The sequence below is a fragment of the Barbus barbus genome (genome assembly GCF_936440315.1).
Source record: "Barbus barbus genome assembly, chromosome: 30".
Lineage (NCBI taxonomy): Eukaryota > Metazoa > Chordata > Actinopteri > Cypriniformes > Cyprinidae > Barbus > Barbus barbus.
Window position 1 is genome coordinate 13,029,698 of NC_136758.1, and position 72,089 is coordinate 13,101,786.

General features: G+C 37.5%; 6 protein-coding genes across 12 annotated transcripts in view; 3 read left to right on the plus strand and 3 right to left on the minus strand.

Annotated features, from left to right (window-relative positions):
* Positions 1–208: 208 nt before the first annotated feature.
* Positions 209–2,413, plus strand: LOC306850052 (THAP domain-containing protein 6-like; the record flags this gene model as incomplete). The annotated part of the gene is made up of 6 exons (XM_079385458.1): positions 209–329; positions 705–895; positions 1,119–1,220; positions 1,597–1,807; positions 1,925–2,078; positions 2,326–2,413. The coding sequence occupies 6 exons, from the start codon at positions 209–211 to the stop codon at positions 2,411–2,413; spliced, it is 867 nt and encodes a 288-aa protein (XP_079241584.1).
* Positions 2,414–6,033: 3,620 nt separating this feature from the next.
* Positions 6,034–10,053, plus strand: LOC306850659 (cell growth regulator with EF hand domain protein 1-like). Of its 5 annotated transcripts, XM_079386408.1 has the most exons (7): positions 6,034–6,149; positions 6,412–6,585; positions 6,867–6,978; positions 7,696–7,755; positions 8,183–8,256; positions 8,756–8,877; positions 8,963–10,053. In XM_079386408.1, the coding sequence occupies exons 2-7, from the start codon at positions 6,555–6,557 to the stop codon at positions 9,356–9,358; spliced, it is 795 nt and encodes a 264-aa protein (XP_079242534.1). In that variant the 5' UTR covers positions 6,034–6,149; positions 6,412–6,554; the 3' UTR covers positions 9,359–10,053. The 5 variants fall into 5 exon arrangements, with proteins under 5 accessions (XP_079242534.1, XP_079242533.1, XP_079242532.1 ...); XM_079386407.1 differs by lacking the exon at positions 6,034–6,149 and having other exon boundaries at positions 6,163–6,585; XM_079386406.1 differs by lacking the exon at positions 6,034–6,149 and having other exon boundaries at positions 6,410–6,591.
* On the minus strand, positions 10,015–18,551 carry LOC306850658 (cathepsin B-like; the record flags this gene model as incomplete). Its single annotated transcript, XM_079386405.1, has 10 exons — positions 10,015–10,551; positions 10,733–10,861; positions 10,954–11,070; positions 11,225–11,371; positions 11,441–11,526; positions 15,743–15,858; positions 15,960–16,074; positions 16,252–16,337; positions 16,481–16,604; positions 18,415–18,551. The coding sequence occupies 10 exons, from the start codon at positions 18,549–18,551 to the stop codon at positions 10,478–10,480; spliced, it is 1,131 nt and encodes a 376-aa protein (XP_079242531.1). The 3' UTR covers positions 10,015–10,477.
* Positions 18,552–19,287: 736 nt separating this feature from the next.
* On the plus strand, positions 19,288–29,620 carry LOC306850127 (XK-related protein 5-like). The gene is made up of 7 exons (XM_079385578.1): positions 19,288–19,497; positions 20,223–20,406; positions 22,658–22,830; positions 23,836–24,048; positions 24,226–24,395; positions 25,125–25,236; positions 27,504–29,620. Exons 1-7 carry the CDS (start codon positions 19,407–19,409, stop codon positions 28,250–28,252), a joined length of 1,692 nt encoding a protein of 563 aa, XP_079241704.1. The 5' UTR covers positions 19,288–19,406; the 3' UTR covers positions 28,253–29,620.
* Positions 29,621–32,845: 3,225 nt separating this feature from the next.
* Positions 32,846–38,241, minus strand: LOC306850121 (protein eva-1 homolog A; the record flags this gene model as incomplete). The annotated part of the gene is made up of 2 exons (XM_079385571.1): positions 38,138–38,241; positions 32,846–33,216 (listed from the first exon to the last, which is right to left on the minus strand). Exons 1-2 carry the CDS (start codon positions 38,226–38,228, stop codon positions 32,846–32,848), a joined length of 462 nt encoding a protein of 153 aa, XP_079241697.1. The 5' UTR covers positions 38,229–38,241.
* A 29,336-nt stretch (positions 38,242–67,577) lies between these two features.
* LOC306850128 (intron Large complex component GCFC2-like) overlaps positions 67,578–72,089 on the minus strand; it is a 5,963-nt gene continuing 1,451 nt past the window's right edge. For 2 of the 3 annotated variants that reach the window (XM_079385579.1, XM_079385581.1), the window contains 14 exons: positions 72,043–72,089; positions 71,807–71,940; positions 71,213–71,396; positions 71,002–71,125; positions 70,781–70,841; positions 70,497–70,579; positions 70,142–70,341; positions 69,472–69,613; positions 69,095–69,216; positions 68,937–69,013; positions 68,722–68,788; positions 68,158–68,304; positions 67,932–68,071; positions 67,578–67,784 (listed from right to left, as the gene is read on the minus strand). The exon at positions 72,043–72,089 is cut by the window's right edge and continues 51 nt beyond it. In XM_079385579.1, the coding sequence (XP_079241705.1) occupies positions 67,673–67,784; positions 67,932–68,071; positions 68,158–68,304; positions 68,722–68,788; positions 68,937–69,013; positions 69,095–69,216; positions 69,472–69,613; positions 70,142–70,341; positions 70,497–70,579; positions 70,781–70,841; positions 71,002–71,125; positions 71,213–71,396; positions 71,807–71,940; positions 72,043–72,089 (1,640 nt within the window). In that variant the 3' untranslated portion in view covers positions 67,578–67,672. The remainder of the gene's footprint in view (positions 67,785–67,931; positions 68,072–68,157; positions 68,305–68,721; positions 68,789–68,936; positions 69,014–69,094; positions 69,217–69,471; positions 69,614–70,141; positions 70,342–70,496; positions 70,580–70,780; positions 70,842–71,001; positions 71,126–71,212; positions 71,397–71,806; positions 71,941–72,042) is intronic. The other variant, XM_079385580.1, reaches the window with a different exon arrangement.

The window sequence follows — 72,089 nt, forward strand, 5'->3', positions numbered from 1 at the left end:
ACACACTTGTGAGATTTACAAATGGCTAAGAAAAAAGCTGTTTGATTTATTATCATGTATGTAACTAACTATATTTTAATCAAACCAGAGAAAACAACCTTATCAAATAATGCTTAACCTATAAGACTGAGGATTGTGATATGTGCAATATTAGATTCTTAGCAATTTATAAATACTTGCTATACTGCTTTTGGGTGCAGTACAAATGATGCCTTTACCTCCCAATGCACCTTCCAATGACCTCTGCCCTGTGCTGAGATCAATGATCAACTGGTCACAGATGATATACAATGGGAAGAAATATTCAATCAACATTAGATTCACGTACAGTAGGACTGACTGCAAGCAAGGCAGGTATTGATTTACCTACCATAAACTAAGCATTTGTGCACTTTAATCAGCTACAAGTGAATCAATTACATCAACTCTGAGTGTGTCTACCGGTCAAGGTGATCCTATGAAAAAAGCTGTAGATGCGATCAGACAGATAGATAGATAGATACTTATCACTTTAATACTTTGTCGTAGCCTGTCGCGTGGGATTACCTTTCACAAGTAAGATTGAACAATCAATAATTTTGGTTATTTTACCATTTATAATATTATGTCATCGTAACTAACATTACTTACGTGTAACGTTATTACAGCAGGAACTGGTTCTCTCATTGTCTCTTGCTGTTTTTTTTCTTCTTCACATTTTGAAGGTTTCCCAGTGACAGGCTTGAGGAGGCAATGGGAAGTTACTATAAGACGGGAGTGTTTTGTTGCGACTGAGTCATCAAAGCTCTGTAGTGAGCACTTCAAGCCTGATGATTTTGACAGGACGGGTCCGATTGTCAGGCTTAGAGATGGTGCGACCCCATCTGTCTTCATCTTCCCATGTCATCTCCAAAGAGTAGGTGTATTTTTACTCTACATGCTAACAGAGATGTTTATGATTCATATGTAAAACAAAAGTTAATATCACACTTTGCTAAACATGTTTTTTACCGTTAGTTCTTTCTGCATGTTAAGGAATTAGTGATGTATTGTGTATTACAATACACTGTGGGATACTAAAACCTTTTCAAGTGTTTTTAATGAAGTTGCTTTTAAGTATTATGTTTCTTATATTTTAGCCTGTAGTGACAAGGGACACAAAAATTTCAAGGAAAGCTGAAGAGAGCCTACCAGTGGACCTTTCTCAGCATTTCCCTGAAAGTGAACCTCAGCCCAATTATGTGAGTATTTGTAGGCTATTTGATATGTCCCATACAGCTGTGAGCATCATGGCTCTGGTCATATCAAAATCTCTCCCTTGCTTTCTGCAACTCTTTCAGATATACTCACATATACACTTTTGATATTGTTATAAATAAATAAATACACACGTGAACATACACACCCTCTTTCTCTGACACTCTCTCTCTCACACACACACACACACACACACACACGCACCCTTTCTCTCTTTCCCATACTCATGGTGCTGGCAGTGATATTACGGGTAAGAAATTAAGAATGTGTGCCTGCACATATGCAGTGCTATGCACCAAACAACTGTGAGTGGTATGATATAAACATCACTGAAAATATTTTCATCCTTCTTTCTACTAGGATCACTCCTATCTATTGCCCAATTCTCCTACTCGTCTAAAGGCCAGACTCAGTGAAGCTTTGGCTAGAGTGGAGAGTCTAGAGCGGGAGAAGCAAAATGCAAAGGCCCGAGAACGGAGAGCAAAGACACCCGTAAAGAGTCTTCTGGAAGATCTGAAGGAAAGGAACCTTATAAACGAGGAGTTGAAAGAAAGACTTGGCTTCCACTCAGGTAAAATAAATTGATAATACAACCTTGAATTTTATGTTGTTTACGCTCTTTGTCAGACTTTATAAAGGTATTATTTCAAGTGAACTTACTAACTAGTTTTTATTAACTGAATTTCAGATCTTCAGATAGACCTCTTTTCAAAGCGGGGTCATGAATACACCAAGGACCAGAGAGAGTTTGCCCTCACACTGCACCTCCATGGTCCGAAAGCATACAGTTACCTGACGGATTCTCTGCATCTTCCCCTGCCACATCCACATACATTGCAACGGTGTAGTACATGTTTTTTTTATTACACTTTTTAAACATACTTGTTAAAATACTTAAAACACTTCAGCCCTACATAATGTACAACAAACTGGGAACTGATGTAGAAGTTGAGCGTGTATGTGCTATTTTCACAATTTTTTTTAAAGTCTTGGGAATAAAAACAATCTTAGAAAAAAATTAAAAAGTGCCCAAAATAGGGATCCAAGGGTTGAAGCACTTAAATAGCTATTTATTTTATTTTTGTAAAGGTGGATGCAATCAGTGGATGCCAAGCCTTGGCTCAACACAATGATGTTGGACATGTTGCAGAGAAGACGTGAAGAAGACCCTGCTTAATATAGCTCTGTGGCCCTCATGTTGGATGCCATGGCCATCAAAAAACATGTCCAGTACAATCCCTATACCCAGAAAATATCTGGATATGTGGATATGGGGAATGACATGGATGAGACTGATGTAGCCACGGAGGTGACCGCTGACAGGGTGTTTGTGTTGATGGACGCTTGTCACATGTTGAAACTGACACGCAACATGTTGCAGGCTTACAGCCCGATAACCAGCACCACTGGAGAAATCAGCTGGTCATACATTGTTGAGCTCAACAATGTCCAAACAAAAGATGGACTGCATGCGGCCAACAAGATAACAAACAAACATGTCCACTTTGATGGCCAGAAGATGAAGGTGTCCCTGGCTACACAAACACTCTGTAGTGGTAGCACTGCGCACACTGAGGGACCTTGGTTATTCAGTTTAAAAACTGTGAAGCAACAGCAGAATTCATTGAGGTAATATAACATGCAAACATTGTTATATAACACTGCATATTCTGCATGAAATCCAACTCTGTTTATACTTACCTGTAGAGGGAAATCCAAGCAGAGTTGTGTACTTAAATACTTACTTGTTTTATATATTGAAATTAGATTATAATTTGATCTCCATAATACGATACCACTGTTTGGGGTGATATATCAGTTAACAGAGCCTTATGGTTTTTTTTAGATGATTGACAGGTTGTTTGATGTCCTGAACAGCTGCAATCCGCGTGCCAAGGGATCCAAAGCTCCTCTGGGTGCTTTGAATTGGACAGAGAGAGTAGAGCTCTTGTTGAGAGGCAGGGAATACTTGCTCAGTTTGGTGATGAAAGATGGCACACCCCTCCACCAAACAAAGAGGTTTTTTAAAATATTGAATGGTTTCCATGAAAAGTTCACGACATCATAAGTTAATATGATGCTCTGTTCTCTTGCTACGCATCGAGTTCATAAGATGCTCTTTCTCTTGTTTGGATCTTTTTGCTGTCTGCAGTTTTGTTTCTGTTGACTCTTCTGTTCAGTATTTTTCAGGTCATACAGGACAGATGTCAAAAATGGTATGTATGTTCATTTGATGTAGCTGTGTGCAAAACCAGAGGCAGGAGGTAATGTGAGTCCCTCCTGCTTTAAGGAGCATATCTTGTATTGCACTTTTTCTTCTTGTTTATGATGTTTGTCTCTGCATGTTGGAATCTTCTTGTGTTCAGTGTTTTTCAGGTCATAGAGGTGTCAAATGGTATGTATGACATGTTCTTGTTTTTAAGCTCTCCTTGTTCAGTTTTAATATAGTTCCTAGTTGTTCCTGACACTGACTTACACTCTCAAGAAGCACCCAGTAGATTTGTACTGCACTTAAATCATTTACCATTCAGGGACTTTATTGGAGCAATTGTATTGTAAAATGTATTGCTGCCGCTATCTCTGTCACCATGTGTTGTTACATGTTATGAATATTTGTAGAAAAGTCAATTAACGTCTTTCAATAACTACAATTACTAGGTGCTCTTGAGGTGTCTTGTTTTGCCATGATCTTATTGATGAAACATTTTCTTTTGAAGGTATCTGTCAGTCATCGGCTTTGTCATCAACATGGACACATTGTTGATGATGATTCCTGACCTGCTCCAAGTTCAGCGTTATGTCTGCACATACCGCTTCAGTCAGGATCACTTGGAGCTTTTGTTCAATTCTGTCAGGGCATCAGGTACAATTTTCACATTTATAATTAGTCTTTTTAGTCCGTGGGCCAGACCGGATATTGGTACCTTCTGGGTGGGCAAATTCTAGTAGAGATTTTTTTATACCTATACATCCCTAGTTTACAGTATGTTTTGATGTGATAGACCTCTCTGGTCACCTATTGGTGGCTATCACCTCATGAAGTAACCCACCCCCTAAAGTAAACGGCACATCAGACACCAGTGCGTATCTTTTTATATCCTACCTGTGGAAGAAACATGGTTATACAGTTATTACCTTACTTGCCTTTTATAGCCTACCTGTGGGAAAAAATGGTTATACAGTTTCCTTACTTACCCTCAGAAGATATATCTTTTATGACTCTGACTGTCCTCATTAAACATCTCTGTAATCTAAGTGTGTAAATGTTTTTGATTTTTTTTAGGAGGCTGGAATAATAATCCAACTGCAGGGCAGTTCCAAGGCATTTTCCGCCGTCTGATGGTCCGTTGTGGTGTCTCACCAAGTGGGTCAGGCAACGTGGCAGCACAAGATGAAACTGTGTCCCTATCAGCTGCAGACATGCACTCTGCTTTAATGGCAGAGGAAGAGCTCCTGTCCCTATTTGCAAACATTTCTGCAGTCATATGTGACCACAGTTACCTGCCCACCCGCTTTGGTGGTCTTGTGGACAATGCCCTTGTCTACATTTCAGGGTTTGTTGCCTTGCAAGCCTTGTCACAGCTGCTGTACCCTCATCCTTTGACCAGAGCTACCACCTGTAGTGATAGAATGTATTTGTATTTAACAATACTAACACTAACCACTATGTGTCAGTAGTGTTATACTTACCGGCAGAGCTGGTAGATTAGGAAGGAGAAGTGAATCGGTGTAGCTGCTGCTCCATGTCCCGTCCTGGAGAATAAAATAAAAACCAGTTTGTTACAAAACTGTTTCTTTACCGAGTCAAGAAACATTACACCACCTGCTTGAACTTAAAAACAATGGTGGGCTGATGATCCCCTCAGAGGGAACAGTGAAGGTGGTCAGAGCAGCAGAGCGTGTGATTCGACAAAACTCAAAAGAACAAGGTGTCAGTGTGTCCTTCGAGATTGGTTCAGAGGATGTGTTCTTACTCGGGGAGCACATTGCAGAAACCCAATTCGGAATTGAGAACCATCATTTCATGCTTGTGTCATTTGTGGTGTCTGTATTTCACAAAGTAAGGCTGCACCACATCGCAAAATGAACTACCCTGGAGTTACAGAGTGCCAGCATACACAAGAAGCTGTGCAAAACAGTTATTTTTCAAGGGTTTTAGCTCCCCAGCCCGTTGCAAGCCTGACAGGGTAGTGTAAGATGCTGGAATGACCTGGAATTATAACACTTACTTTTCCAGGCCTTTAAAAAAAAAAGTAGAGCTGGTACAGTATATATGGGAGCTTGTATGTATATGTGTTACAGAAGGGTCGTGTGTGTGTGTGTGTGTGTGTGTGTGTGTGTGTGTGTGTGTGTGTGTGTGTGTGTGTGTGTGAGTGAGTGAGTGAGAGAGAGAGAGAAATAAATTAAAATGCACAATCAAACTTGTTTATTAAAATATAAAATTAATTCATTTATACATTTATCAATATGCCATAGCCTACCATATGTCTTTGTTAAAGAACATAATACAAAGTATTTTAGCATGAAAGCACGTATTTTTCAATGTGTGACAGCGTCCTGTATCATAACTAAATCTCTGCTGTTTGTAACAAACCAAACCGTGAGAAAATCCGGTAAAAATTCGGTGAGTTATGATTATTGTAGTTGGGGATACACCTTCCTCAGTAGAAATAAGTGCAGGGGGGACCCATCCAAGATGGCGGCCGCGCTGATACGTCAGCTCCAGCGTCTACGTATATTATGTCTATGTTTAAAACGGAAGCAACGCCACCATGTGGCAAAACTGTGTAAAATATCAGCCTCATTTACAGTAAACCTACTACCACTACATATTCTTTTTCACAGTAATTAGCATTTATTCATTCTTACTTAACTTCATTATTAAATCAACGCGTTATTATTATTATTCATCGGTGAGTGGGTTTCACAAAGACACGGTATTATTCCATTATAGTTGGGTGCCACCACCTTGTGGCTAAATTGTGCAAAACCATAGATTTTTAATAAAGCAGGAATGGGTTTGTCAGCAGCAGGATTCTATGAAACGTTTGTGCATTACACACTTTTAAACGGGAAAAAATAAAGACCTTACGTCCTGTGTTCTCTTGTTCTCCAAAGACTAATGTAAGAAATAGCTCTTACCCTGGTCACTTACCGACAGGATGTTTTCCTCAGTAACTGATGAGATATTGCACACAAGAGGCGGTGCATGCTGTAAATGCCGTGTCAGCGATGATGGAGCCGGTGGAGAGCGCGAGGAGGAGCTGGTCTTATGTGTAGCCCTTCACTGAGTGCTGCTCTCATCAGCCGCTTTCATCATGGAGCGACCGCTAACCGCCGCTGCGAGAGGTACAGGCACGTTTCACTTCTAGCTTTTGTGTTACAGCCTTATTGTTTGCTTTGCTCGTCTTTAAATCATACTAGCATCCATTAGTACAATGCACATAAAAGAAAAGAAAAAGCAGGCTTCATTGTTCTCGCAGTGTAAGGAGTTCAGTCGCTGTTATACTCTTCATATCCGAAAGAGTCATTTTGGTATTTGATTCAAACAGTACAATAGTTGCTGTATCATTCTTGAGTGATCGAGTTTTCTCTCTAATGATTGGCGAATGGTTTGATTGTGGTGACAGGAGTGGCAAAGCGATCCAGTGGAGCAGTTAATATGATCACAACACGGCTTCTGTTGTTGCTCATCCTCCCTTCACTGAGTCTGTGTGCTCCACAACTTCAGCAAACACTCAGGTAGGCCGCATTAATGCTATGCTAGTATACTGTACCGCACTATGACTGTAATATATTATAGTATATTGATGCCCTCCAGTGGGATTTTACTGAACAACTGAAACATATTTAAATCATATCGGGATCATCCAATATAGCCTATTACTGTATATGCTCATTTATTTGTAATAAATAAATAATAATAAATAAAATGTAGAATATGTAAAATGCATCTGATATAATTAAGTATTATTTTTTCAATTACTACTACTATCTATTGGAAAGTGTCAATAAAGTGAAATATATTCTATGTAAATGTATTTTGACAATTAGTTGAGTAATTTAAGCAATCATTGAATAATGACAGACAAATCAAATAAAAATCAATAGACTCCAGATTGAATGTTTTTGCAATTGGCCTACAGGCAAGAATGATTTAACTCATGAGTGAATTATTATAGTGCTTAGATTGTTTATTATATATTATGTATATTAGATTCGGCTATATTCACTCTGAACAATTGTACATCTGTAAGTAACAGCTTGAACTGCATGCCTGTACATTAATAAATTATACATATATTTTAAGCTCTTTCCGATTCTGATTTACTATAGTGGATGGACTAATTTGATTAGGATGGATAGATAGTTATCCAATAGCAAATATAAATGATCTTGGCATTTTTTTCTAAATGTGAAAAACTTGGCTCATTTTTCTTGTGATTGTTGTTTTTCCAGTGATGATATTGTTGTACCAGACCTTGCAAATCCTTTTGGCTCCAGCGAAGACAACCGCAGGTTAATTTTTTGACTAGCCTACTTCTCAGAGTCTTGCTTTACTATCTTCAAACCCGCCTGATCAAATAAGGTAGTACAGTTGCCCCAAGGTTCAAGGTCTGTTGTCACATCAGAGATAATGCTGAGATTCCCACAGCTGACACAGTTACATGCTGAACAAGCAATAGCTAAAGAAGGCGCCAAAACAAAATCATAGTTCAACCTTCAAACTTATTTAAAATTAAATGGGTCCTAAAGAAAGACGTTATGCAGTTGTGCATGTTTAACACAATGCTTCCAGTATTTATCTTTAAAGTGTAAATTTTAAAATGTTCCAATTCAGGAAAGTACTGCATGAATTTAAATCCGTGCTCTTTTTCCTCTATAAATACTGTAATCATATAAAGTGGAACTAAAGGGGCCTGTGATCTTTGATTCTGTATGACAGGCTCTTGCAAAGCTACATCAAGAGCAGCCTGAAGGAAGGACAGACCAGTCCAGAGCTGAACACAAGAGAACAAGGTTAATATAGTTCATTATTAACAGTCTCTGTTATTTTGTATGTAACGTACATAGCGTTTTATTTCCACTACTTCTGTGTGCTTTTCCATTTTGCATATAATTTCAGATTTTTTTTTAATCTTCTATTTCACATTACGATAATTACACTGCCTAGATCAAGTTAGTTCTATAAAAATAGTTTGCCATTTTTTTTTTTTTGTAAATTTATTTTCCTAGAAGCACAGCAGATGATCTACACACAAACGGCATTCATAAATTACACATTTAAATATAAACTTATCTGTATAATATATGAATAAAATATATGAGATTGTTTATAATTGCCATAATTATATTGTTTGAGATATATATATATATATATAAAATGAAACTTGTTTGAACTGACATTTATACATGGTAGATACAAAAGGCCAGATGTTCTCAGTTGTGCAGTTTACCTTGCGTGCGCTCAGGTTTTCATAAGCTTCTTATTGTCTGATTTGTTCTCTTCTTGTCAAAGAGGTATTTTTCCTTTTCTCTCTGTACGACTATGACAGAAATGGACAGATGGATGGGCTTGAACTGATGCAACTACTAACTGATTTTCTGACTTATGAAATGCTGCCAAAGTCTGCAGATTCTGTGAGTGCTGCTTAGTTTTGTCAGAACATACAAAGTATAAAAAAAGCTCTTGAATTCTCTTATGACTTGAAGTTGTTTACACTAGGTTGTATCTTTGGTGGATTATCTGCTACAAACTCAAGATCTGAACCAGGATGGACTACTGGCTCCTTCAGAGCTGTTATCCACGATAGACCATCAGCAAGAAAACAAAATCGTTCCCCCTGGTCCACCTGCTGGGGAAGCCTTAAATCATACAAAATCAGAGGACAGAGTTTCTGAAACTCACCAAGACTCAGAGGTCATCCAAGAGTCCAAACATGAAAATGAGACACAGGACTTAGTTAAAGATGACAACACGGATGCTGAGAATCACAACCAGATACCTGAAAAGCTTGAAGAACATCAGGACCAACTGCAGGCTCCTGAAGAGCAGAAGCTGCAAGATGATCATAAGGAACAGAAGAACATACCAGTCCATCAAGATCAACCAGAGATATAATGCCAAATTAAGAAGTGCAATTTAGAGACTTGTACAAATCAGCCATACCACTGACCTGCTGCATATACTGTACGGCTGATGCATAATTTAATTCTGGATATACTAAAAGTTATGAAAGTACAAGAGCATGTGTTATGATATTAGCATTGTGGTACACATCACGTTATTGTAAATCCTCTGAACTGAATTATGGAACCCAAACAGTCATCTGAATTAGTAATGCCCCGTTCAAACTATGCAAACCCAGAAAGTACTCCTTAGATTTACAGAGTTGAATGCAGAAATCTAGTCACCGCCAAGGTTTAGCAACCATTGTTAGGGTTTTAACATTTGGCATATTGGTAAACCCAGATCCTCTTTTTTTGAGGTTTAATGCCTCGGAAATAAACAGCTCAATTAGAAGTGGTGAGTGTATTTTGAGCTTTGAGAATATTGCTGAAAGCCTTTCATTTTTCTGATGAGCATGCAACAATTTGGATGGATTAGGATGTAGAGGGTGAAAACAAGTGAAAGATTTAACTATGCAGTATTGCTGAACACAGTGAAGCTGTATTGCATTTCCAAGGAGACCAAAGATTCATGCTACATTTCCATTATAGATTTCTCAGCCATAGAGTCTCAGCTTTCTATACAAAGTGCAAACATTCCTTTTCATTCTCTACCTAGTTACTTTATTTAAAGCAATGTTGCAAATTAAAAAAAAAAAAAAAAAAAAAAAAAAAATACATACTTTGGTTTTAATATTTATTACATTTGAAACAGTGCATTAAAAAGACTAAAATAAATTTTAAAACCATTCAACCTAAATAAGCAAATTTAAAAAAGTCAAACATACTGGATAAATGTGGCTGAGGCATCAAGTTGTGCTGAAATTTTATAGACGTGGTCTAAAACTGACACCAATGATAGTTAACATTTTACGATGCATGTAAAAGGTCACTCCAGTTCTAAAACATACCGGATCGAGGATCCCTGGCTAAAAAGACTTTCATATAAAACTCACTGATTAACAATGTAACATGGCCATAGAAGATGGCAGTCAGCTTAAGTTGAAGACATTCAATGTCTACATTTTGAAGGGGGTGCACATTTCAGCTCTCCTCTTGCAGTTTTTGGTGGTTACTTTGGGATCCCAGCCACAATTTCAGATTCAATGCCACAGTGGTCCTCACCTCTGAGGATCTTGAAATATCCTAAAGTGGCAAAAACAAACAAACTGTAAGTTGAAGTCTGGAAATGTGTGGGTACAAAAAAAAAAAAAAAAAAAAAAAAAAAAACAACTGCAAACAATTCCTTGGCATTGTATCGGGTTTAATAAACTGCGGACAACAAAAGGAGCATTTTAGATTTCATACAAAAGAAAATAACCCTCACCATTATCACCCCAGTCAGTGTTCCAGGAGTTAGCAGCAAGCCAGTAGGGGACACCATTCTCCTCTCCCCAGCCCAGGATCTTAATGGCATGACCACCTAGAACAGATCCACTCACGTGCTGATATACACCTACAAAAAGTAAAAATGAACCACCAAATTAAATCAATTGTTCCATGTTATATTAGTACTCTTGCCATGTACATGAATAGACCGAAACCAACCAGATTTATATAGCAGGAAGTCGTCATAGACCGTGAAAGCTCCCTCTACTGGTCCGTTCTTGTACAGCTCTTTCATAATGTCCTTCTGATTAGATGGGACATTATAGGACGTCTTTCCTGCAGTGACAGACAAGGACCACAAGCAATTTCAATGAACAATGGGGAGGCTTTGAGTCAAGTTGGTTTAACCACTGATCTGAATTGATTGACTAGATGCAAATAAATGAGGGTGAAACCTGTACTGAACTATTTGGGTTCTGTAAATTCTTACCAAAGTATTTGTCCAGCTTGTAAGAGGGGCTGTAGCCAGGTTCACAGGACATATCACAGTTAGGAGTATCTCCACCCTCTCCGGTACAAGGAGGGCGACTGCCATTCACATGATGCTCACAGGGTTCAATGGTGTATGGACGACAGCCTAAATAAAAGTTTTATTAAGTTCAAGGTTCCCAAATGCAATACCAACAAGAACGATAAAGTCACCAACCAGTATGGGAGTTATACAGTCCACCAGTGACCAGACCATCTGAGTTCCAGAAATTCCAAGCAGCAGAAGGGTATCCACCATTACATCTGAAAAAATAAATAAAAGAGCTTTAAAAGGGGTAATGAACTGAGAACCCAAAATTCCATTGGTCCTTTTATATTCAAGAGGTTATTGTACCATTGAAACACCCTGTAAGTTTCCAAACTCAAAACTTTGTCGTTAGTCTAAAACATCTTATTTTGAAGCCTTTCTGCCAAAACCACAGCTTGTGGAATGTGCCGCTCTATGTAATAGTGTGGCTAAAATAAGAGGCAATAAAGTGTAAATAAGAGCTGAAAACCATGAACAAAAGAAAAATCAGCAGGCTCTCAAAAACTGGACTCAAGTCTGTGTAAAGAGAATTCTGAGAATTGTTTCTAAATACATTACAAATGTTAGAAATGTATTGCTGAAACGCATTACAAAGACTCTAAACTATGTAGCACTGAATTGTGGAGTTAAACAGTTTATCAACTCTGTTCAGGATGTTTTGGGCGGGGCTAAAACGGTGGCTCGATGACGCAATGGAGCCACATTCAAAAGATGGACGCAGAGTGACATGACTTGTCTTAAAGAGACTTTGGTTTCAACCATAGACTGTAAAAAAGATGGACGACGCGTCTCCGCTTCCTTCCATTATAGAAAAGTGAAGCGAATACATCTCAGTATGGCCGCTGCCATTGTGAGTAAATGACGTCATTTGGAGCCCGAGTCTGTGCAGTAGAGTCGTGAGGCGGAACCAAACTCCCACAGACCCAATCAACCATAACGACACGCCCCGTTTTTATAGCATCAAATTACTAGCTAAAAATCAAACTTACCACAAAAACGAACAATTGAACAAATATCAGCGTGATGACAACTACCTTAAATGACCAAAATCATATTTTGGAAAATTGTATTGGAAGCAAGGTTATTATATAGTTTTGAATTTTATAATTAGGTTTTATTTTAATATGGTTTTCAAATTTTCTAAGAAATTCAGTTTAGTTTTTATTAGTTGCATTAATATTTGTTAGTTTTAGTTTAGTTTTTATTTTGTGAACATTTTTTAGTTTTTATATAGTTTAGTTACCGTTTTAATGAAAGTTTAGCAGAATCAACGGATCACTTCCAGAGCGAAGGCCAAAGAAAGACTTAGCATAATTTAACCTTAGTGAGGCAAACATTTAGCGACAAAATTAACCCATGCTGAGATTGAGAGACGGTAAAAATATACAGCAAAGTAAGTTTACTACATAAATCTACACAAGGTGCGCTTAAGGTCACATCTAATGGTGTTGAGATTTATTCTGAAAATAAACGTAGCCTGATTTGGTTGTGTGTCTTATTTAATCAATCATAATATTGTAACTGTCTTGTCTTGCGCACTTTTCCGTGAACATCTGCGCATAAAATCATAATTGTGTGGGACTAATGAAATCAATAACGGCAATCGTAGGCCTATTTAAAGGCTCACATTTGAATGTTTTCTTTATGAAGAATTATAAGCGCGTGTATAATGTGATTTAGCCTATGCATATTTATTTGTTTGAATGTTTGGCAGTGATCACTAGATGCTAGGGCAAATTTTGTATGGTTTACAGAAAGGTGCGTTCTCATCTCTTTTTTCTGTTAATTATCATGTTGCGTGTCTGATTCTGGTTCAGACTATAGAACGGTTCTGGTCTGGTAGACTATAGAAATAAATATAGTGCTGCGGTCGGATAACGGGTCGGGTGTTCTGTTAAGTACTGCTGGTGCACGTTTAGCAAACAGGATCCGCGCAGGACTCTGCTTTAAACCGCTTTGCATCAGAGATGCGCCATTTACAGGCATTTCCCTAAACCGCCACACAGCTCATATTTTTCAGCCAAGGGGTGAGAACTTCATTACAAAAACGATTATTTTTGTTAATCATTTTATTTCAGTTACTTTTTCAATAACTATTGTTAGTTTCGTTTCGTTTTAGTTTTTCAAATATTTTGACATTTCAGTTTAAGATAGTTTTCTTCAATCGTTCTGGTCTTAGTTTTAGTTTACGAAAATAACCTTGATTGGAAGTGTAATAAATTTTTTTAGCTATGCCTCAAGTCCCATTCGTTTACATTGAGAGGGCGGAGTGTATGACCTGTACTGCAGCCAGCCACCAGGGGGCGATCAAAGAGCCCGCAGCTTCAGTTTCCAGTTTGAGTGAGACACCCGGTTTCAACTCACTGCAGCGTGTCTACAATTAATTTACGAACTTGCACGCTCAAACTTGACAACTAATGATTCAACGTAACTAACTCATTCATAACGTAATTGATAAATCTTGTTTGAAATGTCAAATTAAGCTGGCCACACACTACAGGATTTTAAGCCCGATTTGTACCCTCGAACGGGGGAGCATAGCCCGATTCGCAGCTTGTCGCAAGTGATTTGTCCCTAAGAAAAAAAAAAAAAAAAAAAAAAAAAAAAAACGCATGGCAGGAGAGCCAGCTGACGACATTGATAGTCCTCCATTTGTTTTTCTCCTCTAGTAATGTTTGATCTTACGAGTCTCCATGAGATCTCGCGTCACTGTGAAAACGTTCAGTCTCGCAGTCTTGTCGAATCGTCTAGTGTGGGCGTTCAGAGGATAAGGCTAAAAATCAGTTGAAACAGTCTTAGACTGTTCACACCGGACGCGACTTGCGAGAATAAAAATCACGCTATTCGCGTGTAGTTGGACGCGAATAGCGTTGAGTTTGAGTTTACTCGCTTCGTTTGCGAGTGAAATTCACTTCACAACAGACGTGAATTCACGTCATGGGCAGGGCTTCTGCCAGGAGGCACAGGTATGACTGCCACAGAGAGCATATGTATAGAATTTGGCAAATAAAATCAGCCCTTTATGTGCTATGGAAACACTGGACACATGCATTTCAGCCGAGAATGTAGACGTTTTAAACTCAAATCTGCGGTTTATTTATAAAAACAGCGCCTATTTGAAGATGTGCGTCGCCGATTTCAGAGCCGTGAGCTCCAGTCGATCACCAGGCGCTCGTATCCAGAAGAGAGGAGCATAACCTCGGCTAGTCCTTCTGACATTTGCTGCTGGCTCTGATGTCTCTGTAGTGGATAAACATAAGATAATTTGTTTTGGGTAAATCTAACAGGTAATCTTTGGTCTATAGTACAGCTCCGGGTATCCACATACCGTGACAATGATTTTGTCCCTCCATTGAGGTTTCGGATTTCTGCCTCCGCTAGTAATCACGTCACTACTAGAGCAAGCTCCTGATTGGTTAACGCGGTGCGAATATCCGCCAAAGTTCAGATTTTTCAACTTGCGCGATTCGCCCGAAACACTCAATTCGCGCCGCAGGATGTCTTTTCGCGTCTTTGCATTGATTTAACATGTAAATCACTCGCACTTAACGCTTCATTCGCATCTTGTGAACGCACCATTAGTGTCTGTGGTTTTAAAAAAAATCAAGATTTGAAAATAGCGTGCGGCCAGCTTTACTTTCAAAAGATGACTTACGCCATTTTAATCGCACAGTGTTTACATCCAAATTATAAACTTACCCCAGTACTTCTGTGATTACTTGAATGTAACAAATGATACTGTGTGGTTGAAAAGACTTTGTAAAGCGGTTTCATACATGACATCTGTTAAGTTAAAGTGCTGTGTCATGGTGGTGGTGACACCTTTTGCAATGCGTTAGCTTATCACAAATATTATACTTGGCTTTTATGCCTTCTGATCGCAAGTGTAGCCAAACTTTTGAGTGCTTAGTTGAGGAAGGTCCTGGCAGAGCGCCAGGTCAGGTCCTCACAGATGGTAAAAGATACTCGCACAGGAACCGATAGTCTGAATCGAAACTTTACAAAAACTATCCAATTCTAGAATCAATTTTTGATTCCCAACCTTATTGAAGGATGTAGGCTGTCAAGCATACACAACTGTTAGCCAGTGGGCATTTACTTAAGTCTACAATCCGCCACACCTTTTCAAATTCAGTGTTCTAATGAGGGGGGTTCAAAACAGGACAGAAAATAGCCCATTACTTCAAAATTTAATCATGTAGTGTTTTCCAGCCTTTGGTCAAGCATTCACAAGCTTTAAATACACCAATGTATCACTGCAGGAGAAAGGCCAAAAATAGTATGTAAAGTCTTGACCTTGTCAAATAGATTAAGCCATACATGGCACAAAAATGGCACTTAAAGCATACTTGCTTGGTGTTATCTAGAAAGCATTAGCATACACAGGGTCCTCTTGTAGCTGTAATGACATTACAGCACTGTCCAACTTACCCCATACCACAGCTGTCACAGCAGGTAAGCAGGTCCTGAGCGGAGATCTCCACACTCACTTTGGCATTGCTGTGGATGCATACTCTGTCAGATATGGCTTCAGCAGCCCCAAATGCCTGCAAAAAGACAGAAGATGCTCAAACCTCGGTAAAAACATGAAATGTACAAACAACGGAAATCTAAGGTTATAGTGCATCCAACAGAGTCAAGACCTCACCCAGCATGAACCGCAAGAACCCTGGTCTCTGATCTCTTTAAGAGTGGGGCAGTTGGGCCACTGCTCTCTGGCATCAAAGTTAGTGGGGAGCTTGATGTCGTCAGCATACTGTACCCTGGTTAAAGAAAGAGCTGTTATACCAGAATGCAGAACTGATAGCAATAAGCATGAGGAAACAGAGCAGCATCATTTGACACAGAACTTGCATGTATACCATGATTGCAATGTTAACTAGTTGCACTTCCTCTTCTCCACTCATTTCTCATCTCACAAGAAATTCAACTGAACTCACATGACAGGGAGTTTGGGTCCTTTCAGCAAAGTCCCACACAGCCTCTTCACGTAGCTGTAGTCCACATCACCGAAGTTATGTCCAGCCTATTGGTGAGAATTAAGTTTGATGTGAAATTAGACAAGAGGCGCTGAAGAAAATGCCTCAATACAAAGGCCTTTCCAATAGTGGCTCGTTTGTCCTCACTAGAATACAGCTTGGGGCATCAGCGGATAGAGCAGCTTCTTACCTTCCAAGTAGTGTTTGCTTTATTGATGAAATTGACCATCTCATGGGAGAGGGGAGCGAGGCGAGGACGAGCCCAGCTAACCGAAAGGGCTGAGATCACACACAGGAAAGCCAGCCGCCACATTCTGAAACACAGAAATTCTATTAATCTCACTTGTATACAAAACGGAGACTTTGCACGCAATTGTAATGGTCCAAATCCCACTTTAGCTAAAACGCTGCATCTTAGCCAGTTTAATGTATAGTTTCAACTAAAGGTGTAAAGTCCTTATAGCCCTAAATCAACAGTCGTCAGGTGACATCAAGAACACTTCTCAATCAGGTGAAGCAGATCACTGACTACAGTAGTGTCATCTTCAGACTGCAGTCATGCAGAAGTGAAAGCTTTACAAATCTTAAAACTTGGCCAAGATTCCTAATGGTTACACAAGACAAGAGCATTGATTATTTACTTTGGGTAAGAAGTCTACATTTTAGGCTTTTTTTAAAAAAAAGGAACACTCCACTTTATCTGAAAATGGCCTCATTTTACAACTCAAAAAGAGTTAAACAGTTGAGTTTTACCGTTTTTGAATCCATTCAGCGGATCTCCAGGTCTGGCGGTAGCACTTCTATCTTAGTTTAGCATAGATCATTGAATCGGATTAGACCAGTAGCATTTGGTCATCACAGCAGACGCAATGATATTACACAGCGCCTGAAAGTAGTCCCCAGCTAGGTAACTAGTTATGCTATAGCTGGGGACTACTTTCATGCGCTGTGTAATATCACTGCGCCTGCTGCACTCATGGTACGGCAGCAAAGCTCCTTGATTATTACGCCGGAACGAGAGTATAGTTCCTAGCCATATCGGACTAGAAAATGGCAACTTCTCATTTTCCGTCGGTCTTAGTACACGATGTAACTACAGAAGAGTCAAGCTTTAAATAGGAAAATTATCGAAACTCTTTGGTCATTTTTGAGCGAGATGCTAATGGTCTAATCCGATTTAATGATCTATGCTAAACTAGGCTAAAAGTGCTACCGCCAGACCCAAAGATCGGCTGAATGGATTCAAAAACAGTAAAACTCAACTGTTTAACTCTTGGGTTGTTGTAAAATGAGCCCATTTCCAAAAAAAAGTGGTGTTCCTTTAAAAAGGGCCCCTAACTCAGTCATTTAACAGCAGACAAGGTTTTAAACGATACTTCCCTATTCCCCATTATTAACTTGCCACAATCTTGACAATTATAGCGAATTCTCACAAAGCACCAATTTATCAGTATCATTTTCATACATGCTGGGTTGCACTTCCTCTAAAAAGATCTATAATGACATCACCAATCATAAGACGTGAATGAGTCAGCAACTTCCAGGATCGTAAACCTCGACGACTTGTCAAAAATACTGCTTTAAATGGTATTAACGCCGTCAGAGCCAGTTACATAGTGAAGAATGCAAATATAAGACAGTTCGCGTTTAACAGTTTAACGTGGGGACATTTCCCCACGTTAGTGTAATAGTGTGAGAGAGTTTGATATCTAATAGTGTATTTGTAAGTAAGTGAGCAGCTTAATGTCATTCAGAGCAACTGAAGCGTTCAAACATAAGTTCTAGTTTCCAATTCTCCAAGTTTCGTTTTTAACTGCAGGCCTTGTTTACACAGACACACGAACAATATAAACGATTATATTTTTAAATCAAAAGAGGTCGCTGTAAGCCTTTATCATTATATTTCAGAGCAGAAAGTGCATTTGAAATAAAGTCATGGTATTGAAATCATTCGTATTATAATTTTCGTATGATAATAGAAGACATGTTGCTCGGACATGTTGCCATGACCTTTCTTTCAATATCTATCTGGAGGTCAAGTTATAAAACAAACAAACAAGAAATAATAATAAAAAAAATACGTCCTCGTGATTTAAAAGCATAATTTTAGGAACAAAGTCCTACCTGTCTTTCATCAGCTGGCAATTGTTCTCTCTGAAATGTGTCTCACTCCCCAAAACTTGCGCCAAACAGAAACAAACAACACTCGAACAGCACGCTGAGTGCTTTATAGAGCAACGACAGATCACGTGATAACTCATGTGCGCGCGGGGTCTCATGACTCTCACGTGATCAAAACTGTTTTTTTTTTGAGTAATCGCTGTATTGTTTGTTAATTTGGTTTCGTATGCAAATGTGATGAATAGTATGGAAGCCAAAGAAATTCATGCTCTGGTTAATCATAACGGCAGGAACCATAAATCATAAACTAAAAGGGTCTAATCGTCTATGTCATAATTACTGACATTTTATGTCCCACTTGTGACTTTTAGGTCATAATTTCAATTTTTACGTCATAATAACACAGGTGTAATTAACTTAGTTTAGATTTAGATTATTGTATATCCTAGATTGCTACATAAGCGAAGCTGTTTTATTTATTTATTTTTAATTTAAGCAATTATATTGCAGATTGCAGACCACAAACAAATCTAAGGGTTCACGCATAATCAAAATATAATGATAATAATAATAAAATTAAATATAAAAGAAAGAAAATAAATACAGTTATTTAATAAACCAAACAAAGCTAAATCGAGATCAAGAAAACATGTACAAATTACATATGTAAAAACCCCTTAAATGATGAATAAAATATTAAAACACCCCAAATGAGAGCAAACAGTCTTTTGGAGGTAGACATGCTTTTTTTTTTTTACTGATCCTAAATTACTTTGGAAAGGAGAAAAGCTTGGGTTAATTTTAATATTCTGCATGTGTTTGATACTGTGTTCATCTGTAATATTACTCGTGACGTCACGTCGCGCGGCAGCCTCCAAACCTGATCAGAAAGACATGATCACACACAAAACAAGCTGGCGCACAAGCTCACTGTCCTTGAATAGCAGAAGCAATACCACAAACTTTGAAGAAAAAAAACCCGTTTTAGTGCTACGATGCAGAATCTGAAGGGAAGTGCGATCATATGGAGTCACGTCTGCCTCTACTGTTTTTCAGGAGTCATTGTTTTATTGGAGAAAGCGGCACGTAAGTTGTTTTCCGGTGAATCATTCCTTTCCAAATCATTAATTTCCTCTCTGCTTACTGAACATATTTTGGCAACTGCATCGGCATGCGTATGCTGTTTTTGCCTGTTTGTTCATGTTGTTTTATGAGTTCAGTTTTGTTATTGCTGCTATGGTTTTACTGCATTTGAGCGCCTTTTTCATGAATGGAGAGCTGGGGGCGTGCTCTGTCACACAGATGCTTTACATTAGACACACACCCCGAGAAGAAAGAGTGGGAACGCTAACACAAATGTTAAAAACAGTATTAAATTATAAAATACTTGACAGATCGTTAAATTATTAGTTTGTGCATACAAATTCGCATTATACATGTTTGTGAAGGACTTATTAGTGTACTATTTATCATTAAAAAGTGTAAAATAGCATTTAGATATATATATATATATATATATATATATATATATAATCTTTTTTTTTATGTGCAATCACACCAATATGTTAATGACAAATAAAGATGATTAAATGCTTTCAAAAATATTTGAACACTTACAAAGTTCTACCTAAACAAAAACTTTATAGACAAAAGTCTGTCAGTGTTGATTTAGCTCAGTAACTTTGTAAAGTTCATCAATAATGAGATAAGTTCAGTTCAGCTATAAGCAGAAGAAGACAATAGTGTCGTTATTTAGCTCGTTGTTGAAAATGGACTCTGTTGTTTGATGTATTTGTTGTTTATGTCTTCAGTTGTACTGTGCTTTATTCACTACCTCTGGATGGGAAAGGAGCTGCTGGCCTGGCTGACTCTGGCTCTGTGTCTACCTCTCACGCTTCTGCAGCTGCTCAGTCTGAAGTGGTACATCACTGATGCAGAACCATCCAAGCCCTCACTTCTCCTTGTGCACTGTCTGCATCTGGGCGTCTATCACAGGTCAAAAACATTCTGTCATTTTAATTCAGTTAAAAAGAGTCAGGTGGAAAACTGTGCTGAATTACTGTACATTATAATGGCAGTGATATAGAATTGAGTGAATTCATGAGAACATGTTCAGGTCACATTTAACTCCTAAATCAGGAAAATGTCACAATGTAAAACATCTTAAAGGTCATATAATAGGCTTTATATTAGTGCTGTCAAACGATTTATTGTGATTAATCGCATCCAAAGTAAAAGTTTTTGTTTGCATAATATATGTGTGTGTTCTGTGTATATTTATTATGTATATATAAATACACACACATACAGTATATATTTTGAAAATATTTACTTACTTTTAGTGAAGTGAAGTGACATACGGCCAAGTATGGCCAAGTAATTCGTGCTCTGCATTTAACCCACCCAACGTGCACACACACAGCAGTGAACACACACACACCGTGAACACACACCCGGAGCAGTGGGCAGCCATTTATGCTGCGGCGCCCGGGGAGCAGTTGGGGGTTCGGTGCCTTGCTCAAGGGCACCTCAGTCGTGGTATTGAGGGTGGAGAGAGCGCTGGACATTCACTCCCCCCCACCTAAATAAATAAATACTCTATACACACCCATTTAAGAAAATACAGAAATTAAATAAAATTGACAAATGCATACAACAACATTTCAATAGTAAACATATAAAGAAAAAAAAAAGAAAAAAAAATAATAATAAAGCGATACTTATATCCCGGTGTCCCAGCCCGGTGGAGTCGCACGGTAGAGTCGATGGTCTTTACACTCTTCTACATGTATTTACATGTCTATATTTATATTCATATAATTTTTATTATAAATAAATATATTTAATATATAAAAAATAAAACTTTTCTGAAATATATACATGCATGTGTGTGTATTTATATATATATACATAATAAATATAGACAGTATACATGCATATATTATGTAAACAAAAACTTTTATTTTGGATGCGAATGCGATTAATCACGATTCATTTTTTGACACACACACACATATACAGTCGTGGTCAGAATTATTGGCACCCTTGGTAAATATGATCAGAGAAGGCTGTGAAAATTAATCTGCATTGTCAATCCTTTTGATCTTTTATTTTTTTTTTTATCACAAACATCTAACCTTTCGTTGGATAATAAGAATTTAAAATGGGAGGAAATATCATAATGAAATAAATGTTTTTCTCTAATACACATTGGCCACAATTAACGGCACCCTTTTATTCAATACTTTTTGAAACCTCCATCTGCCAGTTTAACAGCTCTAAATTTTCTCCTATAATGCCTGATGAGGTTAGAGAACACCTGACAAGAGATCAGAGACCATTCCTTCATCCAGAATCACTCCAGACCCTTTAGATTCCCAGCTCCATGACGGTGCTTCTCCTCTTCAGTTCACCTCACTCATTTTCTACAGGGTTCAGGTCAGAGGACTGGAATGGCCATAGCAGAAGCTTGGTTTTGTGCCCAGTGACCCATTTTTGTGTTGTTTTTAGGTCAATTGTTTTAGTTCAATGAAAGGTTAGATTTTTGTGATTTTTAAAAAAATAAAAGATCAAAAGGATTAATAATGCAGGTTTATTGTCAGAGCCTTCTTTGATCATATTTACCAAGGGTGCCAATAATTCTGACCACAACTGTATATATATCTATATATATCTATCAAGCTATATATGTATGTATTAATATTTTTAGCAAGTGTGCATTAAATTGATCACAAGTGACGTTTATATTGCTACATAAAATTCTGTGTCAAATGAAATGTTTTATTGCTGTTTTTTAACCTTCTACTCATCAAAGAATCATGAAAAAATGTATCCCAATTTCCACAAAAATATTTAGCAGCACACATGTTTTCAACACCGATAATAGTAAGAAATGTTTCTTGAGCATCAAATCATCATATTAGAATGATTTCTGAAGGATCATGTGACTCTGAAGACTGGAGTAATGATGCTGAAAATGTAACTTTGCCAACACAGGAATACATTATATTTAAAATATATTAAAATATAAAATGGTTATTTAAAATTGTAATATTATTTCATAATTTTACTATATTTTTTATCAAAAACATAAAAAAAAAACTTTTTGAACTGTAGTGTAATATCTCATTGTGGCTGAAATATGACCTGAGCGCGTTCATATCAGGTTTCACCCAATTATATTATTTATCTTACAATAGGCTACTTGTTTCTGAGATCTGTACATATATTTTTTTTATGTTTGCAGGTTATGGTGCTGCATGAAGTCTCAGGGTGGGCAGGTTAAGTTTGGTGCATTATTAATGCAGCAGGCTGATGTGTCTGCTCTGTGTCTGATCGAGGCCCTGACAGTCAGCCTACCTCAAAGTCTACTGCAGACCTACAGTTTATTCACCCTTCACCCTAGCTTTCTGTCACCAGGTACAAACTTCTCATTGGCACAGAACAGAACTAGCGTCACGTCAACAGTTTTCTGTGGAAGTAATAAATTAGTCCGTGACTATGACTGAACGAGTCACTGAGCAATCAAAAAAAAGTTGTTGAGCTTTTGTAAATGTTATTATGGTAACACAAGACATACTGTACTAGGCAATTGTGAATTAATAATTCTTGCTGTACACAATACTTAAAGTTCACCCAAAAATGACAATTTGCTGAACTTTTATTCACCCTCTGGCAGTTCAAGATGTAGATGAGTTTATTTCTTCATCAGAACAGATTTGTAGAAATTACAGCATTATATCACTTGTTCAGCAATGGATCCTTTGCACTGAATGGGTGCCGTCAGAATGAAATTCCAAACAGCTGATCAAATAATACCTTGTGAATTAATGTGTTCTGGCTCCTCTATCCATAATATTGCTTTCTCCAGTTAAAAGTGAGTCTGAATACAGAAATGTGTGCAGATCAAACACCACTCACAAGCGAAAACAGTCCTAAAGAAATATTTTGGTGAATTCTGATGTGAGAGGAAAACGCGGTGGACGTTTTCACTGAAGGAAGCGTTGTTATAGATTATGGACTGGTATTTTGTCCAGAATTGGCGTTTTTAAAGTTAAAATGTTTTAATGATTGATTTGTTTCTTAAAACATGCAGCTTTTCACTTCAGAAAATGTTAATTGATGGACTGGAGTCGTGTGGATTACTTGTGAATTACTTTGAATTACTGTTTTTCTCAGCTCTCTCATTCTGACGGCACCCATTCACTGCAGAGGATATATTGGTGAGCAAGTGATGTAATGCTAAATTTCTCCAAATCTGTTCCGATGATGAAACAAAGTCATCTACATGTTGGATGGTCTAAAGGGGAAATTTTCAGCCTTTTTTTTATATATATATATATTTTTGGGTAAACTATTCCTTGAATCAATTTCATAGTCACAGGAAACCGTTTATTCCCTGGATCTCTTTAATCTTTTTTACAGTGGTCTTATGTGTCGGGCTGAGCCTGCTGAATGTGTCCTGGTTTCTGGTCCTGTACAGTCGCTCATGCTTTCTGCTCCGTCCCGGTCACTTGCACATGACTCCCGCTGCAATGCTGTGCCAGCTCATATGGAGAGGGGGCATGCTGGGTGCCAGGGTGGCCAGCCTCATGTTCTTCTGCAGTGCTTTTCATTGGTGGTCCTGTGGAGTCGTGGGTGAGCCAAGCTTTGTGTTTTTGTGTAGACAAATTCTGCACACACAAAAGCTTTCACAGTTAGTTTGCGTGACAGCCATGAGTGCTTTTAAGTAATTTGTCATTGCCCAACTCCTACCTGGAAAAGACTTGTTAATAACTGGCTGCTTTGTGGTTGTCTCTTTAAATCCCTGCTCAGGTTTCCACTGGCTCATTATGACATTCTGGCAAGTGTCCCAGCAGACAGACATCTGCATTAACCATGCTTCCTGGCGGCTCTTCAACTTTATCTTAGGGGCAATGCACATTTTCCTCTTTCTTAACGTTAAAGATGGGCCCTCTCGGTATCGCATGACTGGATTCTATTTGGTTGGTCTCTCTGCACTGCAATACTTTTATTGCAGTAGTATTTATATACTTTTATAATATTTATTACTATTTTTAATTAACTTTTGTTTGCGGTTTTTGAGTTTTAGTAATTTTATTAGGTTTTTGACATTTATATATTTTTTTAGTTATTTAAAAATATTTTTTCAATTATATATTTAAAAAAATATATACATATATATTATTTAAATATTCCTATTGACTTTTTAGCTTTTATTTGTATTTTTAGTTTTAATGATTTTAGTACTTTTTTAAAAGAACATTTCTAATTTTCATTCAAGATTTTCATGCAATATTTAATAATTTAATTTAATTAATATTTTTTATGGTAATAATTTTTATCTATCTATCTATCTATCTATCTATCTATCTATCTATCTATCTATCTATCTATCTATCTATCTATCTATCTATCTATCTATCTATCTATCCATCCATCCAATATTTTATTTCAGCTTTATTTCAGTTAACGAAAATTATTTTTGTTAGTTTTAGATAACAGTGTACTGTCAGGAATAAAAGTGTATGGGCAATCTTCAGAATATTGAAACATTGTGCAAAATATTTATAAAACTGCCTGGAGTGTGTGAAATGCTGCAAGGCTGTTTTCACTTTTATAGCTCACATCTTTGTTAACATACAGTATTTATTTTTTATTTCTGTTTATTGATATCAAAGATCAGTGATCCAGAGCTTTTATCTGTGTTGTAGCTAATGTTGCTGGAGAACACGTTCCTTCTGCTTTTGGCATCAGACTCGCTCAGTGGGATTTCATGGGACAGCATTAGGGTTCCTCTGAATGTTTTATTCAGCTTCCTTATCGGTAAAGATTAAGAATACACTAATATAAAAATGCCTGATCTTGATAATTACTATGATTATATTTGTCTAAGTAAATTAAAATGAAGACTGAAAAAACTCAAATCAATTGTTTTAAATGCTACAAGTGGATCACTATATTATAATCAGTGCTGGGTAGTAATCAGTTACATGTAATCTGGATTACATAATCAGGTTCCAAAAATTGTACTTGTAATTTGATTATATTACATTTTAAAATACTCATAATCAGACTGTTTTTTTATTTATAACATATTATTCACATGGTCACATGACATGCAGGTAAATAGGTATAATATTTTTATTTAATATTATGATTTAATTTATTATTAGATTTTCATTAAACTCATGAACCCCCTGCAGTTCCTTCATTTTTGGAAAGTTTGACGTAATATGTGGCCCTTGACAACAAAACCAGTCTTAAGTGTCAATTTTTCAAAATTGAGATTTATACATTATCTGAAAGCCAATTTCCATTGATGTATGGTTTGTTAGGATAGGGTAATATTTGGCTGAGATACAACTATTTGAAAATCTGGAATCTGAGGGGGGAAAAAAAATCTAAATATTGAGAAAATCTCCTTTAAAGTTGTCAAAATGAAGTTCTTAGCGATACATATTAATAATCAAAAATTCAGTTTTGATGTATTTACAGTAGGAAATTGACAAAATATCTTCATGGAACATGATCTTTACTTAATATCCTAATGATTTTTGGCATAAAATCAATAATTTTGACCCATACAATGTATTTTTGGCTATTGCTACAAATATACCCCAGCGACTTAAGACTGGTTTTGTGGTCCAGGGTCAATGTTTAATGCACTTCATGTTTTTAATAACAACAAATGGACTATTTTCTTCCTCTTTGTATTTTTATATCAAAATTGTACAAGATTATCCTATTCATAGCAATGTGATATACAAGTAAAGTCAAAAGTAATCTAAAAGTAATTAAAAAGTAGTTTGATTATATTACCTGAAATGTGTAATGCAATTGATTACGTTACAAACTACAATTTTTGTCATGTAATTTGGAATCAGTAACGGACTACAATTTCTAATCTGTCAAGCACTGATTATCATGTAATGTATAAAAAAATGGATATTCATTCTGAGATTTACTAATGATTATATTTAAAGGGTTAGTTCACCCAGAAATGAAAATTCTATCATTAATTACTCACTCTCACGTTGTTCCAAACCCGTAAGACCTTCATTCATCTTCAGAACACAAATTAAGATATTTTTGATGAAATTCGAGAGCTTTCTGACCCTAGACAGCAATGGAACGGACATGTTCAAGGTTCAGAAAGGTAGTAAGGACATCATTAAAACAGTCCATGTGACATCAGTGGTTCAACCGTAATGTAATGAAAGCCAACTCCTGCGTCAGCAGCATCACATGCATGGGTTGTGTATACTCTCATGAATGCACGTCAAAGACTGACATGGAAGAGAACAAATAGTTGAATAAAGTCAGTATTTTAGTTTTCTTTGCACACAAAAAGTATTATTGTATCTTCATAACATTATGGTTGAACCACTGATGTTACATGAACTATTTTATCAATGTCCTTACGAACTTTCTGGACCTTGAATGTGTCAGTTGCGTTGTTGTCTATGGGAGGGTCAGAAAGCACTCAGATTTAATCAAAAATATCTTAATTTGTGTTCCGAAGATGAACGAAGGTCTTACGGGTTTGGAACGGCATGCAGGTGAGTAATTAATTACAGAATTTTTATTTTTAGGTGAACTATCTCTTTAACTGTTATTAAATCATTAGTGTTGTTAAACATTGCTGTTAGATGACAGCAAGGTAATCTGTATGGAAAATAAGCATGCAAAATTAAATATCCAATACAGATACTGATCAATTAAACTAAATCTAATATCACCTGAGAACCAATTTGCTATAAATGTGTATATGTGTATATATATATATAGTTGCTCACTCTAAAAAATGCTGGGTTAAATACAACCCTGCGCTGGGTAAAATATGGACGAACCCAGCAATTGGATTGTTTATACCCAGCGGTTGGGTTACTGCCAGAAGGATGGGTTAAACAATCAACCCGACTGTTGGTTGAAAACAACCCATCTGTTCTGTCCAATATTTACCCAGCACTGGCTTGTATTTAACCCAGCATTTTTTTTGAGTGTATATATTGTTATAAGAAAAATAAAAAATGCTGATGTAGTGTAATGTAACATTACAAATATAGTTTGCTCTGTTCTCTATTTTCTAGGAGTGATTTTTGTTGTTCTTTACTACCGATTCCTTCATCCAAAATCTACGGAGATCCTCCAGAGTCTCAGACTCCAAATGAGCCTGACAACTATTGACAGAACAACCAACGATGACTGTAAGGACACAACACTCGAATCCTCCACACACAAACATAGCACTTTCTCAGTGACTGGTTTTGCTCCTGATAAGCATGCTGGAGGTTCTTCTGTTCAGCCTCTAGAGGGCGACTGGCACCATCATCATATGTTAATACGTCTGGCTCTCAAAACTGGAAACACTGGCAAGATCAACTGCATGTATGGAGACAGAGGGCTTTCAGTCATCCTGGAGAATGATGATGCACACAACATAGAGACTGGAGGGGACGGTTGTTACCAGCCAAACATGGAAGCAGGTGAACAGTCTAAAAGTTGTCCGGTTGAAAACCGTGAGGGATTTTCTGTTGCTGAAGTGAGACAACAGTCTCCAGAGAAGGGTGCAGTGTATAACACCTGCCCTGCAGACTGCAGTAGCACTGTTTACTTCAGTGCAGAACCCCACTCCTCTTATAGTGTCAGCGATGCTACATTAGATAAAGAGAGTATGGCTGTGATCAGTCCCATTACGAATGGAGCTGCGCTGCACCTGACTGCCAAACAGCTGTTAAACAGGAACCCGTGTTATACCTCAACTCCAATACCAGACCTCAAAACAATGCAGAGTACAAGTCCTCGATCAGGAGGGGTGAGAAGACAGGTACATTTTTAATACTAGGTATTATTTGGGATAAAGCTGGTAAATAATTTAATTTTGCTTGGTTTCTGCAGGTCTTAAAGATTTTTAATTCACCCCCCTGCACAATTTAAGGCCTTAAATCAGAGCAGAAATCTTAAATTAATTGAAGTCATGGAAATAAATGTTAAGTAATAAGTTTAAGTCTTCCTCTGTATTTTTGTTTCTAATACTAATGTCTAAATATCCTTTAATCAATATACTTTTACTTGAGAGGCAAATGTAAAATTTAGTGTTGAAAAACAAAACAAAATTAAGTGTTTATGCTTTAAACAAGAACATATATTTATCAGTGGGGTGTGAAAACTTGTTTTGTTTTTTGAGCCCATTTGCAGATATTTGTACTTGTTTTAATCAAAATGTTACTTCATTTTGATCAAATGAAGAACAAGACTATATTATATCATTGCTTCACAAGTAAATGTATTTTGATTTAAGAATTTAGAGATTTGCATCAGAAAATAAGACAAAAATACTGAGGAAGAACATCACATTTTTGCAGCATGATCAGAAGGTACTGTAAGTTATTTCCATATTTTAGTGGTTGGAAGCAGAGCTATTCAAGCCTTAAGCCCCTTTTGTTTGTTTGTTTGTTTTTTAATTAAAAAGTATAATGACGACAACTCATGGCAACTCCAATTTTCAGTTTATTCCTTACATTTTCTTTAAGTGGTCTTTAAAAAGTCTTTCGCTTACCTTTATTAAACCTGTAGAAACTCTGGTTTATTGTTAGCAAATATAACCACTATAAGCTGGCAGTTTTCTGTATCTGCAGTTTGGTACCATTAGTTATAAGCTCAGTGAATTAAAATTGGTTTACATTTACGATGTATGTTTACTATAAGTTACATTGACATATTTGACTTGCTGCTCTTTTTTGTTTACCATAATATTTGATACATTTCTATGGTTTTATATATATTTTTTCATGTATTTTTTTTTATATTTTGTATTATTTTATCAAGTATATGCAAAGGGAACACTTAGTATTTTATAACAAATGTTATATTTATGGTTAATCTGTGGAGAAAATAATTTTATAAATTATAAGTTTAGTACTAAACATTCTGCATTTACACTTTTTAGAATTTTTCAAACTTTTTTTTTATTTGTACTAATATAAAGCATAATCATGTACCATTCAATGCTAATTTAGACATGTCTTTATAGACTTTCTTTCTATTTATACTGCCCATCTATTTGTCTGCATGTCCTCAGATGGGAATAAAAATCTTTGAAATGTTTATGATGCTGTCGTAATAGTTCATCAGAGACCAGAGGGCGCTATTGCATTCAATTAGGGTTTGTGCAAAGACACATTCAGAATTACAGAAGTAGTGGCATAAACAAAAGTTGTTGTTTTTTTTTATCTTTGTTTTTATTTTATGGAAAGATGTAGTGACTTTATCCACAGACACTTTTGGCACATTACTTCATACACATTCAAAACAACCATGTTAAAAGACAACCAAATGCAAATAAATTTCTTAATAATCCATATATTTATATGAAATTAAAATATTGTTGAAACACTTAAACTGAATGAGTATGGAATGAAACAGTGGAAGCATGTGAGCCTCTTGGTTACATTATTAAAATGCTGCATGTGCTGAACACCAAAGGGTGAAATAAGGACAGGAATATATTTGATATATCTGACATTTCTGGAAAATAAAGTTGGACTAAACTGTGCTCACGCACGGATGGATTTTACCTATAGCACCATGTAAAAAATTGATACTATCCTGTGAGAAATCTAGTACAAACAGAGGTGATTGTCTTCCATGCATAATTAATACTTGCTTGAAGAATGAGAGACAATGTAAGAATGAAAAGACACTGATCACCACACTGGCAGAACCATTAGAAAGCGCATCTATAGGTTTTCCACCTCAAGTATCTTTTAATTTTTACACTGAATTTTGCTAAAATGAAGGCACAGACCATCATTTTGTTTTGTCGGTTGACGAAATATGACAAATGAAGAGAAATCCTTCACAGAGGTCGTGAAAACCCTGAGCTCCAAGACCGCTTTAGTATAATAAAAGTGTTTGTAACAGAAAGACATTTTACAAAAGATAGCCAACTAAAGAATAACATCTCAATAAAAACAAGTGTCTGAATTGTCCAATGTCCACGTGACCAAACATAATTTCAGACAAAATTCATTCTAATTAAAAAATACAGTATTTCAAATTCAAGCATATTCAAAACTCGAGCATATTATTTTTACATGTCATGGTGAATTCTTCATTAAAACAAGTTTCATTAAAGGTGCACTCAGTAATTTTCCCTCATTAAAGTTTTACACAAAGAAATGAATAGTTTTTTTTTTTTTTTAATGTTTAAAATCAAGTCAACCGTTAAATCAGTCACTTAATAAGAACTTGGATTTACATGGAGAAGGATCGAGTGTAGATTTGTTGAAGTTGCTTACTCACTCGTGGAATAAATTAATCATGTCGAATAAAGCATTTCTACTGTGTTATCAGTTAATTAGGACATCTCAATGGCAAAAAGTGTCTCAATTTACATAATTTTACCCCTAACTAAAAATGTTGCTTTTTCATCCATGCCTCCAGGTGTCAGTATAGGTCATTATATAATTAGGGGTACGTCATGTCCATGAGCTCTATCATCAATTTTACAGTTTTTCAATAACTTTTCACTTCAAACAATGATCACTTTTATATCAGGGGACATTTCTAATTAATTTAATACAAAAATCCAACAGATATCCATCTTTTATCTTGCAAAAATGGCTTATTCTATACTGGAAGTTGCTGTTTTTGTGCTGTCCGATTTTGTAAATGTGAGGTTTTGCTCTTCAGATTAGCTCTAAAATACATGCTTCTGTATATATTTCTTATAATTATTTGTCCTAAATAATCATTAAATTATGTTTATGAAATGTATTTTGAAAAATATTTTGCTCATGTATATACATTAAATCATCCACTTAGTGTACGTCCAAGAAATCAGTGTCAACTGTGTTACTCACTATAAAACCCCCTATAAATCAGCAATAGTTTGTTCCTATATTATTGTCTGCACGTAGAGTAGATTAATTGACCGTCAACTGTGTTATCAACATGTTCTGGTGAACTTGTGTCACATGTTATATTTATAAATATGTAGAGAAAGAATATAAAAATATAATTTAATCAAGGTCATGTACTAACTAGTCCAAGGTCAGCAGTTTGCACAGGGCCCTAAAATAGCCGAAATGTCAACTGTGTTACCCATCAGCTGTAACACAGTTGACAAGGATTAACACGCCTGACATTGTTGGCAATTCAGGGTCAATTTATGCAATTTATACACACTGAGGAAGGCCTTTGAGCCAAAACGTATGTGGCCTTGTCCTATTGGTGAGAAAGTGGAGAATAAAACAAAAGGAAAAGACTATTTCATGTGAGTGCGGATCATGGTTTTGTATAATAAGTGATTTAATGGATCAACACACCTAAACGAAAGATCAAGCGACGAAAGAGCGCGGTGCAAACTATTGGCATTACACGGAAATTACATAGGAATTGCCTAAATACCATGATTTGCATTACAATGGATAAACTTAACTGATCTAATCAAGGCCATACTTTCTATGAACTCAGTAGGCCTATCCATAATATTATATACACATTATATTCACATTTGTCAAAGGTTATAAAGCATTCAGTATTCCTCATGATTGACTTAAACCTATATAATATTATAGATTTGGCATATATCTGTTTCTGTAGGGTGACCATACGTGTCATTTTGTTTTGCCAGGATTTCTACATTGCCTAAAATATCTAGGTTTTGGCTTTGTTTGCTTGCGGTGTATGACGTCGGTTCCTTATGTTTTCAAAAGGCTCTTGAGGTACTTTGAATCAAAGCACTATAGAAATCCTGGCCAGGACATGTCCGGGAAGAATGGCATGTATGGTCACCCTAATTTCTGCTTAGTCATGGCTGATAAAGTGTTATGATGTTATTGAACAACTCCTTAAAACTTGAAGTGTCATGATGCATTATAAAACTTTAATTTAACTTTATAATTATGTAATATAATCATTAACGTTATAATGTATATTATTATTATTATGTGTGTGCTTAAATTGCTTTATGGATACTAAGTTCATCTGTCAACTGTGTTATGTGTGGTTTTTATGTTATAAATCTTTTAAATGTGAACTAAACCGTCAGACAAAAAGTTGGGGATTTAGGAATTTAGCACATTAAGGGGATATATCAACCACCTAGTTTATTTATCAAAATACTAATTTTCTGACCTGAAATGTACCCCTAAATATAGAATGACTCCGGTATCATCAGTATAAGTACATTACGACTAGCAGCGCAACATAAACAAAAAATAGCCTACTGAGTGCTCCTTCAAAAACACAAATGCTTCACCAGTAGTGCCAGTGCCACCAGATGAGATGTTCCAGAACGTATTAAGTGTTGGCTTTTCCCCTATTTTTTCCCCTATTTTTGGCTTTTCAGTCCTTTACTGTAACCCCCCCCCCCAAAAAAAAACAATTCATAGCTATTGTATAATATTTCCTCAAAGCTTCAGTCTCTTCAATAGTAGCGGTTGAGGCTGCGCGTGGCCGGCATGTCCGGCTGTCCGTTCATCCAGATCTCGCGTATAATCCGCTCGCGTTCCTCTAGTCGTTGCGCGCGCTCCAGCTCCTCCGCGGAGGTGAACACGTTACCGAGCGTCCGTTCAAAGCGCCGGTGGCGGCGTGCCGACAGGTCGGAGCTATTGTCCCAGTCCGAGTCGCTGTCGCTCGTGTCGCTGGTGCTTTCCGCGGTCTTGCCGGTTTTCTTGGGCGCTTGTTGCGTTTTGCAGTCGGTCCGACAGGAGATGTGCACCACTAACGCGATGAGAGTGAGAACCAGTCCCGAACACACTCCACACACAAAATACAGTGCCGCCCGTTCCGGGTGATCTGCAGAAACAGTTCAGAAGGTTAGTAACAGTTTGCAGAGGGTTACATTGTGTGACGGAATACAAAGTAGTCCTGGCTTGTAATCAGTTGTTTATACTATATAGCTTAATGACTTGCACACACCTCTTCTTTAGTAAACTTTTTGATTTCTAAATGAAGAATTTATAGCCTACCCATAATGTTTTATTATGATTTCTTAAAAAATTAGCCATTTTTAATACACTCTCAAAAAGGATCTGTTAATTAACACATTTTGAGTGCACAATTGACATAAATTGTGTAACTATAACACATTAGGGTGTAGACAGTAACACATGGTTGAGTTAAAAGTAACTAAATGTGTTGTCCATAACAGAGGTGTGTTACGAAACGACACAGGTTGTGTTTTTAACACATCCTTTTTAGGAATGTAGGCTAACCATATGCACCACGCTGTTGTAGGCCAAACAGCGTGGTGCATATGGATGGACGTGCTCTCTTCAGGGCTGACAGAGTAGCAGCAACCTCTGGTAAAAACAAGGGTGGTGGAGTATGCATTTATGTAAATAAATCATGGTGCAAAGACTCTGTCATTGTTGATACCTACTGCTCTGCTGAGCTGGAGTTCCTGATTATCAAGTGCAGGCCATTCTATCTACCACGTGAGTTTACTTGCATTGTTGCTGCTGCAGTTTATGTACCTCCGGACGCTAATGCTAACGTGGCTATGAAAGAACTCTGTGCTGCTATTAGCAAACTACAAACCCTGCACCCGGATGGAGCCTTTATTGTTGCTGGGGACTTCAATCACTGCACTCTTAGATCTGTTCTCCCTAAATTTAATCAAAATGTCTCCTGCACTACAAGAGGACATAAAACATTGGACCACGTTTATACTAATGTGAGTGATGCCTACAAAGTCACACCCCTCCCCCACCTGGGTCAGTCTGATCACCTCTCTTTGTTCCTGCTCCCCAAGTATACCCCGGTCATCAAACGTGTGAAACCTACAACAAGGACTGTTAAAATCTGGCTGGAAGGTGCTGACTCCACTCTTCAACATCAATTCCAGCTCACAGAATGGAGTGAGTTTGCTGCCCAGGCCACCACAAACTCTCAGATTAACATTGACACTTACACCAACTCTGTCATGGAGCACATCAACAGCTGTGTGAGCAGAGTGACTACACACAAAAAAATAAAAATCTTCCCCAATCAGAAGCCCTGGATGAACAGAGAGGTTCGCCTCCTGCTCAAAGCAAGAGATGCAGCCTTCAGGTCTGGAGACCAGGAGGCTTACAGCTCAGCCAGAGCCAACCTGAGGAAGGGTATCTGCCAGGCCAAACTCACACACAAACAGAAGATTGAAGAACACTTCAATTCTTCAGACCCCCGGCGTATGTGGCAAGGCATACAATCTATCACGGATTACAAACCACCTAACTCTGTGCCCCCCTCCAGCTCTGCCTCCCTCCCAAACGAGCTCAACCACTTTTATGCTCGTTTTGATCAAAATAATAAGGAGATCTCACTCAAAGCTGAGCATCAACCCAGTGAACTGCCTCTCACTCTCTCCACATCAGACGTTTACTCCACTTTGCGTAAGGTGAATGCACGGAAGGCAGCTGGCCCTGACGGAATACCTGGTCGTGTGCTTAAAGCCTGTGCGGAGCAGCTAGCTGAGGTCTTCACGGACATTTTCAATCTGTCCCTGGCCCAAACAACTGTCCCCACTATCTTCAAAACCTCCACCATCGTACCAGTACCGAAACATTCCACTGCCTCGGTCCCTAACGACTTCCGTCCTGTTGCACTCACCCCCATCATTGCCAAGTGTTTTGAGAAACTGGTTGCATCCCACCTAAAATCCTGTCTCCCTGCTACACTGGACCCATTCCAATTTGCCTATCGCCACAATAGGTCAACAGAGGACGCCATCTCAACAGCGCTTCACTCTGCCCTCACCCACCTGGACAGTCAAAACACACATGTGAGAATGCTGTTCATGGACTTCAGTTCTGCATTTAATACAGTAATCCCCTCCAAGCTGATCTCCAAGCTCAGCCAGCTTGGAATCAGCACACCCATCTGTAATTGGATTCTAGATTTTCTGACTAACAGACCTCAGTCCGTCAAGTTAGATAACCTCTCCTCCTCCATCATCACCCTGAACACCGGCGTGCCACAGGGCTGCGTACTGAGCCCTCTCCTGTACTCCCTCTTCACCCATGACTGTGTTCCTGTTTATGGCTCCAACACCATAATCAAATTTGCAGATGACACCACGGTGGTAGGTCTGATCAAGGATGACGATGAATCAGCCTACAGGGATGAGGTGCAGCACCTGGCTGTATGGTGTGCCACCAATAATCTACAGCTAAACACCCAGAAGACAAAGGAGATCATTGTGGACTTCAGGCGGACTAGGAGTCATGCACACACACCCATCTACATCAACGGAGCTGAAGTGGAGCGTGTGTCGAGTTTCAAGTTCCTTGGCATCCACATCTCTGATGACCTCACCTGGTCCCATAACACCTCTACTCTGGTCAAAAAGGCACAGCAGCGCCTTTACTTCTTAAGGAGCCTTAAGAAAGTTCACCTGAATCCCAGGATCCTTGTGGAATTCTACCGCTGTACCATTGAGAGCATACTCACGAACTGCATCTCAGTATGGTACAGCAATTGCTCCGCATCTGACCGCAAAGCACTCCAGCGGGTGGTGAAAACTGCTCAACGGATCACCGGCACCCAGTTAACTTCCATTGAGAACATTTATTATAAGCGCTGTCTGGGCAGGGCAAGAAACATCATCAAGGATGCCTCTCACCCTAACCATGGACTTTTCACCCTCCTTCCATCCGGCAGGCGTTACAGGTGCCTACGCTCTCGCACCAGTAGGCTCAGGAAGAGCTTCTTCCCCGAGGCTGTGACACTTCTGAACGCCACACCACCAATCTAACCTGCACCTGCTTATTACTGCACTGGTCACAGTACTTTAAACACATGCATTTGCACTACTCATATTTTGCACAGACTGCACATCGTTCAAGTCATTACACTATAAACTGTTTAAAGTTGTTACTGTACAAGCACAGTAAACTATTTCTATAAAATATTGCACTACTGCTATTTTGCATAGAATACATTGTTCTATCAATACTTTGCACACTCATTCAGCTGTATTTTTTTATTACCACTGTTCTCACGTTTCTGCTGTTCATAATGTGTATATATAATCTGTAATCTATATAATCTACATTGCTCTGTTCATAATGTACATACAATCCCTACATTGCATTCCTATTTTATATTCTGTATATACTCTGCTCAACACTGTATATAGCAATTCCACTGTATATTCTGTAAATCATATCTTCACTTACTCTGCACTTATATGTATATAAAACACTATATTCTTGCACTTCTGGTTAGATGCTAACTGCATTTCATTAGCTCTGTACTTGTACTCTGCATAAATGACAATAAAGTTGAATCTAATCTAATCTAATCTAATGTAATTAATGTAGTATTTTGTTGAAATAGTATAAATATCTGAAAAAAGGGAAGAAAAGTCAAAGTCATGTGGAGCAAGCCAAGTTTTCCCAAACCCAACCCAAAGTGTAGAAGCATGTACAGTAAGGCTGCTCAATTCTGGCAAAAATTATGATTATTTTGCTTAACCCTTAATCACACATTGGGGTCTATCTGATCCCAATGGAATTTTCCTTTATTTTTTAAAAGTGTTCCCCTCATCTCAGGGGCATGCGACTCTGTGACTTTTACTAAATAATCTATCTAAACACACAAAAAATCTGCACTTGATTTGGTTGTTCTAAAGGTGTGTAAAAAAAAAAAATACAGTTTAAGGTCCTTGGGGTCAAAAAATGAATGGGAAAAGTGAAAACAAATTGTCAAAATTTAACAAATTCATTTGTCAAAAAAAAAGTAAGTAAACCCAGTATAAATCTGAAATGTTTTACATTTATATAAAGGCCTGGATCTAGAGCACAAATGCAAATTGGATCTCATGCGCACACATTTTTATAGAAATTGGCATATAAAATCAACAAATCTGGCCACTCATAAATGAAGGACTGGTACTAGAGCACAAATGCAACATGGATCAAGCATGTTCACTCACACGCACACACACACACACACACAGGTGTGACATAGGTGTCCAGGGCATTTTTTAGATTTTGGTAAATAAAATGCACAGAACATAAATGCATAACAATGTGAAGGGGTTGACATAACACACATAACTATATGACATAACTATATGACCCCGAAGAACTTAAGTGTAAAGTCTACTTGAGTGATTAAGGGTTAATATTGAGATCATGATTATTTAACACAGTTAGGCTACTCCCGGACATTAATTTCAGACAGTAATTGAACGTTTCTTTCCCCTCTTCTTCACAGAGGATTTCTTTGTACTTTAAATATATACTGTATATATATAAAAATAAAATATAAAAATGAAAATACATTCCATCAAAAGTTTGTTCCTTAGTCCTAATTCTAACTTTTTTATTATTAATATTTGTATATTTAATTAATGATTAGTAGTTTTCAGTAAAAACTACTGAGCAATTTAAAAATATATATAAAATGTTTAGATTTATATAAAAAAAAAACATCTAAAATTTTACATTATTTTATTTTTTTTTATTTTTTTTTATTGCCATGTAAAGTAAAGAGTGCCAATGTAAAAGAAAAAAGTGCACTGGATATATAACACAAGACAAAGCAGAACCATCATCGCAAAAGGGAATGTGGCACTGTTATCTTATGATTATTCACAAGATTATCTTTTGTTCAGCTGTTGGAAGACTAAATTGTAATTGAAAATAAAATTCAATTCATCGTCCAGCTTTAATACAGAGCATTGTTTTGGGGCTGTTAGTGTATAGTAGTGTACCAAACCTGTTTTTACCTGCTATGAAGGTGTAAGCAGCCAGTGCATTGCTTACTAAAGCCATCTCCTCGGTAGTGGCTTGCCTTTCATTGAGGAAAGCTGTAACCATTTCATCCACAGACGCTCTCTGGATCACTTATTGTGTGGTACTGAAAGAAAGTGAAAGAGGGAGAGACTGCAAGTTAAAACCGGTCTGAACCCACCTTCATTTTTTAAAATCCCTATAAAGAGAAGCGCTGAACTGTAGCTTATAATGATGTTGTTTTAAAGAGTGTAATTATATTGGGATTTCTCCCTACGTTTAGGCTGTACCATAACCTCATATCAGAGAAAACTATTTTTACAGACAGGCTGGAAATTTCCGAACAGCAGAATAATGCTATATCTTACTGTGCAACCACAGACATTTGTAACAACCTAAAGTTTAATTTCTCCTCATCAAACTGTCACACAAGATCAGACAAAAAAAATTCTGATCCAACATATACATTATTATTCACTGACTAGATGATTGACGATTGCAGTTGAGACAATCATAATAGAAATGATAACCTTTCATAAAGAATGAATTATAGAATGCCATCCTACCCCTGACATTCTGTCATTCTCTCTCCCCCTCGTAAAACCACTTCCAGGCATCGGGGAAAGTTTACCAGTAAATTATTGCCAAATTGCCAGGACATATTGGCTGTTTTTTGTCTGACACAAACAACCGAGAATGAGTGTAGCAGGATGGTTGGATAGAAAGCTTGAGTTAGTCAGATGTTTTTCAGCAGTAGTCTGGGCTGAAGGTAGACGGCACTCAGTCATTCACGTGGGTGTAATGGAATGTAGAGTCTCTGTCTGTCTCACTTAGAGGAAGACAGGCTCCTCTTTTAGTGTAAATGAGGAATTAGACTGCTGGCACTTCCAACAAATATAGGTACACATTGGTAATTTTAAAAACATCAAATGTCTCTCCTTAAAATTGTGATTTTTGCCCTCTCCGACCATCTGTATCAAACCATTACATTCATAAAACAATGTCATCATTCTGACATAATATGCTGAACTGATAACTGATATTCCATTCGTTGTAGTGAAAACTATTTCATTAACTCATTTTAATAATTGCAGGAAGAAATTTTCATTCCATTTTATATTTACAGTTGAGCTCAAAAGTTTACATCCCCTTTTCAGAATCTGCAAAATGTTAATTATTTTACCAAAATAAGAGGGATCATACAAAATGCATGTTATTGTTTATTTAGTACTGACCTGAATAAGATATTTCACATAAAAGATGTTTACATATAGTCCACAAGAAAAAATAATAGTTGAATTTATAAAGATGACCCTGTTCAAACGTTTACATACACTTGATTCTTAATACTGTGTTGTTACCTGAATGATCCACAGCTGTGTTGTTTTGTTTAGTGATAGTTGGTCATGAGTCCCTTGTTTGTCCTGAACAGTTAAACTGCCTGCTGTTCTTCAGAAAAATCCTTCAGGTCCCACAAAGTTTTTTTGTGTATTTGAACCCTTTCCGATAATAATATGTATGATTTTGAGACACTGAGGACAACTGAGGGACACATTTGCAGCAATTACAGAAAGTTCAAACGCCTACTGATGCTCCAGAAGGAAAAACCATGCATTAAGACCTGGGGGTGAAAACTTTTGAACAGAATGGAGATGTGTACATTTTTCTTATTTTGCCTAAATATCATATTTCTTCATTTAGTATTGCCCTTCAGAGGCTACAGAAGATGGTTACATGTTTCCCAGAAGAAAAAATAAGTTAAATTTACCCTGATCTTCAAATTCAAAAAGTTTTCACTCCTCGGCAAATTTATTTATTTGATTAAAATAATTTGTGTAACCTGCCACTGTTTATTTGATCAAAAATTATGAAGTAGTTTTACAATTTAAAATAGCTTTAAAATATTATTACAAATAAAATTGTTTAATAGCCATTACTTCAGCCTCTATTTCTTATTATTATCAGTGTTGAAAACAAATACTTTTGTGGAAACTGATATATTCTTAGGATTCTTTGATAAATAGAAAGTTCAAATGAACAGCATTTATTTGAAATAGAAAACTTTATATTATAAATGTCTATCTATCTGTCTGTCTGTAATTTTTGTCTTTATTTTTACATTTTTATAACAAAATGTTCTGCTTTGTTTTGTTTGTTTTAGAAATGATAATGTTCATGTAATGTTGCAAAAATTGCTAACCTTAAAATCAATAGAAAATTAAATAGCTTTTATAAAACTTAGTTTAAATCTCTAATTTAAAGCTTTATTTTGTACCATATATGTGGAAAGTATCTGTTACCAAGCTTTCCTAAGCTCATTTAACTGTTGGGTCTGTTCTTCTGTGCAATCTTACATTACGACACTCTACATTCATCCTCATTACTATCTTATAATTATGAATCTCTCCCAGGCTCTGCACCATAATTTGATGTTTAAACAGTATTTTCAGGTGTAAATACTCAAAACACTGTGAAGCCTCCGTGCGAGGCAATCTCATAACCTTTTACAAAGTGTTACGCTCTGTGATGCTTGTACCCTCTCACAAAAATTACAGCAAGATGAAATAATTACTATTATTAATACTCAAGTACTTTATCTACTGACAGTGCTTTAGTTTTGTGACTACAATTTGTGATTCATTTTCCCTGATTAACACTATTAATTTAGTCTTACCTGGAGTATGTTGATACATTGCGGTCCATCTATGCGATCTCACACTGCAGAGAAATAAGAACAAAAGAAAGTAAGACAAAATGAGAAAGAAACTTCAACATCCTCCCTTTGGCTCTTCAGAACTGATGGACAAAGCAAAAGAAAACAAATGAAGGGCTACCGTATGAGTCATAATGATCTATATAACAGAGCAGCCCCCTCAGTGTTACGATAAGACCTTCAGTGGAAAAACTCCCTTTCCCAATTTGTGCTCCTGTGTTTGTGTGTGTCAGAGATCGTACATCACACAGTATCACTATGAGTCCTTTTCCGGTACACACACTCCTCCATTCAACCACAGTGATTAGTCAAGACCCAAACCCTCCCTAACTAGACAGAAAAACCAAAAAAAACAATAATATGTGTTTAAGTTGTATGGCATTCACCTGGACCAGGCCAATTATCTGACTATTTGAAAGCCACAGTGTGTAAAACACAAATGTCTGCTTACTAAATTAGCACATGAATTTGTAGGAATGAATCATATCAGGATGTGATGTGATGTGAGAGCAGTATATTGAGAGATAACTAGTTAGTGAGCATTCCTTTTTAATTATGCACATGTACAGTTTAAAAACCATTATCTGTGGCCCCATCTGTAATTCAGGCTATTTTTATGGTTTGAAAACAGTATGTAACTGAACTGTAGTTCTTGTGGTTTATATCTTTTCATGTTTTTGGAAACTGCACTGGACTTTTCCCAGGAAGTCCTTCTTTCCCACAGAAATCTCATGGGTCATATCCTGTCTACATATTAAAATAGATCTAAATTGCTTAACGTCTTCCAATATCAATACAAGGTTAAAAGAGGCCTGTAATTTAATCTTAAAACTTGAAAAGGATGATCAGATTAATTAACTGAATTCAGTGGTAAAGTTTTTTAAAGTTTACACAGCATAACATTTTATGAAAGTATTTGACTAATCAATGAGAGATAAAACAAAAGCAAGGGTAAATTTATCATTACATCACTTGCTCACCAGTGGATCCTCAGCAGTGAATGAGAGTCTAAACATCTGATAAAAGCATTACAATAATCCACAAGTAATCCACATGACTCCAGTCCATCATTTAACATCTTTTTAAGTAAAAAACTGTGTTTAAACAAAACCATCATTAAACGGTTACTCCACCCCAAAATGAAAATTTTGTCATTAATCACTTACCTCCATGTCGTTCCAAACATAAAAGCTTTGTTCGTCTTCGGAAAACAATTTAAGATATTTTGGATGAAAACTGGGAGGCTTGTGACTGCCCCATTGACTGTCAAGCAATTAACATTTACATTTTACATTTATTCATTTAGCTGACGCTTTTATCCAAAGCGACTTACAATTGCTATATATGTCAGAGGTCGCACGCCTCTGGAGCAACTAGGGGTTAAGTGTCTTGCTCAGGGACACATTGGTGTCTCACAGTGGATTCGAACCCGGGTCTCTCACACCAAAGGCATGTGTCTTATCCACTGCGCCATCACCACCCAATTAACACTGTCAAGGCCCAGAAAAGTATGAAAGAGATCGTCAAAATAGTCCATCTGCCATCAGTGGTTCAATCGTAATTTTACGAAGCTACGAGAATACTTTTCGCCGCACCACACGGATATGCTTTCTGTGTTTTTTCTTGTTTACACTTCAATTGGAACGAAAACAGTGTATCCATGTGGTGCGGCTGACACAAAACAGCATACGCAGTTTGCTCTCCAAAATGGGCTACACTTACGCAAAGGAGACAAATTGTTGAATAAAATCGTTATTTTTGTTTTCTTTGCATACAAAAAGTATTCTCGTAGCTTCATAAAATTACGGTTGAACCACTGATGGCAGATGGACTATTTTGACGATCTCTTTCATACTTTTCTGGGCCTTGACAGTGTTAATTGTTTGACAGTCGATGGGGCAGAAAAGTATGAAAGAGATCGTCAAAATAGTCATGGTGGTCAGTAAATGATCAGGAAAATCTCTGTTTACATGGTAGATCCTTAATCATCGTGTTAAAATCTGAATATTGTTGTCCATGTAGACGTTCTCATTCAAAGAAAACTCTGAATCCATTTTTCAACACATGCCTCCTCATTATCTGTTGTAATGCCTAAATACATTCATCAGAAAATCATTTTTGTGACGCTTAGACACCGGTCCCATTAAACTTGAATGAATTACACCACTATGTTTCTCTATAATTGTCCATACAAATACATTGAGAGAGTTTTCACCATTGTCCTCCAGATGGAACCACTGTTATGCACCGCAATCAAGAGAGGAAAGCGGCAGCTCATTTTTGGCAGGGCTTTATTGAAGCCAGCAGCCTGTAGTATTTCAGGGCCTTGACCAACGGAGCCTGGCTTTAATCAGACACCGAGCCAAACCTGAGCTTCAAAGCTGGCATGAGCCAATACTCTTTCATTTGACTTCACAAATAGACGTCAAACAAACGAGCCACTTTAGAATTATGTTGTTCCTCATTGAACAAGTTGAGCAGCGTGGCTGTTCTCTCCTTTCAACTCTTGCATAGTCAAAAATAATAAACTTATTTTACTTTTCCAGGCTCTAATAGTTTTAACAGGAATCCAAGCACCTGTTTCTCAACTATAACATGATATTTAAGTTGAGACAATAATGGGTGCACAACTGCTGTCATTAGTATTCACAGCCAGGGTTAAAATGAGTCAGTGTCAACTAGACCTCCCACAAGCATGCCAACCAGCCTGCTGCAAAGCATTTTTGACCAAGCAGGTCACTTGTAGCTGGCCAGGCATTTTCCTGTGCCATCCGTGTCAATTCCTCAAGAACAAACAAATAGGTGGAGCAGTAAACAGGTGCATTTTGCAAGTGTTTTTTTGAGTTCTTAAAGGAATAGTTCACTCAAAAAATTTAAATTCTGGCATCATTTACTCACCTTAAATGCAAACCTGTATGACTTTTATACTTCTGTGTAAAAACATATTTTGAAGAATGTTTCTGCCCATACGGTAAAAGTCAGTAACAACTTTAGACCCCACCGACTTTAATTAATTAATAAAAAATGTATACTATACTAAACTTTACTATAAGAATCGGTTAAAAGTCCTGCTTTTCCACATGCTAAATGTTGACTGCTAAAAAAGAGCGTTTCCTACAAAGTTTTCTTTCAGCATGAAAATAAACAGAAACAGACCACATCTTGTGGAAAAAAAAACATTACATAAACTTTTTCATCAGAGGATTGGGAGACAAACTGCGTGCAAGACCATTTAAATCCCTAAATATCAGTGTGAGCCTTTTATTGTGCTTATGAAGTGGCCTTATAAAAATATGTCCTCTCCCTGGGGTCTGTTTATCATGAACTTATGAGATCCAGCGGAGAAATGAAAGAGCAGAGGGAGTTAAAGAGACTTCATCTTTGTTGTCATAGAAGAGAGAGATTAAACTAGTCCTCACAAAAAAGATTCATTAGTGAGTTTCGGATTTCTATTTTTAGAGGAAATGTTTAAAAATAGAGGACAACATACAGTTTTCCAACAGCTGTTTCTGATCAGAAGGAATGACAAAATGGAGCTCTGCTTACAACATTCAGAGAAAGAAATATATAAGATGTATGACAATGCAGAGTATAAGACAAAGAGAGTGTAAAACACCCCTCAACTAGTCTTGTCTTTGCTACACAATCAAACCTTTCGAATATAAACAGAGTAAAATGAGTGGGTAAGCACTTCATCAGATGTAAAGCAAACTGAATTCCCACCACTAATGACTGTTTTTTGTATCGGTCAATTTTTATCCTATACAGGGTTGGGTGTAACCACAAACCACTCAATCTCCTCACACCTCATAAAGGAAGATTAGGAGAGACGGCACATATAAATGCTCAAAATGTCTATGTCTGATCACATAATGTCACAGACACATTTGACTCTGCCTAATAATTCACTTCACTAATCCACTATGAGCCTGCATGGTTTATAGACGAAACTGAAGTGCACATTTACAGAGACACTGTCATTTAAAAAGAACAGAATGAGAAGCTTTTAACAATTTTCAGTAACTAAGCTCTAAAGTCTTCATCTTCTACACAAAGGATAAATAGAAGTTGTTTTCTATTATTTAATGTATTCAGTTTTAACAGGAAAAAGATTGACTTTCAATCTAACGAATGGCATAGGCTTAATTATAAACAGGAATTCTGTGTGTGTGTGTGTGTGTGTGTGTGTGTTAATATTCAAATATTATATAAGCGTTTCTAATATATATATATATATACTAATATATATATATTAGTATATAAACATTAATATTCAAATAACAATTTCATGTTTCATATGAAATCATATTTCATATTAAATCTTCTATATTGTTCACTTTATACATAAACAAATTGATAAGCTCCATGATTTACGAGTTTAGTTACTAAAAATTATAAACAAAAGATTTAAATAGTATTATTTTTGGGTAAAATTATAAAATAATATAAATACATTTCTTGCATATCCAAAGCAAAAATACTCAAACGTCCAATTTAGAGATATGATCTTCAAAAAATTAGCTGAAAAATACCAGAAATTAAATCAGTATTCTTGAGTATTTCATGTTAGGACCTGAGATCCTAAATACAGCCATGATTTATTTCACTCTCATTTGCCTGCACCACACCGCTTCACCCTCATTATAATCACAAAACATGACTTTGGGCAGATTCATTTGCCAGCCTTAATGCTACACTTCCTCTCTGACTTGTTTTTTTTCTACTCTTATATTAGGTTTCAGAATGCAGGGCCAGTGTCTCTCCAGCTCAGCCTCTGTTAGCTCAGTGAAGCAGAACAGTGGAGCTGGAGGACCTAAATATACTTAACCCCACACAGATGGGAAACTAAAGCTTTTCCATACCTCAGCTGCCTAGAAAAGAAGAGAGATGGACAGAGCACCACTATTATTTAACGTCACTATAGCCGTTTTCTTTTCAGAACTGTTTTTATAATGCCACATTTATCTGTTTATTGTCATGATGAGAGATTTAGTTAGATGGAAAACAGAGGGCTGTTGAAGGATGTTGCCCTTTTGTACTGATTTAGCATCAGTTACTTTGACCCATAACCACTATGAGAGAAAAGTGGGTGCTTAGGAGAGCCATGTTGCTGGTTTTTGCTGTAACAGCAAGAAAACATGATGAGTTCATTTAGGGCTGGCTTCCTGGAAACAGAACGAAGATTTTGACTAAAGATAATTTTTTAATAGAATCACCTCTTTTTTTTTAGCACTTTAGTGGAGAACTATGTTTAAACCATCCCCAAGGGATGTCAGTGTGTGTTCTGTGTTTGTATGGCTCTGTGTACCTTGGCTCTAAGTGACTGGCACAACATTCAGTTGAATCCTATCTTCAAGTGAACGTTTCTTTAAATTTGGGGTTATGGGTAATTATTCTTGAAATGTACAACCTCCATATGGGCATAAAATAAGTAGGCCTACAGCAGTAGTTCAAGCAGAAACATATAACCAGAGGCTATTGAGCCATATTGTCCTCCATGTAAAAAACACAATTTAAGATATTTTTGATGAAAACCGGGAGGCTTGTGACTGTCCCATTGACTGCCAAACAATTAACACTGTCAAGGCACAGAAAAGTATAAAAAAACATCATCGGAATAGTCCATCTGTCATCAGTGGTTCAACCGTAGCGTTATGAAGCTACGAGAATACTTTTTGTACGCAAAGAAAAAAAAAGCGTAGCCCCATTTTGGAGAGCTATCCGCTGGATGCAAACTGCGTATGCTCTTCTATGTCAGTCACGCCACAAGGATACGCTGTTTTCGTTCAAATCAAAGCGTAAACAAATGTAGAAGACGTATCCATGAAGTGCGGCTGACACAGAAGAGCGAACACAGTTTGCGTCCAGTGGATACTCTCTAAAATTGTGCTACGCTGACACAGAGACGACGAATTGTTGAATAAAGTCGTTTTTTTGCTTTGCATACAAAAAGTATTCCTGTAGCTTCATAACGTTACGGTTGAACCACTGATGGCAGATGGACTATTTTGACGAAGTTTTTTATACTCTTCTGTGACTTGACAGTGTTAATGGCAGTTTTTCTTAATTTTCTTTGCCACTTTGTACTAATCAGTTACTATAATTGTGTTAAATCGTGGCCACATCGTACTAGTTTGTTCCCTCATTTTAGTAAATCGTGGCCAAGTTATACAAATTAGTTTCCATCATTTTAGTAAATTGTGGCCAAATTGTACTGATTTACTCCCTTGATTTATTAAATCGTGGACACGTTGTATTCATTAGTCCCTTCATTTTAGTAGATCATGGCAACACTAACTAATTTCCATTGTTTTATTAAAATGTGGCCACATCGTACTCCGATGTTTTAGTAAATTGTCACCATGAATTAAGAATTCATCTTACAATTTATTAATTCACTACCTCACTTTAAATCATGTTGTAAATCATGGATAAGTTGTATTAATTTGTTCCCTCATTTTAATGAAATAATGAAGGAACAAATTAGTACAACATGGCTATGTTTACTAAAAAGAGGGAACAAATTAATAAATTGTCTGATGAATTCTTAATTTGTGGCCATGGTTTAACTAAAGTTAGGGAGTGAATTAATAATATGAGGGAATAAATTCTAAATTTGAGGCCACGATAAATATATTTTTGCCTGCATGTCATGTGCAGGGCTCTGTACTAAAGTAATAATGTATACTTTGTAAGCTTCATACTATTCCACTGTCCTTCACAAAAGTCCTGTCTCTGAGAACAGAGACCTAGCTTTACCACGTAAGCAAGCCAGAGGCCAGATTATGCTCTTACTGACAGATCACAAGAACATTGAAGCGCATGCACACACATTCAGAGCAGACCCCACAGGATAAACAAACAAACATTCAGCCAGTCCTCTTACATCGTAGCACACATGATACACAGTATCTTCTTTGATCAGGCACCTGAACAACACTTGATCAATTATTTCATTTATTTACATTTTATTTTATTTCCAGAACAATCATATAGCCTACTCTACATTTGTGTTAGTTGCCTCCCAAAAAATATTGGTTAACCTTCAAGAGAACCCCAACAAATTAAAACAACTGGCTGAAGTCACTTGGTACACTTTGTGTAAAATAATCTCAGTTCTGAAAGAAAAGGAATCCCATTGTGTAGTAGCGATGGTTAGTAGTCAACAGCTGAAGTGTTGCCTGCGCAGTTGATTTGCTAGAGGCGACGTACACCTGGCTCAGAACTAAACAATTAGCTTCTCCATAATTATAGGTCAAAGAGTCAGCTCTGTTAACATCAGACATTAACCAATCTGTTTCACTAGGAAAGAAACTGTCTGTGCGGACAGATGCTAAGTATTACCATATTTATGCAAGATCAAGCTTGAACAGAAACTATGATCAGTTTCTAATGCAGATTAGACTTCCTGGCTGCCACAGCCACAGGACTGTTAAAAGCATTTGGGGTCTTATTATGCTGAAGTTGTTCACCACACAAGCTCATGAAAGACATATTAAGGGTAAGTGTCTATAAAATTAAAATTCTTTTATTATTTAGTCACATCACATCTTCCAAACCCATTTTAATTTCTTCCACAGAACACGTAATTAAGTGAAGTTTTGAACTATTTTAACTACTATAATTACTTAGTCTGAAGCTATGAAATGCCTTCAGAATTGTAATGAAGCATGCTGACTTCACACTAGATGCAAGCTGTATGTCCTGTCAAAAGCAAATAAACCCATTATGATCAACAAAGCTGTCTGTCTACACTAGATATGTCACTTCGCAATGCATCAAGTTGTCAACAGTAAAAGAGTTGTATTACTCTGTTTCTGAGGTGCTTGCTGCATGTGTGATGATTTCAACAACACATTTGTGACCCTGGACCACAAAACCAGTCTTAAGTCGCTGGGGTATATTTGTAGCAATAGCCAAAAATTCATTGTATGGGTCAAAATTATTGATTTTTCTTTTATGCCAAAAATCATTAGGATATTAAGTAAAGATCATGTTTCATGCAGATATTTTGTATATTTACTACTGTAAATATATCAAAACTTCATTTTTGATTAGTAATATGCATTGTTAAGAACTTAATTTGGACAACTTTAAAGGCGATTTTCTCAATATTTTGATTTTTTTGCACCCTCAGATTCCAGATTTTCAAATAGTTGTATCTCGGCCAAATATTGTCCTATCCTAACAAACCATGCATCAATGGAAAGCTTATTTATTATAAAATTGACACTTATGACTGGTTTTGTGGTCCAGGGTCACATTTGAGCATTTGCTTGATGCATGTAGTGTAGCTGTTTTGTGGTGTAGTAGACATGGTGCACCTCTGACCAACATTATTTAAATCTAGAGATGCTTTTTTTTTTTTTTTTTTTTTTTTTTTTTTTATAGTTTGTCTAATGCATATTTAATCCATATTTACATAAAACAATGGAAGGTTGTGCAGTGGAATGCAAAAAAAAAACATTCTGTGCATGTGAACGGCTTTTTATTGGCATAGAGTAAAGGTCCTTGAACACGGAGTCTGAAATTTTTGCATGTGGTTTTTCATTTTTCTCATATTTGTCATCGTTTCCTATCAAAATGCTTGCTATAGAAACAAAAATGCAGAAAAATCAAACCTGATCCGATTTTATTTTTTTATTTTATTTTTTTATGATGGATGAAACTTTTGGAGGCTGTGTGTGAAACTTTTGGAGGCTGTGTGTAAATGTGATTGACACAATGTAAGGTTGTATTTATTTTTTAACGTACGAAAATTTTGGACAAGAATTTCGGACTCAATGTGCGAAGATCTTAAGACTTTTGAAACAGTTGAAAATGGGAAGCGTTGCAGTTTTTAGGCAGGATTGTTTTAAAATGACGTAAACCTTATAACAGACAACACAAAGACCCATTGTTTTTAGTGTGTTCCTTGCATTTTTCTTTTTAACCATAGCCACTTGTTCTTGTTTTCTTTTTAATTGCTTAACTGCAGCCCATTGGCAGAGCTGCTGTATGCTGAATCATGAAGGCATGCGATAGGCCGGCCATAGTGCAGCATAAAACGCATATCTCATACAAAACATAGGCAAATCTTTGAGTTTAATGGCATAGGGGCTCATAAAATACCACTGCTCGCTGCCAGAGTCCTGTGTATTATTGAGCCTGATTCATACTGACAGAAGTTCTTTTTCCACTTTGTTGAATTATAACAGTGCATAGTGACTTAAGTGTGAAGAAAATATGAATTAAGTTTGGAGAACAGCTAAAAACTGGGGAAAAGGTTAAACATGAAACAGGGAGCATAATAACAACAACAACAGACTCCTTAAAAGACCTCAGGAAATATCTAAAACATGCTGGTGATAAAATGTTATTCATTGTGACTTCAAGTACTTTTATGGGAATTATACAGTGCTTTTTGTCTTTTATGGATCTGGACAGGCCCTATATTTACTGTATTTTTTCAATGAACTGGAAAGAGCAGCAAGAACATTCTACTAAATATCTCCATTTGTGTTTCCACAGAAGAACGAAAGTCATACAGGTCTGGAACAACATGACCATTCAGTTTGAAGTCACTGGTCACTACACTTACTTCAACTCAGACCTGTTTGAATCCTGTGAGTCCAGCCTGTTTCACTGAACAATGCCGCCCAGTGTGTGTTCAGGGCCACCAGCCCCACGGTTGCTGCTTTAGGAGCGGGACAGGAGCTGACACAAAGCAGCTGTCTGAGACCACTAGAGTGGCAGGAAGTCCTGCCAACATCTGGTCCTTCTATTAGAGACTCTCGAGAGCCAGAGCAGGCGACAGCAGGCAGACTCTAAAGGTGAGTAAAAGTATTGTTTCTAGTCATGAGGTCTGTGGCCACAAGGAGCCTTTTAACAATTGGCTAGGTAGCTATTAGCTAATTGTTCAATTATGGTTTAGACATTGAGGTCTTTGTGTATTTGAGGATAGAGGTATAAAACAGGAGGAATGACTTCCTCTCCATTGACTCCAGTGACCAGCACAGAGAATCTTCTGTTAGATAAGAATATTATGCTAAACATCCTGATTGAGGTATCTGGACCTCCAGTTGTGTGTTTACATGTTTACGTGCAATTTCTGTCTAAATACTTATTAAAAGTATCAACACTTTGAAAACAGATTCAGTATGTTAACTTAGTAGCTGAAAATTAAATTACTTTTACAGCATCAGTTTAATTTAGTTTGTACATTTTTAAATTTACATTTTTAAATTTTTAATTTAGTTTATATAAAATTAATGTTCTAAGACATTTTTAACATTTCAAGGTGTAGACATTAGCACTGGCTAATGTACTGTGAACACTAATGAATTAACAATCAACAATATTATGTTTGTACATTAGCCTAGATTAATAAGTGGTGCTGTTTATTGTTAATGCATGATACATTATGCGTTAACTAATGGTACTGAGCTGAACCTTTTTTTTTTTTTTTTTTTTTTTGGCCTGTCAGTAACACAGATAACACATGACAGTACGTATGTGTAGTTATGCTATCATCATTCACAGCCTTTTTTTTTTTTTTTTTTTTATATTATTTATTTTTTATTAATTAATTAAATTTTATATACCCTTTTATTTAACCATACTATGACCGACAAGACCAGGGGACAGAGGAAACAAGAGAGAGAGAAAAAATAAATAAAAAAAAAAAAAAAATTATAATAATAATAAAAAAAAAATAATAATTATAATTATAATGATAATAATAAAAATAATAATAATAATAATAAAAAAAAAAAAAAAAAAAAAAATGTGGATAAAGTCAACAGAGAAGGGGGAGAGAGAGAGAGGAAAAAACAAGACAAAAAAAAAAAAAAAAAAAAAAAAACAGACAATTTGCTTCGATACCTGCTGACAAAAAGAGAAAACAACAGAAGACACAACAGAAGACACAACATCAGAGAAACTGCAGCAACAACCAACATCTGTATGAATCACAATAAATTCTAAATGTTAAATGTTATTGAGCAACACGCATAACTAATATTACAAAATAAGTTTTGAAGCAACAGCAGATCAGAACAATGTGTGTCTGTGAGCACCCGTTTTTACACCAATGTGAATGCTTGAGTGTACACCTGTGTGTGTGAGCGCGCTTGTGTTCATAAGGTTCCTCCATGTAAATGTTTAATAGTGTGTGTGTGGGGAACAACAGCCCCATCCCGCAAGGCATGAAGCAGGCATGGAAGAGACCCAGGCCCCAAACATCCGGAGGGCCCCCAGGGCACGGGACCCCCAGGGGAACCACCGCAGGGACAACTGCGGCCCCCACCCAGAAAAGGGCAGAGGAGAGCCCGAAGGTGGGACATCCGACAGCCACAGTGTAGACACCCCAGGGTGCCGTGGCGGCAAGCCCGCAGGCTCCGCCGGCAGCCGACCATACCAGGGCAGACCGAGCCCTGGGCCCGGAGATCCAAGGGCCCCCCACCCCCCAACCGGGGCCCAGCAAGGCCAGTAGGGCCAGGCCCCGCCAAGCGACCGCCGAGAGTGGGCCAGCGCTCACCCGAGCATCCTACCCCGGCGCGAGAAACCACCAATGCACCGGCGGCATCCTCCACCGGCAGGGCATGGTGGTGGGGTGGGGGTCGACTGAGATGATGAGTGAGGTGGAGTCTAAGGCCCGACCTGACACATAGACGTAGACGAACAAGCACACATATACACAAGCATACGTTCCCACCCTCAAGCACGCAACGAATATTCTCACCCTCGCCCCACATGTAGACACACAAAAATGGACATGGTACCCACACTCACACTCCCTATATGCACTCTATACTCCTAGATCCAGGCACCACCACCCCCAGAGGGGTAATCAGCGCCCGATCCCGGAGCTGAACCCCCTTCGCTCTGGCGTGGGGACAGGAAGGCCACCCCGGTCCCCGCAGCAGCAGAGAAGACCACCAGCCCAGACCCCGACCGGGCGGCCAGCTCATCCTCGCAGCCCCCGGCCCCGAACAGAGAACAGGGGTGTGAGATAAAAAAAAAAAAAAGAAAAAAAAAAAAAGAGACCCCATGCTTCACCTCACCCGCTCAAATGTAGTGTTGGTGTGTGTTGTTCTAAGGTGCTTTAAAACAGGGGTGCTTTAAAACAGGGGAGGGGCACCCTCCACAAGCTTGTGTCAGCTCGTCCCCTCCCTAGAGCCCTCAATGTCTATGTGCAACTTAAAATTGAGAAGTGGGCACTGGCACCAGAGGGGAGGCTGAATGAACAGACCGCCCTCCGGATGCCATTCAGTGTGCCCACCCCCAAGGCCCTATATGTATGTGTCATGTGACAGTAAGTAATGAGAATGTCTAAGCTGTAATGTGTGATTGAGATGCAGGCGGCCACGAGGAGACAGAGGAGTACCACCTCCCCCGCATCCCAGCGACACACCCGCACCTCAAAACCCTACCTATGTGTTGGTGTGATGGGGCGGGAGAAGTGAAGCCTTAGGGATGGGGAGGAAAGCATCAGAGGGGGCAAAATACCCCCCCCTTCGGAGCCAGCTCCCCCGCTGACCCCCATAGGCACCCCCGTTACCCCAAATCTGCCCAGGGCGGGGGGCCCAGGCCCATCCAGACCAGGGCCCATGGCAGCCCGGGGCGGCCCACCAGACCCCACAGCAGAGGAAAAACTACCCCACCCCATCACTCATTCAACTCCCAGACTACATAAGACAATAAGACACCCAGGTTAGGCCCGTTTTCCCTGCCTCTATTGGATCCCCCCCGCGGAGGCACCGATGCATCGAAGACCCCCACACCAGGGCCGGGCCCAAGCGCATGCACCAACCCATGCTCCCGGCGGCACACCAACCAGGACCCAAGCCCCCCAGGCCCAGCCGTAACCCCAACCGGGAGGCAGAGCGCCCCCAGAACCCCAAGCCCCCCCCGGACCAACCCCGGAATAGTGCAGCCGCCAGGCCGGCAACCTACGTCCGCCGGCACAGGCATCCCCAGTAGCGCCGCATGCAGCCGCCAGAAAAACAGCACCCAAGAGTCACCAATACCCCATCCAGGCCAAGATCGCAGCCCCAGCGCCGAACCACCCAAGAAACCCACCCCCAGGGAACTCCCAGATGCCCCAAGCCCATATGGTCACCCCAACCGCAAAAACCACAGCCGGACAGAATCAGGACCCCCACTCACACTAGGTGATGGAGCTGATCAAAGGAGTCCAGAGAGATTGATCTAATGTGGCAGCAGAAGCTGTGTCAAGACTAATATAATCCCACAAATGATTTCTATATTGGTTGATATTAAGATTATTTTTATTTTTCCAGTTCATGAGGACAGTCTTCTTAGCAATGCATAGGGCAGTGAAAGCCATGTGGATTGTGTTACCTTCTGTAGTGACACCATCTAGGTCGCCCAACAAGCAGACTGAAGGAGAGGCTGGAATAGAGCATTTAAGACACTTTGATAAATCTTCACAAATCCTGTACCAGTACCTCTGAACAGGTGGACAGAACCATAGAGCGTGGATGTAATTGTCAGGTGTATTGCCTTGACAGTGTGAGCAGTTGTTAGAAGCTGTAAGACCCATCCTGAACATCCGATGACCTGTGTAGTGCACTCTATGCAGGATTTTGTATTGTATTAATTGTAAACCAGGATTTCTAATCAGTTCAAAGGTTTTTAAACATATCTGAGACCAGAAATTATGGTCCCAGTTTACTGCTAGATCTGCCTCCCATTTTGCAATAGGAAGTGATACTGATTCATCTATTTTGGAAAGTGTCCTGTATATTTTAGACATTAATTTGGGGGTTTTGAGATTAAGAAAAACTGCCACACTTGGTGGTATTTGTAATTTGATATGATTAGATTTAAATTTCCCTTTTACAATAGATTTAATTTGTTGATATTCTAAAAATCTGTTTTTGTTAATCCCATATTGTTTAACTAATTTGTCAAAGGGAATAAAGTCTGTCCCTTCTAATATATGTTCCAGGTATTTAATACCTTTACAACTCCAATCTGTGAGGTTCATCATATTATTGTTTAGTAATATGTCAGGATTGTTCCAGATGGGGGTACGTTTGCATGGGATTAGTGAAGACTCAGTCATTTTTAGAAACTCCCACCATGCTGTCAGAGAAGAGCTGATACTGATGCTTTTGAAGCATACGTGTCGTTTGATGATCAAGCTAATGAATGGCAGATCCGAAATCTCTATATTATTGCATAATGCCTGAACTGAGCTGAACCTTATTGTAAAGTGTTAATCAAAAATCCACACACAAAAAAAACCTGAACTTGCATTAATTACTTGGGTAATTCTACAAAGGTTTTGTTTCAGGCTCAGTGGGTGTCTGCTTGTGCTCGAGGGACAATGTTGACCCTGTTCGGCCCTCCCGAGCAGAGAAAGACATCAATCTAATGTGAAGTGTTAAAGGAAATCCTGCGAGCGTGCTGTTGTTCAAACAGAGTCCATAACCCCTGAGAGTCATTCAACAGCTTTTATTTAACACAGAGCAAAGGTGTTCCCTTTCAACTTCAACATGGCGCTCGCTCACAATCCCCCCCTCCTGAGACTGATGAACTGACTTTCAGTCTAATATACACCTGTGAATATAGATAATCTGGCACTTTGCAACTGAAATTACTGTTTTATCCAAAAAAGATCTGCAGTTAGATCATTGGAGTGTTGTGCAATTACATCTTCCATAAATCATCTTTTTAGTGAGATCTCAACCACATTATGGAAAATATGGTAGATTGCTAGAGACAGGAGAAATGCAGTCAAATGCATTGAATTGTGTTGAAGAGAACCTCACTTCTGTCTATTTACATATATTAATATTACAATTGTAGTCAATACACAATTGACATTCCACTTGTGAAAACTGGGTTATTAAAAACTTTAAAGCAACTGGGCATTAAAGGACCTATAAAGCAGCCTTTAATATATAATATAATATTTATCTTAAAATGATATATTATATAATTTAAAATAATAATATATTTTTTTAATAAGTGTAACTCATTTCATTTCATATATTGAGTAACTGTTAATCCACAATCACAATGACAACATGATCATCATTCAGTTGCACTCAAACTCACCCAATGTATTCTGTCCTTTCTCTTGTCCATGCATACACATCTGAGCAGAAGCCGTAAAACACTGTTTCACTTGAGTATTCCACTGTCTGTAAGTGAGCTTTCTGTGTAAGTGAGATTGCATTCAAGTAGAAAAAAAGGAAGGAAGAAAAAGGAAAGGTAAATTCTCCTGGAGAGTCTATTTGCCTATTCAAAATAGTTCAAAAAAAGTCACTGGAGGTAAAAAGTGATCTTAACGCTGTGTGCGGATGCATACTGGAGCTTTGCTTCTCTTTATAACCCATGTCAGGAGGACACTGTGCCCTGGAAGCTGGAATGTGACACAGAGAAGGCAGGAGGCAGAAATATTCACCACATTGACGGACACAGACGAGTCAGAATGGAACTCTAGAGAGCAGTGAGTATGAAAGAAAGGGAAAGAGGGAGGTCTGCGAGATTGAGAGAGAGAGCGAGAGAGAGAGGGAGGGAGGGAGGGAGGGAATCTGGAAAAGGAGGAGAAGGAGGGGGATGGTTGGACGAGTAGTAGAGAACACGACATGACATGGGAATTTCATTCAGCCTGGACTTGGAATTTGCCTGTTAAATTTTGCTGGGAATTCTGCCCTGAGGCTCTCTGAAAAAAAAAATAATAATTTTGTACACGTGTATGTGTGTGCATGTGTACAGGATTGAAATTCATAGCTTATCAAAAAGCATGACCATCAAACAGCCATGAAAAATACAGAGTAGCCACAGAATATATTAGTACATATACAGTTGGGCAAAAAAGTATTTAGTCAGCCACCAATTGTGCAAGTTCTCCCACTTAAAAAGATGAGAGAGGCCTGTAATTTTCATCATAGGTACACTTCAACTATGAGAGACAGAATGGGGGGAAAGAATCCAGGAAATCACATTGTAGGATTTTTAATTAATTAATTGGTAAATTCCTCGGTAAAATAAGTATTTGGTCACCTACAAACAAGCAAGATTTCTGGCTCTCACAGACCTGTAACTTTAAGAGGCTCCTCTGTCCTCCACTCGTTACCTGTATTAATGACACCTGTTTGAACTCGTTATCAGTATAAAAGACACCTGTCCACAACCTCAAACAGTCACACTCCAAACTCCACTATGGCCAAGACCAAAGAGCTGTCGAAGGACATCAGAAACAAAATTGTAGACCTGCACCAGGCTGGGAAGACTGAATCTGCAATAGGCAAGCAGCTTGGTGAGAAGAAATCAACTGTGGGAGCAATTATTAGAAAATGGAAGACATGCAAGACCATTGATAATCTCCCTCGATCTGGGGCTCCACGCAAGATCTCACCCCGTGGGGTCAAAATGATCACAAGAACGGTGAGCAAAAATCCCAGAACCACACGGGGGGACCTAGTGAATGACCTGCAGAGAGCTGGGACCAAAGTAACAAAGGCTACCATCAGTAACACACTACGCCGCCAGGGACTCAAATCCTGCAGTGCCAGACGTGTCCCCCTGCTTAAGCCAGTACATGTCCGGGCCCGTCTGAAGTTTGCTAGAGAGCATTTGGATGATCCAGAAGAGGATTGGGAGAATGTCATATGGTCAGATGAAACCAAAATAGAACTTTTTGGTAAAAACTCAACTTGTCGTGTTTGGAGGAGAAAGAATGCTGAGTTGCATCCAAAGAACACCATACCTACTGTGAAGCATGGGGGTGGAAACATCATGCTTTGGGGCTGTTTTTCTGCAAAGGGACCAGGACGACTGATCCGTGTAAAGGAAAGAATGAATGGGGCCATGTATCGTGAGATTTTGAGTGAAAACCTCCTTCCATCAGCAAGGGCATTGAAGATGAAATGTGGCTGGAAAATTACAGGCCTCTCTCATCTTTTTAAGTGGGAGAACTTGCACAATTGGTGGCTGACTAAATACTATTTTGCCCAATTGTAAGCCACAATTAATAATGGGCCCATTTTACAACTCCCCTAGAGTTAAACAGTTGAGTTTTACCGTTCTTGAATCCATTCAGCCGATCTCCAGGTCTGGCGGTAGCACTTTTAGCTTAGCTTAGCATAGATCATTGAATCGGATTAGACCATTATCATTTGGTCATCAAAAATGACCAAAGAGTTTCGATAATTTTCCTATTTAAAACTTGACTCTTCTGTAGTTACATCGTGTTCGAAGACCGGCGGAAAATGAAAAGTTGTGATTTTCTAGTCTGATATGGCTAGCAACTATACTCTTGTTCCGGCGTAATAATCAAGGAACTTTGCTGCCGTACCATGGATGCAGCAGGCGCAGTGATATTACACAGCGCATGAAAGTAGTCCCCAGCTAGGTAACTAGTTACTACTTTTCATTTTCCGTCGGTCTTAGTACACGATGTAACTACAGAAGAGTCAAGTTTTAAATAGGAAAATTATCGAAACTCTTTGGTCATTTTTGAGCGAGATGCTAATGGTCTAATCCGATTCAATGATCTATGCTAAGCTAAGCTAAAAGTGCTACCGCCAGACCTGGAGATCGGCTGAATGGATTCAAAAACAGTAAAACTCAACTGTTTAACTCTTGGGTTGTTGTAAAATGAGCCTATTTCCAAAAAAATGGAGTGTTCCTTTAATAATTTTAAACCCGTGTTTGTCCGTATAAACAATGAGCATTCCCATGACCTTTGAGCACACTCGCTAAGCTATGGTCTATAAAAGCTTTAGATAGTCTTTGACCTGTCTCCCCCTCCCAATGTGACCATCTTCCTCTAATCTGATAGGAACCGCTATAGCTGTCTGTCTGTGATTGAGACCTGAGCTTTTGATCACTCAGCCTGATCTTCTAACAACTCCACCACCACCATCCATGAAATGATCAAAGTCGGTTTATACAAACAGAGTCTGAAATGTGAGCTGAATCAATGTTGAAATAAGGAAAGTGACTAAAAAGTGTGTCAGATTTGAACAACAAAGTGTAGTTACGATGAGAGCGCATGATCAAAGAGTAGCCGAGTGTTGTCATACCTCAAGTGAAATGTCTATTGATAACCTGACTAGTTAATAGCTGGTAATAAAACTAATCAAGTAAAGATAACCAGTTATAAACAAACAATGAGCTCTGTATACATTGTTGTCTTGCCCGTCTTTTATTTTCAATTCTCAACAGGTGGAAAAACACTGCCATTAACCAGTTAAACTTAATGGGGCTGTCATGACTGAGAAAACCTCTTTTCCCAGGGAAGGTAATTAAGCATTTAATGGGTATGTTAGTAGTTCACCAATAGCACATGAGACCACGTGAGCGAATAAAAGCAGATAGACAGAGCCGTGCTCTGCCAGATGAGATCCACAGATTCTGAAGGCACATTATGTAGCAGATTGCCGAGCTACTGAAGTCCAAACTCACTCATGGAGATGATTTGATTAGCGTGATTGTTCAAAAGCTTTACGTAACGCTGGAGCATCTCCGGGACAAAATAATGAGGAAATCTTTGCCAGGCTAAAGATTAAATCTACAGCAAAAACCATATTGACAATGCACATAAAGTTAAAATATACACTGCCCTCCAAAAGTTCGGAAACACCCTAGAAAAGTAGGGTTTTGGACAATATTGGCATGAATCCTTTTTAATTTGTGATAATTTTGCACTGATAAGGGACAACACAAACTACGAAAACATATTTTATTACATAAACAGTTTATACATAGAAAAAAATAAAATTTTTGATTCATCAAAATATCCACAATTAGCAGCTATTACAGCTCTGCATAATCTGGGAATCTGAGCTGTCAGTTTATTCAAACATTGACTCGATACTGTATATTACTCCGAGTCTCCTGAAGGATTGCCCAAAGATGATTCACACTGGTTGGACACTTCTTACGGACATCACGGTCCAGTTCCTCCCATAGTAGCTCAATTGGGTTGAGGTCGGGTGATTGGGGAGGCCATTCCATGACAGACATGATGCCAGCTGACTGTTTCCTCTCCAAATAAGATTTGCACAGCTTGGAAATGTGCTTGGGGTCATTGATAAGGATTTATGCTGATATTGTCCAAAACCACACTTTGCCAGGAGTGTTTCCAAACTTTTGGAGGGCAGTGTACACACACAAAAAAAAAATCAATGTGTTCAACTAAACTATATGAAAATGCCTGTGAAACAAATGTGAAACATTATGACTAGCTTTGCTATTCAAAATGAAGTTTCCAATGGATATAAGCATAAAACATCCTTAACTACAGCCCATCCCCCTGTTGTGTTCCTGCTGAAACAACGGGCCTAGGGTCTGCTGAAGCAGCACAATTCAGCATCAGTCATTCAGCTGCCCCATGGCCCAGGCCCCATGTGCTGGTCTTTACTGCCCTGCTGCCCAGAGTCAACAAACCAGGGCTGATAGGGCATTTGACACCGTTTCTGATGGGTCAGCACTGGAAAATTCATCATTTGAATCTGTATTAAATACATTAACACAGTGCATCCACAATTAGAAGGAATTTCATCAGTGTTCAGTTCAAGTGTGTGGGTTATAGCATTGATTAATTTTATTCTTCTGTGCATCACACAGAAAAAAAAAGATTTTGATGCCTATACATTTAATAAATTTAATAGTGAAACATCTTACATCTTAAGCTTAACTACATACAGAAAATGCATTTGATGTTGACCTACCTGCAGTTTGCCTTCTAAAGAAAAGTAAGATTTATTAGGGTGGAGAGGATCCCCATTTATAAAGTAGAAGTTAGCAGCCAGAAGGACATATTTTCAGTTCAGTTAATACATAAATCCTCACAGTTGTTTTATTGTACTAGGAAATGGGACACGCTCCATACAGACTAATAAAACTTTGGAATGTGTCAGCATTTAAAAATGTTTTGTGTGTGATATAGAATTCTGTATCCATAATATATGCTAGATTATATGTGACCCTGGACCACAAAACCAGTTATAAGTAGCACGGGTATATTTGTAGCAATAGCCAAAAATACATTGTATGGGTTGAAATTAGCGATTTTTCTTTTTTGCCAAAAATCATTAGGATATTACATAAAGATAATTTTCCATGAAGATATTTTCTAAATTTCCTACCGTAAATATATCAAAACTGAATTTTTGATTAGTAGCCTAATATGCCTTGCTAAGAACTTCATTTAGACAAATTTAAGGGGGATTTTCTTAATATTTAGATTTTTTGAACCCTCAGATTCCAGATTTTCAAATAATTGAAACAAACATACATCAATGGAAAGCTTATTTGTGATGTTTAAATCTCAATTTCAAAAAATTTTGGACCCTTAAGTCTTTTGTAGTCTATAGGGTCACATATACAGTGCCCTCCAAAAGTCTTGGAACAGTAAAGACCAAATTGCTTAGTTGGCTGTGGAGTCAAGACATTTACAAATATGATTAAAAGATGAATATGAGACAAAACTACAGAATGTCACATTTTATAATTGGTTGATTCAACTCAGATGTTTTACCAGCTAAGAAGTTCAGCACTTTTAGAGTTTCATCCCTCTATCTGATGTGAGCATAAATATTGGAACAGTTGCCTCACAGGTCTTTCTAAGTGATCAGCTGTGTCCTGTTGCATTAATTCTTCAGATATTAAAAGCAGGAAATGTGTCGTATCAGTTATATCCATTACTTCTGTATTCTGAATCTTGCATCCGAGGATGAAACACACAAACCAGGATGAAGATGAGGGAGGTGACTTTGAGAGAAAAGCAAGCAATTTGGATGCTAAAAGAAAAGAGGAAGTCGATTAGAGCTATTGCAAAAATAAAGGGCATGGAGAAATCAAGAGTTTGGAAACCACCAGCGACACCAGCAACCAACAATGACCTGATCGGCTGAGAAAACAACAGTAGTTGATGAGCGACAAATCATAAAAGCTGTGAAAATGAACCCTTAAAGATGTGTTTGTAAAATCACCAACAACTTCCAGAAAGCTGGGGTGATGCTCTAACAATCTACTGTCCTCAGGAGACTTTGACACAGAATTACAGATGCTACACAACAAGATGCAAACCTCTGACCAGCACCAAAAATTGATTAGAGTTTGCAAAAAAGCACAAAGGTGAGCCAGAAGAGTTTTGAAACTGTGTTTATGGACCGATGAGACAAAGATGAACCTTTATCTAAGTGATGGGAAAGCAAAAATGTGGAGAAAAAAAAGGAACTGCAATGATCCCAAGCATACCGCCTCATCTGTAAAGCATGGTGGAGGTGTTGTCATGGCATGGGCATGCATGGCTGCCTCTGGAACAGGCTCTCTCAACTTTACTGATGACATAATGTATGATGACAGTAGCAGAATGAATTTGGAAGGGTACAAAACCATCTTGCCTACCAATATTCAAGAAAATGCCACCGGATTCATTGGGAAGTGCTTCATATTGCATCAGGACAATGACCCAAAACACCCTGCCAGTTCAGTCAAGGAATTTATAAGGGCAAAGAAATGGAAAGTCTTAGATTGCCCAAGTCAATCTCCAGATTTACATCCGATTGAACATGAATTTCACCAGCTGAAGAGGAGAGTAAAGGCAGAAACTCCCCAAAACAAGCAACAATTTTAATCGGCTGCATTAAAGGCTGGGAAAAGTATTTCAAAGGATGAGACCAAGAGTCTGGTGATGTCTATGGGTCACAGACTCACTGCTGTGATTGTGCGCAAAGGATCTGCAACTAAATGATAGCTTTTCATCTTTTATATCTGCCGTATGTTCAACTGTCCCAATACTTATGCTCACATCAATGAGTGGGATGAACTCTAAAAGTGCTGTTCTTTTTATTTGGTAAAACATGTATTTGTTGAAAGGGCTAATAATAAAATGTGACATTCTGTAGTTTTGTCTCATATTCATCTTTTAATCATATTTGCAAATGTCTTGACTCCACAGCCAACAGAGCAATTTTGTCTTTACTGTTCCAACACTTATGGAGGGGACTGTAAGAGATAGATGAGCATAATTTACTTGTTCCAGACTGTGTATATATATATACACAGTCTGTTTACAGTCTGTTTACTTGTTCCAGACTGTGTATGTATGTATGTATATATATATATATATATATATATATATATATATATAAAGCAATCTTGTAAACAGAGATTAGGATTCAGAGCATGGCTGCAGCACTAGACATGGAGTTACTTTAACAGTGCTTGACATTTGGAGTCCTGCTCTGGTTGCCTCCAGATAGCGTGTTAGCATAGAGTTGACAGTACAGTCAGAGTGCATTAGACCTGAGTGCCCTTAACTGTCTCCTGTCTAACAGCCTTGCCAGAAGACACACAATTAATCACATGCTTTTGGCATGACACAAAAATATGGACTCTGTGAAGCTAGGAGACAGATATTACCTCGGTGTACAGTGGGGCTCAAGAGTCACATTGAAGAGCTGGGATTCAGTTTAAACCTGGTAGTAAACAGAACATTCAGGATTTGAAATATTGAAAACAAAGAAGGGTTGATATGTATGTATTTTTGAATTCATTTTACTCTTAAAGGGATAGTTCACCCCCCCCCCCCCCCCCCCCCCCCAAAAAAAGAAAATAAATAAATAAAAATAAAATAAAATCTGTTATTCCCTTAGATGTTCCAAACATGTTTGAGTTTCTTTGTTCTGTTAAAGAATATCGTGGATGTCAATGGCTACCGCCAGTTGTTTGGTTATCAACATTCTTCAAAATACGTTATTTTGTGTTAAACAGAAGAAAGAAATTCATACAGGTTCTTGAGATGTATAAGTAAATAATGATAGTATGTAAATTTTTTTAAACTATCCCTTTAAATGTCTTGTTTGCTTTTGACGTGCTCTTTGGATTCTTTCTGAGTCATCTTCAGAACTGACGCAAAAGGCTCTCTGTATGATGTACCAGTAGAAATAGGGCTGATGATATAATTCTACCTTGTGACTCGTGAGATGGAGAAATCCGATAGGAAAGCAAAAGTTCAGGATGAGGCAAAATATATGTATTCAGCAACTCCCATTAAAATGCTCAGCCTTTGTTTTCACAGAGGTTGAACTCTGTGTCTGTTTAAGTCATTAGGAAGGATTACCACCCCCTCCTGACCGAGACCGGAAAATTTGAATCCCCATCAAACTCTACCCCTGGGATAACCTCTGTAGATATTTTGTGTAACCAAAAAGACATGAATGAATTAAGAGAGGCACAACAAGGATCACATGCCTCTGCCTGAGGGAAGGAAGACAAAAGAAATAACTGTAGTTTTATGAGACCCCGTCTTGTAGAAGATAAGTACTTGGATCTTAATACGAACACCTAATTCAATTTGAGAATGGATGCCAAATCCTAGCTGCTTCAGATCTACTTTTCATGAGGTTTTTAGACCATTTGATCACTAAGTGTACATTTATAGTCCAGAGTTGGCATCTAACGTTCATGCCATTGCAAATCCTGGATCAGAGCTTTTGAACTGCAAACCTAAACTTCAGACAAAAGATCTTTGGGGTAAGCAGGTTCAAGTCAGGGACATTTTGGGTTAGTTCACTTATACAGAAACATTAGATGCAATGCAACTTCTTAATGACAGTAGTTTTCTTTCCTGTCTTCATGAATTTCCTATTGAAAAGAATTTTATGTTTTTGAAAGAACGTTCACCAATTGTATTAACTATACAGTAAAAAAAATAGTAATATTGTGAAATATTATTATAATTTAACTTTTTCTATATGAATATAATTTAAAAGGGAATTTATTCCTGCGACAACAAAGCTTAATTTTCAGCATCATTACTCCAGTCTTCAGTGTCACATGATCCTTCAGAAAACATTTTAATATGCTGATTTGCTGCTTTAGACACCATATTGAAATTCACAGTTGTGCTGCTTAATATTTTAGTGAAAACTGTGATGCATTTCAGGATTCTTTGATGAATAGAAATTACATTTATTTGAAAAAAAACTAATCTTTTGTAACATCATAAATGTCAATTTAACACGTCCTTGCTGAATAAAAGTGTTAATTTCTTTCAATAAAATAAATAATTTCCACTTATTTCCCCACGGTTTCTCATCCAATTTTATAACATAGATGACACAAGTTTTTACAAATGTGACCAAAAAGCTACAACATTTGAAATGTGGAGTTGCAGTTCCTGGAAAATGTACATGGTTGATGCATATTTGATATCTGAGAATACATTAAACTCTGAGACCATCGGATGAACTCCAGAAGTGACAAAATTATGGGGGAAGACAACAAACAGAACCCCTGTATCTTTATAAAACAATTGAGATCTCATCTGTCGTGTGGCAGAACCTCTTTCAGCATGATGAAACACTTTACAGCACAGCTGATCAGGAACTCCTGATCATATTGATTCTGCTGTATCAGATGTGATTCAGCACTTCACAACTTGGGGAAACTCGTGATATATCACATGACTGATCATTTTGAACAGAGACTACTGTCAACCGACTGTTAAATGCAAGATAAGCCTTTTGTTACACACCAATTCCACTTCCTTTTTCACAGTCTCACATCCATCACAAGAAAATCTGATGACCATGTTTCCAGCATGATTCAAAAATGTAACACAGAGCACCTTACGTTGATACTGAATGCTTGGTTTGGTTGTACCATTTCCAGGGTTAAATGATATTTTAAATCCGTTTTCAATGAGGACTTTTGAACCCTACTTGCTTTAGTCATTCCCCATTTAGCAGATCTTTTCTGCTAGTTTTTTATCCTATTGTTAAGATTGCAATGCCCCACTTCAAGGGTCAAAGGAAATAAAGGTAAATATTGCACAGCATGAACAAGATTATCTTTGGAGTGGAGCAATTCCACTGGGATGTTGCATACAGTTTCTCAAGAGGCTTCTGGTTGGCTTTATGACAGTTATGGAATCATTTCATGAAATATCTCACCATAGTAGAATCAAAGAGAAATATCCAGATTAAAACAAACCTCACAGTACAGTGACGGACTTGTTGAGAGGTGAGAGACCTACCGTTCTCACAGTGAGATATTCACATCTGCACAAGTCACTCAGTGACTATAGTGCAACTCGAAGTCTGAAATGTTCAGAGTTCGGTGTCAAATGCTGAGAATCTCTATCGCCATATATTGAAGAAGTAAATATCATCTTATGTAAATATCTGGTTGGACTGGCCTATTGGACATGCTTTCTGGATATGCAAGTTGTCTCTGAGGAGCCATTCAATAAAATGCCATTATTTGGTTTAGCGGTAATGATGTCATTCTCATGAAACATGCACAGGAGGAAAACAAGTCACAACGAAACAATAAACCTATTTATTGAGTCTCTACTGAGAAATAAAGACCCATAAAATATAACCAGACTTGTATATTTTCTGGATGCGTGATGCTTGCCTGTGCAAATCTCATTGAATTAATGCCAGTGTGTTGCTGTCTGTTTTCTAAGGTGTTTTGAGTGTTGTTGTTTATTAGCATGCTATGTTGTTGCTAGGCTGTGCAGAATAAAGCCCATCCCCAAGTCTCTATTCTGGCCCTTGTATGACTATCTACATGTATCTACAGTAATTTTTATGTTTTAAAAAAAGTTATGAAATTTATTTCTTATTATTAGTGTTGATAAGCAGTTGTTTTGGGGAAACCATTATATATTTTTTCAGGATTCTTAGATGAATAGAAAGTTTAAAAGAACATTTATTTGAAATAGAAAACTTTTCTAAAAAACTGTTTTCCTGTCACTTTTGTTTAATTTAAAATGTAGAAGTAACCTAGGAAAAATTAAAACGGAACAGATTCTTGATTCTTCTTCTCACTGCAAAGTGAAATTGCATTAAAAAAGCATTTTATTCTCTTCCATTGCATTTTTGGTAAATATGGTAAACGGAAGTTCATGCATGCTTGATGTGAGAACCAGTGATGTTTGTTTTTGAGCGTCAAATACACACATTACAGCTTCAGTTATAACATTCGTTATTGAAATTTCTGGCTTCAAATTGGGTGAAGCATATTGCGGTTAAATTAATTTTTTGGAAAAAGGTTTTTCCATGTAGTTTTGGGAAGCATTATCTTATGGAAGTACCATGCACTTGCATTATAGGAAGAGAAAAATCTGTCTTTGTGTTCATCTAAAGAAAAAATACATACTATATATATACATACAGTATATACTATAGTACAAAGAACATTCTGTGCATATGGGAGGCATGAGGGTGTAAAGAGCGGAGTTGCCCTTTAAAGGCTCCTTCACATCAAGGACAATAACCATATAGTTGTAAAAAACTTTCCTAATAACACTTCAGCCAATAACGATAAAGGCACAGAGAAACAATATCGCTTTTTGTTCCAGCTGATGAACATCAGTTATAATGATGGCAGGATAGCTTCTCAGTTTCAAACATCTGCAAGAGTATTTTCTTGGAAGGCCAAGTTACTTCACAATTTTTTTTTTTTAAATCAGCCGTTCATTGGTTCATGACCAGCAGTCTTGGTCTAAACCAGTAATATTTGATCCAAGACAAGAATTACTCTGAATCCACAAAACAGCCCTTTTGGGACATACGTTCCAGAGATGTCAGATCATAATATATGTGGCATGCATAAATAGGTACAATGAGAACCATATATCATTTCATAAAAATAACTACATTGTGGAGTAGTAAAATATTTCATTTTTTCTGACAGGAATAAATGACCGTTCTGACCAAGGTAAAGGAAAATGAAAACCATGTGGACCACAATAAAACATTTTATTCACTATACATATATCAAAGTGACTTAGCACCTTAAAAACATACAAAAACATGCTGCCGACACAAGGTGGCTGCTACAGGAGAGTTTGTAACAGATCCTCACAATGATATTTTTCTGTTATAGTCCTAATACTGTCATGTGCCTTTATGTTCTTCAGGACAAACAGCACATCAGATAGAAGTGCCCTGGGGGAAAAAAATACTTTTCTTACAAATCCCATATTATTCTGAATCATTTTATTATACTTTTGAATCATTATTTAATAGTATAAATATTGTGAAAGGACGGCTGTATAATTATACATTAGTCTGAGGTTCATTGTTGTGCATTACCGAGTGCTGCTGGAGTCATTGTTGTCCTTAAATAAGGCATGAGCGGTTTGAAGAAGATGTTTGCTGAAGTTAAACAGCTGAGGTAGTGACGAGCCAGTGTTCACCTCAATAAACCATGATTCTGGAAAAGAATCTGCAATCTTTTCAGAAGAATTAAAGTTAGTTTTATAATGAACTACCTTTACAATGAACAATGAGATTAGATTGATATTGTAAGCACAGGCACCTTTTTGCATTTCTGGATGGTGTGTTTTGGATCGGATTCATTAAGAACAGTTATCATCAAGTAACGGCTGAGAAGTTTCTCCAACATCAGCTCTTTAAGGATATGTTCAGGAATCAAACCATCCCATAATGCCATGTTACCAAGCAACTGAAAAACCAAAGATAACATTTTACCCTAAACATTGGTTTGATTTGATGAACATACTGTATATTACCGTCAAAACATTTGGGGTCAATAGGATTTTTGTTTTTGAAAGAACTCTTGCATATGGTTTTAAAAAAAGTCGTATGCATGCCAAGGCTGCATTTATTTGATCAAAAATACAGTACAAACAGCAATATTCTGAAATATTTTTACCATTTAAAATAGGTGTTATTAAAGCTGAATTTTCAGCAGCATTCAATACTTGTAATTAAATCTTTGCTGAATTAAAGTATTAATTTCTTTAATAAAAAAAATAAATAAAATAAAATAAAAATGACTGACCCCAATCTTTTGAAATATACAAGGAAACAGCAAGGGCATGTTAACAGTCACAACATGACCAGAAGTGAAATGTCAAACCTTCACTGCTGACCAAAACTGTTTGTTCTGAAACTGGAACTGTGGGGACTGCTTATCCTCTAAAAACCTAAGCAAAGAGCACAATGTCTAACTCATTACAACAACTTGACAATCACACACAAACATCTGAATGCAATAATTATCCAGCAAAGCACACAAAGAGTTTTTGAAATGTTAATCAAAATATTAAAAACACAAATCCAGATATAACTTACTTTTTTGGGTACAGCGGTACAAAGACATCATTGTCTACTGCACTCCTTAACCTCTGAATGACTGCTTCTACAAAGGCCTGCAGGATGAAATCACAAGCTGATTATAATTACTGACATTACATCCATGAAGTTACAAGTTTTAATACAAAAGACAATACCTTGACAAGTTTGCTTTGTTCACCATCAAATATAGAATAATCATCCTGTGTTCTCTTGCACAGTGTCGTGAGTGTTTGAGACTGCTGCGCAGACAGAGGGTCCCACACCAGCTCCACGAAACCTACCAAAAACAAGCTACGCTTTAATAAGGTAATTAGTTCTGGATTTCATTCTGCACTTCTAAACGAATGCTGCAATGACAGCAATCAGACAGCCAGAACAAGACATTCTGATATGCTTAATAGTTCATTAAAACCAAAAGCGTGATATTAAATGATTCTCTGAAACATTCTGTTCCCAAATTCAATGTAAAATGCAGCGGGCCGATGGGTGTTATAAAGCTGTTAATTTAATTATGTGCAAATGGCATAGTCACCTTGAACTTTAGAGAGGATTGTCTTCTCAATTATGGTAGGCAGCGTTGTCTTATCCATGTTCTCTGATTCCTCATAACCCTGACCGTGACAGAACCTCTCGACAGCAGAGTACCACGGCAATGCCTCAAAGTCTTCATCTGCCTACAGGAAAAAATATACTGTGAAATGCATGTATTTATAGTACCAATCAGGGATAATTCACCCAAAAAAGAAAATTCTGTCATTAATTACTAACCCTCATGTCATTTCTGATGAAACCCAAGAGCTTTCTTGGGTTTTTGTCAGACGTAGAACAAATTGTTGAATAAAACACCCTCAAATGTGTAATGCAGTTGGAGAAATATGGTTTATAAAAAAAAAAAAAAAACAAAGATCAATACCTAAAAATACCCAGTAGACCTGTGATGTGCTTAAGCTGTAAAGATGGAATATTTATAATATTTGACATTAAGCATATTTTATAATCACAATGTTTTAATAGTTACTGTAAAATCCTGAATTTATACTGATCCACAGATCTTGATGGAAATCTGAAAAAGCCAAAACTCTAAAACAAGGAGTTTCAAATCCAAACACAGATCTGATAGAACAGCAAAATTGCCATAAATCATTACAGGGAATTCTGAGAAGAATTCTGAGACAATACACTGTAGACAAGCCATAGATCACCTGAAGAGGATTCCAGCCAATAAGCTGGTGTCGGATCAGGGGTGCCAGGAGTTTTGGGAGGCATAGGCCAATGTAGGCATTACTGTAAGAGTCCTGAAAGGAGACACGCCACTCATCAAATCTAGAGAGGATTTTCTTCACATCCCAGAAGTCTGTTTGAACATCTGCAAACACTTCCTTTGCCTTTTTCAGCAGATCATCTGAAATTGAATCCAAGTTATAGATGCAGCGACATATTTGATATGGACTCTAAATGCAAGTATGGATGTGGTCTTTGTATTTTAAAAGTATTTCTAGACTCTGACGACACAGTTTAAAAATAATCTTATTTGTGCTTCCGTGAAGCCTCTCACACCTCTTTTACTTTGTAGCTCTGCCTGCTGCTCAGTCGTAGGTTCCCAGTCACACGGCACACACCCAATGTCTTCTTCAGACAAGCTAGGACATGAAAACACATAGGGAATTGAACAACTGATGATAAATGATTTTGACAGCTGTAATTTACAGATTATGAGCATCTCAGAAAGCCTCCAAAGGCTGTAATCTATAGAGTTTCAAAATGTCAGGCTTAGCGTATGCAGTATTTACAGCAATAACAGTCAGTAATGGTGAAAGTGCAAATATAATAATTCATCTCACGTCTGCCAAGTTGGGTTAGAATCTCCGCTTGTGTCACCATTGCTGTGTGAATCAGTGTTATCTATGAGACAGCCACAATACACAATATTATATAAATGAATGTACATTCAGTCCTGTGATAGATGGAAGATATGATCATTATAATCATGTGAGTGGGCATAAGATGTGAAGCGTCCTCAACAAAATATTACATACAAGACAGTAGTCAGTAGTAATCTTACAGGTTAACTTCTGAATCCGTGAGGACTCCTCCTGAAGTGCTTCTCTTCTCTGACTCATCAGCGCCTCTGCCTGGTCAATATAGAGACTGTGCATGTCCAACTCAACAGTGTTTACTAAAGCCATCTGAAAAATAAAGCATACCACCAATATTATATAAACTGTATACAGTTATATTAATTTGCATACATTGTTAATTTAGCAAAGATTAACCTTCTCAGACAGGCATTCCAGTAGGTTCCGTGAGAATATATTCATGGTACGGTAGAACCGCAGATGCTCATCTGCAGCATGGTTTTCAAGGCTCTCCAATGAGCTCTTGGCCATTTCCATATCCAGTTGCATCCTCCTTAGCTCCGCCTCCCGCGCTCTGTGCACCTCCCCCAGCGAGTCTAATCTGGAGCAAAACAATTTTTACTGTCATATAATGCGAGAAATGCTGAAGGTGTCTGAATAAATTTTGGTTTGACTGATATATATATATATATATATATATATATATATATATATATATATATATATATATATATATATGTGTGTGTGTGTGTGTGTGTGTGTGTAAAACACTTAAATATAAACGTGTGTGTGTTTATATAACAATACACACACACACGTAAAATAATGACAAATTGAATGCACACTTGTTGAACAAAGGCAATTTATTATTAAGTATAATAATAATAATAATAATAAATAATAATAATATATAAAATAAATAATAATATGATATAGGTAAACCCCCCACTCTTTTGAACAGTAATTAATATATTTTTTTAAGTATAAAACAAATGCATTTCTGCAGCTTACTTTGTTATGATTCTCTTCTTAATGACATCAATACTGACTGATGGAAGTGTTTCGGGGATGTCCATTTTCTTCTGTCGGCCTGGTCTAGGAGCCTGCCATTCCTTATGAGAATACAAGGAAAGATCCTTGAAACACTATGGAAGCAGTGTGCAATAAAAAGCAAGTTAAAGTTATTTACAATCCAAAATGCCTTAAGGAGAACAATTAAGCCTTCATATCACAGTGGAGGGTCTCACTTGGTGTCTTTTGACCCCTTTTCCAATTTGCTGTTCTTCCCATATCT

Coding starts and splice junctions, on each gene's coding strand:
- LOC306850659 (XM_079386406.1), top strand. CDS start 6,555: ATGGAGCGACCGCTAACCGCCGCTGCGAGAGGTACAG. Junction 7,756..8,182: donor TCCAGCGAAGACAACCGCAG/GTTAATTTTTTG, acceptor TCTGTATGACAG/GCTCTTGCAAAGCTACATCA. Junction 8,257..8,755: donor GCTGAACACAAGAGAACAAG/GTTAATATAGTT, acceptor TTCTTGTCAAAG/AGGTATTTTTCCTTTTCTCT.
- LOC306850127 (XM_079385578.1), top strand. CDS start 19,407: ATGCAGAATCTGAAGGGAAGTGCGATCATATGGAGTCACGTCTGCCTC. Junction 19,498..20,222: donor TTTATTGGAGAAAGCGGCAC/GTAAGTTGTTTT, acceptor TTATGTCTTCAG/TTGTACTGTGCTTTATTCAC. Junction 20,407..22,657: donor CATCTGGGCGTCTATCACAG/GTCAAAAACATT, acceptor TTATGTTTGCAG/GTTATGGTGCTGCATGAAGT.